The sequence below is a fragment of the Canis lupus genome, chromosome X (genome assembly GCF_003254725.2).
Source record: "Canis lupus dingo isolate Sandy chromosome X, ASM325472v2, whole genome shotgun sequence".
Taxonomy (NCBI): Eukaryota; Metazoa; Chordata; class Mammalia; order Carnivora; family Canidae; genus Canis; species Canis lupus.
The window spans coordinates 34,084,838-34,156,382 of NC_064281.1; the positions used below are offsets into that span (position 1 = coordinate 34,084,838).

A 71,545-nucleotide genomic window follows, 5' to 3' on the forward strand; every position below is an offset into this window, starting at 1 on the left:
TTTTAACAAGACCCCAGGGAGTGGTGCATGCCCGCTAAAGTTTGAAAAACGCTGCCTTAGAAATCAGATTTTGGATCAGCCTCCTCTATTTCGTGATGCAGAAACTGGAGCCCCATCCCACCGAAGCGATCTGGTCAAGGTCCCCAGAAGCATGCTGAAGCCCCAGATCTCCCAGCTTCAACCAGACTTCCTCTTCCTCAGCTGGACTTCATGCCACCCTAGAAGGGCACTGAGAGTCCTCAGAGATCCCAGGTGTGGACAGTCCCAAGTCGAGGACATGGCTCTCGTCTCAGACTTGCAGAAAGCACACAGTTTACTGTAGAAATCTGACTTTTCCTTGCTTGGGGAAAAATATGTCTCGGTAAGATCCATTATGTATTCCGGGTATACGCAATGAGTTTGTCTTGAGACATATTTATGCCTGAGAATATTATGTATTCTCTTTATATACCATGCAAGGTTAAATTTTTTGAAAATTTATATTTGCTTTTTATCACCCAGACATATAAGCGATTTATAGCTAGGCCTGATGGATTGGAATCAGATGGAAAAACCCGGATTAACCCCATGGATCCTGGTGGTCATTGGTCAGTCCTTGCTATTAATGATATTTCCACCTGAGTGAATGCATTAAAGACTTTCCTTTGAAGATAAATATGCAGGTGGGTATCACTTTTGCAATGCAGGCACTTCCTCTTGCTGCTTAAGTTCATCCAGCATTTTTTTTAAAAGACAGACATATTGAAACAGTCATACACTGAATAATTCATGTGGAAAAATTTGGGGGAGAGCTAAATAGAGGTGACTCGTGGTATATTCTTCCTTGCGGGTGGTTAGAAGGTGGAGAGTTTCTGCATTACATAATTGCTATTCCCCACAAACGCAGTGGTTGGAGCAGCTACGGACCCTTCCCATGGCCCCCTTTGCACCAAACCATCAGCCACTCAACCAACTCTTTTAAGATTGTATTTATTTATTTATTTGAAAGAGACAGAGAGAGAGAGAAAGAGAGGGAAGGCATAAGCAGGGAGGAGGGGCAGAGGGAGAGGGAGAAGCAGACTCCCCGCTGAGCAGGGGGCCCGATGTGGGGCTCCACCCCAGGACCCTGGGATCATGACCTGAGCTGAAGGCAGACGTTTAACTGACTGAGCCTCCCAGTTGGTTGAGCCTCAACCAACTCTTGATAGTCTTCTGTGGGCAATAAAAGGCGCTCAGAGGACACTGGCCCAGCCCAGGGGAGGCCGGGGAGCCCTCTGCTAGGAGGAGCTTCCAGATGAACTCAGGACCCCATCACACCTGCAGCGTGTGGGTGCACGTACATGTGCACACAGTTTTCCGCCAAACACGAGGAGGGTCTTTTTGTGCAAATCCCTGGCCGAGGGTGGTCCTGCACAACTGCTCAGCATTCACCCAGGTGCAAAAGGCAGCCAGAGGATGAATCATTATTATTTTTTTAATCAAGTAACAGACCCAGGTGTAGAAGCTGCCCGGCTTTCTAATATCACTGTGGCTTTGATAAATATGTCCCATTCCTTGATAACTTTTCCAAATCCTTTAATATCCTGCAGCTCAGTCCCTGATGTCTGGCTGTCGCAAAATGTGTGAAGGGAGACCAAATGTCAATAAAATCTCCCTGCCTGCCTCAACCCAGGACATAATCAGCTCCAAGGTAAATAAATGGTAAGTTAGTTATCTGCTCCAGGGAGGGGCTGGCTCTGGGCTTATCTGGCTTGCATTTTGGCCTTCCTGGGGAGCTGACCAAAACATCTTATTCCAGTGTCTTCTGGGGGAAGGTGTTGGATTCCCCCTCCCCCCATTGTTTCTTTTTCTTTCTTTCCTTCCCCTCGGAGGGACAGCGTGCTCCGCTGTTGTGAAGCGGCTGTCCGCTTTCTGCTTCACTCTCCTCAAACTCCATTAAATCACCTTTCATCACATTAAATACAGGTCTTCAGGGTGGTCAGAGAGCTTCGCTCTGAGGGATGATGTTATAATGAGGGCGACGTGTATGAAAAATCATTTTTCAGTTCAATTCCAGGCAGGCCACGGGGAAGCCTGCAGGGGAGGGGCAAGGCGCCCAGCGTTTGTCATCGTAGACAGGAGCCCCATTCCCGAGAACAGGTTTCATTCATTCGTTTGGTCGCTCATTCATTCATTCATCAAACATGGAGAGAGAGCACTACTCCGTGTCAGTCTTTGGGAAGACGTCGCTGAACAAAAGAGACAAAAAGAGCCCTTCCCTCATGGAGCTTCCGTAAGTAGAAGCATTTGAAAGCCTCTTGGGGAACTCGCTTACCATGGGGACTCATAGAAAAGCCAAAGGGGGGGGGCAATCTGAAGAGTTTCCGGAGCCCCTGCCCGTAAATTACTCCCATGCCAATGCCAAAGAGTAGTATTCTTCCAGAAGACACTCTTTCTTTTGAGCTAAATCGTCCTTTTTCCATGAGCAATTGCCCTTGGAAGGGATTAACTGTTATCACTCTCTGGCACCTTAGTGTGAATTTATTTATTGGCTCCTCTTCCTGCCTAGATAGGAGGGCCTCTGGGGCTGCCAAAGACAGGCAAATCCTGAAAAGGCAGCGGGCAAGGGAGACTGAGGACTACTGGGGCCAGCCTTCTTCCTCAGAGGCACCCCTGGAGCCACCTGTTATGAAGGGAGATGCCTCATCCCCATCTGGTCCCACTGAGTAGGGTCCCACTCCACATCCCAGAACCCCTATAAGGGGAGGGGGGTCTTCCCACCAGACACCCCAGAGACTCTAAAGGACCTCTTTAGAGAAGGTCATTGGTCAAATGACATTGAGGTTCTCCAAGTTCAGATCACTTCTAACTGCCCTTCCTAGTGGTGAAGACAGCTCCCCACTGTTCCTCAGCTGTAAGGACTGCCCTGTGCTTGGTTGGTGTCTTTAAACCCTGGCCATGCCATTGTAAAGAACCCCTTTATCAAGTACACACCTTATCTGAGCATGCCATCTGTTTACTGCTCAGACACAGGGGGCAAAAGAAGCAGAGAGATTGAGTCTAGAACTGGGACCTGGACACACATAGAGGAAGAAGGGATGCCTCCAGAACCTGATGTAAGGCAGGTACTATTTCACATGTAGTAGATGTGAGAAGGTCCAGAAAACATAGATTCCCGCCTCACAGCCCTTTCTGACCAGGCCTAGGAATGGGGGTTTCTAACAAGCATCTAAATGACGCTGAAGCATATGGCCAGTGTACCACCATTAACTACGTGTTGATTTAGTAGTTCCTAACTCAGCACGGCTACTCCTTGTACTAAAGTGACAGGCTCCTTTCTGGTTTGTCCAAACTCACTACTATCATGGTCGCTAACAATCTGAGCAATAGATGAAAAGAACGAAACTCCAGAAAGCTAAAGACCTAACAAAAAGAACTATTTGGTTTTCAAACAGAAGTCAGACAAAATGTAAAGGAGCCCAAACTTGCTGGGTTCAGATAAAAACAAACAAACAAACAAACAAACAAAAAAAAAAACAATTCTTCATCCTTCGTCTTTTCTTGCAAAAGAGTCTCAATGTAGTAATTGACATCCAGGCCACCAGTAAAATGGTGCCTCGGGGTAAGATCAGATAGAAGCTAAAGCCATAAGACCCTTTGTTGAGTTCTCGAAGGATTTAACACAATGGCTGGTGGACCCCCTCATGTAGACAGAATGTTTTCTAAGAAGCTTATGGGTGTTGCCCTATAGCCCCGGCTTGCCACCTGAAATAGAGAAGAGCCCATCTCAGAGGAATGTGTGGATGTGGCTTCTGTCTCATGGAGTTCATCTTTAAACTTGATACAGAGGAAGCCCACTAAGCTTTGAATGGAATTACATTGGCTTGGACTGAAAGGACAGAGATAGTAATAAACAAAAAGAGGTCTCTGAACCTTCAGCTTCCTCAAGGGGAGAAGCAGACTTGATGGTGCTACTCAGATTTAGACATAAATACTTACGATGGAAAGGGAGAGGCGACTCGGAGGACAGAATCAGAGCTACGGGGAGCCACTCTCAGGGAGAAAGCCATACAGCTCTGACTTTTATGCTCTGGGGGAAGTCAGCTGCCACGGAAGAAATCCAGCTACCCTGTAGGCCAGCATGCTGTGGGCAAGCTCAAGCTAACCACATGAAGAGGCCACGTGTGGGAAAATTGAGGAGCCAAGCCCCCAGTGAGAACCTGGGCCCCAGACCTCCGAACCAAGTCAAGCCATTTTTTGCAGAATTCCGCCTCCTCAAGCAGGTCTTGCTGCTGCCAGGCGGTGCAGAAATGAGCTATTCTGACCAAGCCATGCTTGACTTATAGTATTGTGAGCAAATAATAAACCGTTGTCTTAAGTCACTAAGTTTGGGGATATTTGGTCGTACAGTGATAGGTAATGAACAAATGACCTTAGCATTGTACTTTCGTAAGGAGCCCTTGGGGACTGCTTGTCCTGGAGGCTGGGCCCTGCTAATGTGAATGTCTCCTCATAAATATACACTCACTGTCACAGGCATTGCCATGCACGAGGGCGTTTGAGTTGTTGCCGGAAGAGGGAAGAGCACACAAGGGGAGAAAGAAGGAAGACGAAGCTGGCTCTGACCTCTGATCTCTTGTTGGCCTCTCAGACTGAATAGAGGTATGAACGCAAAGCCAAACTCATCACACAGATAAGAGATGGTGTGAGTCTGGATGAGGGCTGAAGGCCCAGGCTACCAGAACCATCCTGAGAAATTTCAGAGCCTGACCTTTCCCGAGACCCAGAGCAGAGAGAAAGCCATGCTTATCACCCCCATATGTTCTGCTCAGCCTGGGTCCCTCCCACTACCATATGACAGGGATCCCCCATACCCACACCTAACCCTGAAGTACAAGGTGACAAAAAGAGCTCAGAGAGGTTAAGTGACCTGCCTGAAGTCACAGGCAGGTAAGTAGCAGTGGTAGAGGCAGGCTTTGAACCCAGACAGACATACTGACTCTTATCCACTGACCCAAGACCACCTATGGACTCCTTGAGAGAGACTGGTGCCCCTGTTAGTCATCAAGGATTTTTAATTCATTTCATAGGAATTTTATATGAAATTCATATGAATTTCATTCCTATTGTTTATTGCAAAATTCTTTGCGATTTTTACCCTGTCAAAGAATGAATGGAACCAAGACTGGCGCTCCTCACTTTGCCCAAGTGATTTCATGAACTGTCATGGGTCCCTTACCTACTTCAGGATGGTGGGCTGGTGTTGGCCAGGGGTAGGAAGGAAGGCCCTAGGCCGTACAGTTCCCTCCCTCCCTTGCTGTCCTTACCCATGGACCACTCACGTTGGCTCTGCCACCAGAGTTGTTCTGTCACTTCTTGCTCCGGGCATAACAAAATACTCCAAAACCTAGCAGCTAACAACAGCAGTGGTGTCATGATGTCATTCTGTGGCCCCGGAATCTGGGCAGGTCTCAGCAAGAATGGTTTGTCTCTGCTCCAGGATGCTTGAAACCCCAGTGGAGAAGGCTTGAAGGCCAGGGGTGACTTTCACCTGTTGGAGGAAGTTCATGGAGCTTAGGCTTCCTCCCAGCGTGGCAGCCTAGGGATCATCAGACTGCCCGCCCCGCTGTTCGGGGCTCTGAGTGCAAGTGATCCGGGGACAAGCTGGAAGTTGTGTGGCCTTTCACAACTCAGCCCTGGAGGTCAGCCCCAGTCCCACTGTGTGCTATTGATTGAAGCAAGCCCCCCACCCACCATTCAAAAACATAGACCCCATCTCTCAATGGAAGGTGTGCTAAGGTCACCTTGTAGGAGATGCTGGCCACCACCTTTGGAAAATACAGTCAGCCGGCTCTCTGACCACAGCGATTCATATCTTCTTGCCTGTCCTCCCATGCCTAATCCAGGCCCCCTCTTCTAGGAAGCCTTTTCTGATCACTACAGTCCACTCTAAGCCCTATCTCCTCTCTGTCAATTCTACCTTTTATCACAGCACAGTGGAGTAGTATGGCTAATATTATGAGGCATGGAACACTTCATGTATGTTAACTCATTAAAGCCACACAGTTAATAAATGGCACAGCCAGAGCTCGAACCCACACAATCAGTCGCAGAGTTTGACTTCTTCCCGCTTCCTAGGCTTCGGGTCCGTGCCTCTGATTTACCGCAGTTGACTGTCCACCAGCTACTGTGAAGCAGTCACACTCCTTGGCGCTGCCCCAGACCCTAGCATGGTGCCAGGCTCACCCACGCTCTTGGTCTAAGGATTTCTAAATGCACGTCCGTCGATGTCAGCCACACTGAACCCCAGAACCTAACACATTTCACAAGTACCAACATGCACATTCGTGCGACTGGCCTGCTGACCCCCACCTGGGCCAGGCCAGGAGGATGCTATTGGCAGAGTTTGTAGAAGAAAATCATTCCACACCAGAGCCCCTAGAGCAGGGCAGGGCACCGGGGGCTGATGGCCAACAGGGATGTGTACCGAGATGGCAAAGGGAACTGTGTCGCTAGATGGAGGAGGAAAAATTAGATCTCAAGATGGTTTTAATTCTGGGCTCTGGGAGTCCTGGGGATGAGAGGGAGAGAGAGAGAGAGAGACAGAGACAGAGACAGAGAGACAGAGAGAGAGAGATGATTTAGAAGCTCAGGGTTTTTATGACGGCAAGGCCTCTTTCAGCCGGAGCAGGCAGATTGAGAAATCCGTAAACAGCCAAGGAGCAGGCCCGAGATCGAGCGTGGTCTAATAGGCAGAGCGATAACAGCGTTCAAGCCCAGGGAGGTCCTGAGCCACATGGAAATGATTCCGGGCATGAAAGACTGCGCCCGGGCGCTTTGTATCTGAACAAAAGCATTCCACGGGCATGCAGAAGTGGCTTCAGAAAAAGAACAGGTCTTCCTGACCTGCCATTCTGGCCTATAAATCAATGCATCAGCCTTTTAGCTTGGAGCTGCCTTGGCCCTGTAAGAGCCAGTCTTGGAGGTGAAGTGGGGGGCATTGAGTATTAGCCAGAGTATCAGCAATTGTTGGCTGCTGAGTGCCTGAAAGCATGTCTTCCGTCTGTGTGATTCTGGCCAGTTTGTGTGACTCCAGAGAAGGAAAAGGCAGTGAGGGCAATGGCCTTGACCTTAGGCCATGGAAATGGGCAGAAATGCGGAGGTAGGCAGATAACTTTATCATCCTTAATGGGCCACTTACCTCCTGGGAGAAAGGGTTGAGGAGCCCCCAGTGGCTCGCCTCAGATGGCAGTGTGGGCTGCCAGATACACTGCACCCCGGGGGCTGAGTCCGGGTGCCCCCAGAAGCTGACCCCAAGACACAGAAATGAGTGCAAGTCATTTATTTGGAAAGCAAGAAACACTGGGAGGGGAGCTGGAGAGGAAGACAGGGAAGGGAAGGCAACCTGTAACAGGTGTGTCATGTGTGTCATCGTGCCAGCTGGCACAGTGGGCAAGTGGCGCTTCATCTTGCTGGGGAAACCAGGAAAGAGCAAGAACAGTGCTTCTCAGGGTGTCTGGGTCAAGGACCAGGCTGTTTGGTGTTGTCACCAATCTATTGTAGATTTCTTCTGTTAAAGACAATACAAATGTCACAGCAATGTCAGATTGCTCTCAAACTTCCTCAATGTGGATCCTTCCTTTGAGTACTTATCTGGAAGTGGATGAGTAATAAACGTTTTGCCACTTGTCGCTGGTCCAGGGAGTTACTTGGAGTAACACCGGTAGAGAAACACACCTCCGAGTTACACGTGTAATTCCACCCCACCATGGAGCAAGGCTATTTTTACATCGACTTGGGCTAGTCATTGTTTGAAGGTGCGTGTGAGGGTGGGGGGGTTCTCCACACACATGCGCAGAGTGGCAGGGAGCACTTTCTAGAAAGCCATCAAGTAAAGAGGTACTGGCAGATACTGGCAGTTGAGAGTCGGGTTGAACCCACCAGGGAACAGAGAAGGGCGTCGACAGCGTCTGCTACAGAGGGGCTCACCCTGTCTTTTCCCCCCATCTTGCCCTGGTTGGCAACACTCTGGAGTTTGCGGCAAGAGGAAGGCAGCAGCCGGATGGGAGTGCCCAGAAAGCAGGGAGCTCCAGACCCCCACATGAGGGCTTCACCACAGCTGGCTGTAAGCAGAGAGGCAGCATTGGGGGGGCCCTATTTTAGCCGCTCAGCGCAGCATCAGAATTCAGTGTCACACAAGCAGCCGAGCCACAGTTAAAAGAAAAGAAAACCCAAAGCAACCCCAGCACCCTGTATCAGTTTGGATACACCCCGAAAGGCAGAGGGGTTCTCTTCCCCTGACCCAAGGCTGTTTTGATGTGCTCCTGTGTGGAGCTTGGTTCCCCGTGCCTCTGTTGCTGCAGGCTCGTCTTCTGGGGGACCCCACACCTATTTCTGGTCCCGGGCCCAACTCTTGGTCTGCAAGTTAGAGGCAGGCGGTGACCACAGGCGTGACAGGTGAAACAGGGGACCGAAGTGTCTGTTGCGCTGCCCGGGTGTTGTCAGGGAGAAGCCTGACCAGCCTGGCCGCTCCGCAGTCTGCATGGCTCCTGGGACGGCTCGTTTCAGGGCACACAGGTGGATGAGACTAGGGGGGTGGTAAAGCAGTGAGAGATCAAGAGCGAATCCCTCCGCACTCCAGCTGGGCATTGACCTTCTGCTGGGCCCTCTATGCACACTCCCTTCCAGTTCTGGGGCCAGTGCTGGGGCGTGGGTGACAGTGACTGGGAGCAGTGGCTTAGCAATCATGCCACCTAGGTCTGGATGCTGGATTTCCCGCCACCAAGTGGCATAAGTGCGTGCGTCCCAGCCTCCTCACCTGTCAGCGGGGTTCTGGTTGCCCCCATCGAGCTGTTCATGTACCACATGAGCCGATATCTGTGATGTGCTTAGACCAGGCCGAGGTCTACAGTCAGCGCCCAGAACCCAGGAGTCCTGCGCCCACCTGGGGTAGGCCCCCGGAGCCCCCAGCTCTCCAGGGCAGTGACTGGTAGTGTGTTGCCTGGCCTTCCTGCAGCACAATTTCCCCGTGGTCACGCAGATGGCAGCCAAAGAAAGGAGTGTGACTAAAACTTTCCATTTTTGACTGTGGGCTCAGTGATGACACACAGGCCCCAGACCAAGCGCTTCTGCCAACTGCAGCTGCTGCTTCTATGATTGCCACCTGGGAAACTTCCCGTGCTCACTGCCTGCAAGGCCGGTAGGGTTTTCTCCTCAGGGGACAGACCCCGGGGTCGTGGTCGTGTCTCCTCCTCTCCGGGCTGTGTTACTCCCCCACTGTCTTCACAAGCTCAGCGGTGTAGGGTGCCCAAGGGGATGATGGGATGCAAGCCGTTCCCAGATTAGATAGGTTAAGGGTTAAAGGTTCACAGATCTGCCTTATCCAGCCCAGAGTCACACAATCCAGACCTCCATAATCATTTCCAGTTTCCTAATTAGTTCACCCTTATTTCCAACCACAGTTCAGGTTGCCAGATAAGATGCAGGACACCCAGTTAAATTTGATTTAAAGATAAGCAACGAATTTTATTTAGTATAAATATACTCCCAATAGTGCATAAGACATATTTATACCAAAAAAATGTATCCATTATTTATCCAAAATCCAAATGTGACCGGGCATCTTGTATTTATTTTCAAAATCTGACAACCCCCAACAGGGTCACAGAGAGCTCTCTCAGTATCATCAATAAACCTGGTCCCCTCCCTTGTCAGTTTGGGTGTGTCTTAGTCCATTCGTGTTGCTGTAACAGGATACCAGGGATTGGGTGACTTTTAAACTATAGATATCTATTTCTCACAGTTCACAGAGAAGTCCAAGATCGAGGCGCTGGCAGATTCAGTGTCTGGCGAGAGCCAGCTTCTTGGTTCCTAGACAGTTGAATGCTCATATGCAGGAAGAGGCAAGAGAGCTCTCTGGGATCTCTTTTATGAAAGCACTAATCCCATTCAGGAGGCTCCAGCCTCCTGACCTAATTAGTTCCCAAAGACCCCACTTCCTAATACCATCACACCAAGGGTCGGGTTTTTAGCATATGAATTTGGTGGGGGTGGGGAACGCAAACATCCAATCCATAACAGGTGCTCCCAGAAGGCAATCCCGAGGAAAAACTCAGATGCAGGTGGTGTGATCAAGAGAAGATCCGGGAAGCACAGCAAGGGAGCAGGGAAGGGAGAGAAACCCATAAAAGCTAGTTCTGTTAATGACAAAATTACCCCCTCAGGCAACTGGGACTCAACCTCCTCCCCCACCCCCAAGAACCTCCCAGAAACCATGCAAAATATGCCTTAGAATCCTCCCACCAGAGGACAGGGCGGCTGGCCATTCATCCACTGTCTGGGCTTGGGTTGCCACAATGAAATACTATACACTGAGAGGCTTCGACAGCAGACATTTATTTCTTAGGGTTCTAGAGGGTGGAAAGTCTAAGAACAAGACACCAGCATATTTGGTTGTCAGTGAGGGCCCTCCTCCTGGCCTCAGACGGCCTTCGTGGTGTGTCCTCACATGGGAGAGACCTCCGATCTCTTCTCTCCTTATAAGGACACTAATTCCATCATGGTAGCCCCAACCTCATGACCTCATTTAAACCTAATTACCTGTCAAAGATCCCACCACCAAATACCATCACATTGGAAGTTAAGGCTTCAACATATCAATTTGGGGAAGGACACAAATATTTAGTTCATAATATCTACCAACTCCCAACCTTTGTGGCTAAGGGTTGCCCTGAGGATATCAATTTCCCCATACTTCCTGGTTGCACCAATGCTCAAGTGAGCATGCTCAGGGCAGAGAAGGGGGGAGAGGCAGGTGCTGGAGGGGAAAAGCTGTCAGTGAACTAGAAACTGTCTACCACAGCTGTGGGTGAACAGCCATACACCTGAGCCGAGACAATCAGCTATGGGACATTCGAGCACTTGCTTCATTTTCCTTTGTCCAAGGCTGACCCCTCAGTTGTAGGAGGATGGAGGAACTTGCTGACTTGGCCTCCAAGGGCTGTTGTCAAGGTTAGATGAGATCACTTGTATGAGAGGCTATTATGAACTGAATATCTGTGTACTCATCCCCCACCCAAAAAAATTTGATATGTCGAATGCTAATACCCAATGGGATGGTCTTAGGAAGGGTCTTTGGGAGATGATGAGGTTGTGAATGAGATCTGTGCCTTATGAAAGAGATCTCGGAGAGCTCCCTTGCACCTTCGTTGTGTGAGGACACAGAACATGGCCGTCTGGGAGGAAGCAGGCACCCACCAGACACCGAATCCGGTAGTAGATTGATCTTGGACTTGCATCCTCCAGAACAGCGAAAAATAAATTTCTGTTGATTATAAGCCAACCAGTCTATGGTATTTCTGTAGAATTATAGCAGCCCAAATGAACTAAAACAGGGGGTATTAAAAACTGTAAGATGCTACAGAAACTGAGGTGTAGTAAACATTATTTGGTTAAGAAAGAAAGAGAGTGAGCAAAAGAGAATGCAGGGGAGGAGGAGGAAGAGGAGGGGAAAAGGGAGGGAGAAAAGAAGGAAGAGAGAGAAAAATACACTGGTTGCTAACAGCATAGAATAAGGCCCAAGGAGATAAGTTCGTTTTGTGCATTTGACAAGTTTTTATTAAGCATCTTAGTTTGTTCCGGGCCCTATTCTAAGTGTCAAGAGTTCAGTGGGAACCAAATAATCCAAATTTTTCCCTTCATAGAGCCTACATTCTAGCAGGGGAGTAAAAATATATGGCAAGTTGGTAAAGTGCTGTGAAGAAAAATAAAACAGGAAGGGGGCTAATGAGCGTAGGGAACAATGGGGTTGCAGTAATAGAGTGGTCTGGGAAGGCGTCACTGAGAAGGTGACTTTTGGGTCAAGCCCTGAAGAGGAGGAGGGAGAGCGCTCCAAACAAACAAAGAGCCAGGCGAGGGCCCGAAGACAGTGTCTGGCCCACTGGGAGGCAGGCAAGGAAGTCACGAGGCCTTGGAGGCCACTTGGAGGCTTTGGCTCTACTTGGGGTGAGATTGGGGGCTGTTGGAAAGTAGCGAACAGTAAGTGATGTGTCTGACACTTTCTAAAGGAACATTTCAGGAGCCGTATTAAGAACAGGCTCTAAGGGCAGTCACTTGGAAGGCCACTGCTATAATCCAGGTGCGAGTAGGTAGTGGCCGGGGCAGAGCAGCAGCCACGGAAAGGGTGGGGGCTGGCGGCCAGATTCTGGGTCTATGTTTTAGGATACTGTGGACGACAGGACTGACAGCAAGAGTGGCTGAGAGAACAGTTAGTGATGAGCTGAGGTTTGGGACCTGAGCAGCTGGGGGACTGGAGCTGCCAAGTGGAGATACAGAAGGCTGGGCGGAGGGGCTTGATCCCCGGCCGATGCGGAGAGTGGCTCCTTGCGACATGCCTTTCGGGGTCCCAGTGGAGATGTCTACCATGCAGACAGGAATGAGGCAGTCCCCGGGTAGAGATTCAGTGCCACGAGACTGGATGAGGTCACCTGGGGAAGAGGTGTAGACAGAGAAGAGTGCTGAGTGAGTCCTGGGCACTGGGAAGGTGAGGGATTGGGGTGGGGGCCAGATGGAACTACTACAGGAGCCTGAAGAACAGCGGCCAGAGGGCTGAGCTAAACCAGGAGACGAGGGCACCCTGGGAGTTGAGTGAAGAATGGGATGACCTTAGGTTGAAGGCGTGGTGGGCTATCAGGGTAGCACAAACACAGATGCTCCCCCCAACAACAATAGAAATCCTTCCAGGGAGAGCAAACCCCTGGGGGTCTTTCTGCCTGGCTCAGCACTTTCCTGACCTCCCCTTGAAGACAAAGCTGCACTGGGGCTCCCAGCTGCCTGCTCCATGTTTCTTTCAACATCTTGGCTACTTGATCACCTTCCTGCTTCCAGGCCCGACTTCCATCCTGACCCTCTGATATCATCCCTCCTGGCATCTGGCCCAGTCCTCAGCCAAGCACCCATGAGCCCATGTGCATGTGTCCATCCCAGCTCCACTCTGGTTGTCACCTCAGTCCGAACCCCCTACACCTCCACCTCCATCCCCATATCAACACCTGCCAAGGTTGGCGCCAGCCTCATGCCACCTGGTGGCACCTTCACAGCGCCCCCTCCAGGCGTAAGAACAGTTTATGACTTGTGCTCTGGCCAACACGTTCTGTCCATCTATGGCAAGCCTCATCCTTCTGGAAGCTCTCCAATAAGCACAATTTCTTTCCTCCCACTTGGTCAACCCCAAAGTTACCCAGCATTAAAAATACATGTAAGTAGAGCCAACTTGGTTGTGAAGAAGCACAGATGCACCCAGGCATGCACACATGCACAGGTGCACACACACACACACACACACACACCACCACCACCACCACCACCATCACCACTACTGTCCTTTGCAACCAAATTCATTGCCGAACCACTCGGCTGTCAACAGCTATTGGAATCATGACTGAAGAGGCCAAAATTGCGTGTGCACATCTCTTCTCTTCTTGCCACTCCGAGGCAGCAAGAGCCCTTAAAAACCGATTAGAACATCCTCCCCTCCTACAGAGTAAATAAATGCTGGTCTCTGAGGAAGGAGTGGGGAAGGGAGGCTGGGAGGCATTGGGTGGGTTTTTCCCTTGTTACAGCAACCTCTTCACTCATCAGAGGCTGGCTCAGAGGTTTTAGAGGGAGGCAGTGCCGTAACTCACGAGATTAAAACATGCCCGCTTCTCCTCAGACATGTATTCTATATGAAAATGTGGTTTATGGGCATCAGGTCCACAAATCTAAAGCCCAAGCAATTCTACCTATGACCATCAGTCACGGAAGTTACACTCACGGAGAATGAAAATTTACACGACCACTGTTAGCCCATAACCAGCGACAGCACGTCCCCCCCTCCCTGGGAGCCAGGTCTCCCTGACAACAACTATCTGCCCCGTTTTTACTGGCTGGTACCCAGACTAGTGGCAATGACTCTCAAATGTGAGTATTTATCATGAGACGCTCTCAAGGCCCATCTCTTCTACTTTGTAGAGAGGGGGCTAGATTAGGAATCAGAAGAAAGAGGTCGATTTCCATCTCTGCCACTTATACCACCCACGTGAAGCTCGGCCACTCACCGTCTCTATCCCAAGATCATCCTCCGCCTACCTCTGCCCTGACAACCTCATTTGCGACAGTTGTTACAAGAATTATCTTAATTCAGCATGGCACGGTGGCAAAGCCCTTAGGCTCTGGAGTCGGGCTCGCCTTTCAAATTCTGACTCTGTCACTCACTCTGCAACCTTGGATGAGTTACTCTGCCTTTCTGTGTCTCCAGTTCCTCCTGTGTAAAAGGAGGATGGTGACAATACTTGCCCAGTAGCTAAATAAGTTACATCAAAGATTCGTTCAACAAACATTTGCCAAGCACTGTATCCGTTTCCTGGGGCTACCATAACAAAGTACGGTGAATCCAGGGACTGCAGACAACAGAAATGCGCCCTCTCACGGTTCTGGAGGCCAGAAGTCCAAGATCAAGGTGTTGGCAGGGCTGGCTCCTTCTGAGGGCCTCAAGGGGAGCACCTGTTCCAGGCCTCTCTCCTCTGGCTTCCGGTGGTTTGCTGGCAGTCTTCGGTGTCCCTCGGCTGGTAGAAGCATCACCCCCATGTCTGCCTTCACGGTCACGTGGCCTTTTCCCTGCCTGTGTGTCTCTGTGTCTCAATTTCCCCTTTTTATTAGGACATCAGTCATATTGGATTCACGCCCACTGTCATGACCTCATCTTAACTCAGTGACCTCTGTAAAGAACCTACCTCCAAATAAACTCACACCGCGGGGTACCAGGATTTAGAACTGCAGCCCGTCTTTTCTGGGGGACATAACTCAGCCCATAACAAGCACCTCCTAAGGATCAAGTGCTTTGCAAGGCTTCGAGAACACCAAACTTAACGAAACGCTGGTCATGCTTTAGGGAGTTCGCATTTGAATGTGGGGAACAGACTTCCATGCATTAACTCAGTAAGTATTGCAGCAGGGAAACATACAAAATACGAAGACAAAAGGAACAGGGGCAATGGCACCAGAAGAGGGATTTCAAAAGGCTTCACATGTGTGCTAGGCCTTGAAGGATTAGCTGGGTTGACGTGCCCCAAAGGGGTAACACCCGATCAGAGCCACAGGAGCCTGGAAGCACATGGTGCTTTCTGGGGACGCAAGTCCTTGATGTGGCTGTAGCGTCAGATGGAACTCAGAGAAAGATGAATCCGGAAACATTGTTAGGACCAGATTTCAAAGGGCCTTGATTTCCAGATTTAGGAGTTTTCGTTTTATCCTCTGTGTTCTTGTCTTAGGTCAAGGTCCCCAGAAGCAGACTCAGAGACAAGTGAAAATGATTTATTAGGAGCTGTTACCAGGAAGAGCAAGAAGGGGAGTAGGTCAAAAGACAAGTCAAGGGTCCGTACCAAGTGCAGTCCCTCCAAGGGCAGCATTAGCCTGATCCTGCAGTCACTGGTCCCAGGCTGTCCCTCAAGGCACACTGGTCTGTCCACGCGTGGCACAGGTGAAGTGGCTCTGACCGCCCGGGGGCAGTCTCCCAGCAAAGAGGCACTGGCTGTCAGGAGTAAAGGCCCACTGGAAGCCGATGTCCACACAAATGAGACATGAGAGGGTGAGGCACTGCTAGTGTCCGCTATACTTCCAGAGAGTCATGTCACTGTTTCCATCAGGGAGTTAAGTGACCTGATCTCTGTGTCAGAAACCTAACTGATAATGGTGTAAACCGGTGGAATGGCAGGGAAGCAGGCTGGTGGCAAGGAAAGGACCTAGAAAACCATGCCAGTGGGCCAGGCAAGGAGCTACTGGGGACCTGAACAAGGACTGGGCAGGGGATGGGAGAGAGACTGGACTACAGAGGAGGGTTGGAGAACAACCAGCTTTGAGAGGGATAAGGGACATAAAGCAGGTCTACCGATGAAGGTGGAAGGATGGCTCTGGACACGGCGAATATCTACAGGATACCCAGCTCGAGATGCCCAGTAAGCTGGAAGCGCTATGGACCTGGACACCGGGAGAGAAGCTACAGCCGGAGCTATACATTCAGAAGGCATAGGTGCCTGGATGAAAGATGACGGGAGGAGCCGGACAGAAAGAGCAGAGTCTAGAGAAAGATCCAGAAGAGGACTCCAGAGTGAGGACCTCTGAGACATGCACGAGCAAGGCCAAGGGGAAGAAAGAACCCTAAGTTAGATTCAGAACTGGAAGGGCGGTGTAACAGGAGGTAAAGAGGGAAGAAGTGGTCAGTGACATTTAACGATGCTTAGATGTCAAAGGAGGATAAGGAATGAGCAGGAGTCATTAGATGTGACTGTCTGACACCCATGGGAGAGGGAAAGATCTCATCGTGCTGGGGCCGAAGAGGAAACAGAAGAGATGGGGGTAACGTATAGAGCAGTGCTCCCGAAAGCCTGATCCACAGACTGGCAGCGTCAGCAGCATCCGGGAGCTCGTGACAAACACGGATTCTCGGGCCTCACTCCAGACCGACTGAATCAGAAATCCTGAGGGTGGAGTCCAGGAAACTGTCTTTGACAAGTCCCCCCACCACCCCACCAGGTGGTTCCGGTGCTAGCGAAGGTTTGAAACCCTTGATGTACACGACTTTCGAGATGTTTGACCGTGAGCTGAAAGCAAGGTGGCAGCTACCCACGGAGGAGCTGGCGCCCAGGTAGGATCCAAAGTCACAGAAGGAGGTCTCGAGAGAACACAGGGACAGCCCACTGGTTTTCTAGCTAACGAATGCCATCCGGATGGCAGTTCTCACCTGGGTCCCTCACCGCATCTTAACAAGCAGACCGGTGGCCGCCTGTGGCCTTGGGTGCCCGGCGCTCATCCGACCGTCAGCCCACTCAGGAGGAACGATTAAACCTCTATGTTTCTAGAGGCAGATAAGTAGAGATGCTAAAGGAGCCCAATTACTGTCACTAGCCCCGTGTTTCCGCAGACCAGCTGGGCTCAGCCAGGAGAGTATTGGTGGCAGGCCCACGGTGGCTGACCCTGGTGCGTCCTCTCGGAAGCTGGCTTGCTCGACGTGGGTCTAGCCGTTGATGCTGGCAGTGAGCGGGGATCTCGGTGGAGGCCGGTGTCAGCAGCACATCTCCCTTGCGGCCACGCCAGGTCACCTGGGCCATCTCGTGGCACAGTGGCTGGGCTCCAAGGATCATATCCCTAGAGAGAACCAGACTGAAGCTGTGCCGCCTCTTCTGACCCAGCCGCAGAGGCCACGTAACCTCACTTCTGCTGTGCACGATTCATAGAGGCAACCGGAAGGCCCGCTCAAGTTCACGAGGAGGGGACGCAGACTCCACCTTTGCGTGGGAGGCAAGGCAAGCTTCCAGAAAAGCACGTAGGAAGGGCGGAAAGTATTGTTTTAGCCATTTGTGCAAAATAGTCTGCCACGGGGCAATAAATCCTCGATGGTCAACCCCATTATGACCTTGCTCACTCTGGCAGGTAAGCTCCAGTCCATGTCTAATTACCCATGACCAGGCTGATTCGTCATTGCGGTGACCTTCCTCCAGAGGAGGGCCATGGACCGTTGGAAGGCAGATCCTCACAAGGCCTCCATGGCCAGAAATCCTGCCCCCCACGGCCGGCCTGGAGGCTCTGGCAAAGCCCCCTCTCCCCCACCGGGAGTCCCTTCCTCCTTTAGGAGTTAACCCCGGGAAGGGTGTGGCCGCTGGAGGGACAAAAGGAATTGCTCAGCAGCCAGAATTACATCACCCCCTCTCTTTGTTCATTTTTCATTACTGTGGTTCCTTTTCCTGTGTTTAATTCCCCTCCTTCCCCACTCTCCCCTAGGACCTCCCCCTGAGAGATGGGGTTGGGGGCTTTGATTGATTGGTGCTGAAAGCAAGGGAGGTTGCAAGTAGAGAGATCACCTTACCCCAGATAGTTACCATGGCAACAGGGACAGGTTGGTGGGAGGGGCGGGCAGATAAGGGCCCCACTTTGGGGTTCGGTGCTCTGTGGAGGCTAAGGCTAGAGTGTTTACGGAAAAACAGCCTGTTCAGCTGGGTCGGGCAGTGGAAAACAGTATTCGGAGACAGCTTTGAGGCTAACCTCTGCTGACCCCTCCCCCTCCCCTCTCCCCTCATTCCTGACCCAACAACCCCAGCGGGGGCATTTGTGAGCCTGCCACCCCTGTCCTGACTTGTAGCCATGATTTCCTCCAAGAAAAGCTCTCTCCTCCTCCTGCGCTCTGCTCTCACTTCGTCACAGCAAGCCCAAGTTCCAACCCACTGAGTCTTGGGTGAGGGAGACATCCCAGCTTACTGCTGCACCTTGGGTGGGGGGGTATCTCCTGGCCCACCCTCCCGCCTCCTACAACGAACGGCCTTCACCTTGGCATCGTTCCTCAGGGAGCCGGAGGTCACTGGGAAAGAAGCTGGGGGAATCATCGAAGGCCAGTCATTAGCCCCGAATACACAGGAAGCCCCTAGTGCTGGCCACCCAGGCACTGAGCACCCTGCTCTTCTCTCAGGGCGCTAATGGCCCCACGTTCAAGGCCTGTACCACACATCAGTGCTCTCTCCTTGGTTCCTTTAGCCCCCGTTGGTTTTCTCCAGTGTCCCTTCAGGAGCAACAGAAGCCTCTCAGACTGGCACATCCTACAGTAAATGCCCTTCCAGTTCCCTGCAGGAGCGTGCAGAGTATGGAAAAGCAAAACGGCACTGCTCCAGCCTGGGCTGGCAACCCAGGGGGCGCCTTGGGCCTCAGTAGGCAGGCCCAGTGACTCAGGCCGGGACTGGGACACACAAGGGCAGTGTCCAGGGAACATTTCCCTCAGGATCTTAAATGTCTCTTCCCTGCCTGGCACATGGAACAGCTTAAAAAAACACATGTTGTTCCTCGACAAGTTGAACACAGATCTACTGTGTGAGCCAGCAGTTCCACTCCCAGGCAGATACCCCCAAATTGCTGACAGCAGGGACTCGAGCAGAGGCATGTACAGGAATGTTCAGAACAGCATTATTCATAATGGCCAAAAGGTGGCAACGGCCCAAGTGTCCATCAATGGATGAACGGATGAACCAAGTATGCTCCATCCATGCAATGGAATATTATTTAGCCATGAAAAGGAATGAAATTCTGACACAGGCTACCACACGAATGAATCTCGAGAGCATTGTTTAAGTGAAAGAAGCCAGACACAAAAGACCACATTGTCTCATTCCATTGATAGGAAATGTCCGGAAGAGACAAACCTATAGAGATAGAAAGTAGATTAGTGGTAGGCCAGGGCTGGGGGTGGAGGTAGTGGGGAAATAGGCAGTGATGGCTAATGGGGCCTGGGTTTCCATTCAGGGGCATGGAAAACTTCTGGAACTAGACGGTGGTGATGGTTACAGAACACTGTGAATGTACTTATTGTCACTGAATTGTAGACTTTAAATGCTAAGGTTTTGGACATTTGTATTTAAACCACAATTTAAAAAATTCATGTTGTGGGGCACCTGGATGGCTCAGTGGTTGAGGGTCTGCCTTCGGCTCAGGGCGTGATCCCGGAGTCCTGGGATGGAGTTCTGCATCAGGCTCCCCACAGGGACCCTGCCTCTCCCTCTGCCTGTGTCTCTGCCTCTCTCTTTGTGTCTCTCGTGAATGAATAAATAAAATCTTTTAAAAATTGCACATTGCAATGATGCTGTGCCTCTCAGCAGCCAGGGCCCCAGGGACTTGGAGCTGTCTGCACTTAAGGCAAATAACCAAAAGCATACCTGTTCTCCCCCGCCCTCAATGACCTGAGGACTGAAAGCCCCTCCCCCGGGGCCCAGCGGGCAGCTCGCTGACTCTGTCTGCACTGGTGTCCTGCTTCCTCCTGTCTGTGGGTGCTGGGGCTGTCTGAGTTTCGGTCTCCTGCCCTGTGGGTGTGCCTCGAGATTAGATGGGATAACAAATAAGAACACTAATCACAGCCAACAGCTACAGAGCACTTACTATGCTGCAGGCACTGTTCCCAGCCAGAGCTTCTCGCGGGCACATGAACCCCCTCTGGGTCAGCGGGTCTGGGACTGGGCCTGAGAACCTGCATTTCTAATGAGCCCCTGGCGATGCACAAGGGGCTGGTCCGTAGACCTCACTTGGAGTGCTCCGGGTTCCAAATTCTGTACAGATGTTAGTGCATTTAATCCCCCATTTCACCCGAGTGAGGAACTCTTGGGTCCCCATTCGACAGACAGAGCCGGAGGAGAAAGGAGATTCGGTGACCCCCCAAGGTCACATAGTCGGGATCTTGCAATCAAGCCGGAATGGGAACCCAGGGCAGTGGGGCAATGGGCTGTAGCACACTGTTCCCCAGCAGCCATAATGCGGGGAAAGGATTCTGCACGAGGCCTCTATCGCGACCTTTCACAGAAGAGTAGCTATTGTTCCAAGTTACTTAGAAGCCACGTTGTCCTTGAGAAAACCAGTCATCTTTTTAGATCCATCAGGAGATTGTGCGATCTCTGTTGTCCCTCCAGCTCTCATCTCGTCTACAGGCAAAGCACAGCCCTTCCAGCCAGGGGTGCAGATGGAGTCTTCCCTCTCTTGTCTTTGCTTGTCAGTAAATTGTGCAGGACTCCCCGGGAGCAGGGACCCCCAGGGACAGGCTTCCGCTGGGCTCTGAGTCTTCATCTACACACTACAGGGAAGTGCAGACTGCCGCCTTCTCATTCGCCAGTAAGCCCTCCACCCTCCCAGGGATCAGAGATGATGACTTCCTCATATTCATCATCCCTGGTGCCCAATCCAGAGCCTGGCCCAAGTGCTCAACAGACACCAAGTACCTGTTAGCTAGCTGTGCCTGTCCAGTTGCACTTTCCCGCTCTGTAAAATGGAGGCGTTCATCCCTGCGGAGAATTCTAGACAACGGAAGAACAAAACTCTATCCCAGGAAATCAGACAATTGAAGCCTAATCGTTTTCCACTGCATTGAGGAGGATCTATAATTAAATACCTAGTGTGTGTTTAAAACTATGGTATAGCAAAAGAGAAAGAGAAAGAGAGAGAGAGAGAGAGAGAGAGAAGGAGGGAGGGAGAGAGAGGGACATTGGAAACAGAAACCTCTCTGTCCCCCATCTGGCACTTTTGTGATTTCTCACAGCAGATGGTTCTAAGGGAACGGGGAATCGAGAGGCGGACTGCATAGCACAATTGAGTGCTCCTCGGTGTTCTGACCAGGGTGTGGGAGGGAGCCCAGGACGGCTCTGTGAGAAAAGGGGAGGACAGGCTTGATCTGGGTCTTGATCAAAGTCCAAGAAAATATTTGGACTTACAGAATGGAGGAGATTTCCCCAACCAGAGAAATACCAGGAGCTGACAGCTGTCACCCCGTCCCCCCGTAGGCCCTGTTCAGTCTCCCGACTGCTCTGGTCTGGGAGGGCAGATGGGAGGGCCTCCCCGGGCTGGGCTCCCTGCAATGGGTTTGTGCCAGCGGGGGCTGTCCTGAAGCGAGCCCCTCCGGGCCAGGCAGAGCCGGAGCCCCTGCAGCCTTTCCAGCCCTTGCTAACCACTCCCCCTCCAGCCCAGGCCCTCCATAGGGACAGCTTCCAGAGGTCTCCCTGAATCCATATGTGGGTTTTGGCTCTTCCTGTTTTTGGCTCTGCTCGGCGGCAGGGGATTTGAGGGGCGGTTGTGTGATTTGTACAGCTGTCATTAGGGTAATTGCATGATATTTTCCCAAATTTCTCCTGCAGCTTCGGGCTGGGTTTCCAAACTTCCTGCCCTAACAGGGGCTCTGGTGAGAGAGGGCTGGCTCTGAGCCTTCCCAGCAGCTGCCGATGGCGCCCAGGGGCAGCCCTCCCCACAAGTCCCCATGGGACCAGGCACCAGGCCATTGCTAATTGTACCCAGTGTCACCTGCCCCCCCTCTCAAAATGGAAACAGATACAAATCGACCCATGTCTTTTCTGAAACAGCAAAGATGCCGTCTCCTGATGCCAGGATTTGGAAAGTTCCTTCACCGTCCTCCAAGGAGGGTGGCAGACCAGAACCCCGCATCCTGTTTCTCAGCAGCTTATTGACTCGGCCATGACTGAGGGTCCCGAGCTGGCTGGGGCCAGTGGCCTGATAGCGTGCGTTGACGGAAAGTAGGGGGTTGAGTGTGCCTGGCACAGGTGGAGAATCCGAGCGCTCGGAGCAAGGTGAATTAATGGGTGACGGAATGACCAAAAGCCAGCGACACGTTAGGATCTGACAGGTGAAGGATCACCTCCCTCCCCTATCCGCTTCGCACTCAGCCTGACAGGTTAATACTCTGGACTGACTCCTCCAGCCTTCCAGAAAACATCGTGAGATGCAGCCCCTTTTCTCTGCGTGTATGAGGGAGCTAGGGGTGCAAGGAAGCCAGTCCGAAGCCAGTCCACATTCTTCCAGAAAGGAAAAAAGCACTGGGGATAAGGCTCCCCAGACCCGGTTTCCCGGACCACCCAGGAAAGATTCTCTGCTGTGGGTCCTCTGAGGCCGGAACAGCCAGAGAGAGCCTGGGGCATCTCTGCTGGCTTCAGGCCCCGGGGCTCATGTTCCTTCTGACCTGCCGGCTGACGAGGGGGACACACCGCGGAGAGCCTCGTCACTTAGCATCGCGTCTGCTCCAACACGATGCCTCCGAGTAATGTGATTTATATTTCATGCACAATTGAAGCAGCTAATGGTGTAATTCTCCAAGGGGGAAACAAGTTGTTATAGTGTTAATTACATTGCAGGCATGTTCCTTCTCCTTTGGCCCCCAAGTGCTCCAAGGGAAGATACCAGGTAGCAACTGAATGGGTGTCTAAGACACTGCCTTTGATGGGCTCCACTCGTGTTAGGGCTGGGCAGTGGCCAGAGGGCCAAGAGCATCTTCTTCTTCCCTGCCCAGGGCAGGAGGAGGTCCTGGGGGTCAGACTTGGCTTCCACTGCCTGGTGGTCTGGGTTTCCTTGTCCAGCCTGACAGTGGAATCTTGTGGGGTTGGGGATTTTCTTTCTGTTCATGGGGACACTCACTGCTAGGAAGGGGAAAGTACTGATGATCCATTCAGGAGGGAGAGGAGGGAAGACACAACAAGACCAAACCAAATCCAGCTTCAAAGTTGAGGAAGACACCATAGAGTGTGGTAGTGGTAGTGGTAGCACTTGGCCTCCGAGGGCCACCCTCGGGGATCCGAATCCCAGCTCTGTCATTTGTAATCTGGGAAAATCCCAAGGGAGATGGCTTGACCTTCGTGTTCCTCAATGTTCCCAACTGTAGAATGGAGATGATGAATCACTGGCCTCATAGGGTTGCAGTGAGGATTCAATGAGTCGGTATGTATGTGGTGCGTGGGACCCCAGCACGCAGCCTGTGCTCAGTGGATGGAAGTTATTAGGGCATGAGGAAGTAAATGGAGTTAAACTGCTAGAAGGTTCTGTTAGTTTCTCTGAAGTGGTCAAAGTACATATTTTTTCTACATTCGTGGAAGCTAAATCTACTGAAAAAGAACAAATGTCTTGCTTTTCAAAAAAAAAGGGAGAAATGTAGATTTGAGGAATTATAGAACCATACAATTGGAAATGATTCCTAGAAAAAAAAATTTAAGTCGACTGTTAAAGAGGTGGTTTTTTAATTCCTGGCAAAAGAAAGAAGGAGGCAGGGGCAGACGAAGGGAGGGAGGGAGGGAGGACCATTGAGACCCAGCATGGATTCATTATATACAAGTAAAGCCAAACTTACTCTATATCTTTTTATAGATAAATCAGAGTAAGTCACCCAGTAGATCAGGGAAAAGTAATACACACAATGATTCTTAATTTATGCAAAGCATTTTACAAAATCTCACAGCTTATCCTTATGGAAAATGTGGACAAAAGTGGGTTGGTTCGTAGTATAGTTTGCTGAACCGTAGCTGATTGAATAACCATATGCCCGTGTGGATTTGAATCCCACTTTTGGTACCCATTCCGGTATCATTCAGGGTAGGCCTCACTGCAACAAACACCCCAAGTCTCACTGGCTCAAGCAACAAAATTGCTTGTTCACATCAGAGCACAGTGTAATCAGCAGGAGGGGCTTTGCCCCCCACCCCTACCCCCACGCCAGAGTCATCTGAACACGTGGATCCTTCTGTCTTATGATGCTGCCATCTTTAATTTCTGGCCTCCAAGGCTTCCGGGGAAGGGGAAGACAGAAGAATCTTGTGTGGGAGAATTTTGCAAGCCAGGACTAGAAATGGGATGTCTCATCTCCACCCACATTCCACTGGCCAGAATTCAGTCACATGGGACCATCTGACAGCAAGGGGCTGGGAGATGGGATTTAGTCCTATAGCCCGGAAAAAGAGGATAAGGTGGATGCCTGCCGGTGAGGGCTAGCAGCGTCTTCCACAGGTATGGATATGCATTGAGGCCAGTCTTCAGGAAAGCCTCTGGTGATGAGCCAAACTCCATCTCATGCTCGGCCCTAAGCGACATTACTTTTTCCAGTGACGTGGGTGAAGACCTAGAAGGAACCTTATTACCCTTTGGCACGTAACTCTCTCAGGTGACCTTATGCAAAGGCAGCTCGCTGAGGGTGTCCAGGAAGAGAGAACCATGTGGCCAGATCTCACGCTGACTGGATTATTGCTTGAATAAAAGCATTCGACACATCTGTGGGGGCTGGTTATCACATAGACCATCTTGTCTCCCACAGGCAGCAGGGGTTCACGGATCTCCACTCGATGCCGTCTTATTCGTGACTCAACCACTCTCCCGGACTCGAATGTCCTTCCCCTTCCTCTCCCCCCACCAGGCGAACAGTTCTCTAGCCCGCTCTAATACTCTAGCACATCTAATTTGTTCAGGGAAGGCTTGTGATCCCTGCTTACTCAGAGGGTGAGCTTTTCACGCCAGATCCCCTTAGAGGCATTTGGGCAGTATGGGACTTGGCTGACTCTGGACAGGAAATCAGGCTTGTTTAGCAAGTTTCCAGGTAAAACAGAACTGGAAATAAAAGCTATTATGATGGATGAAAAACTAAGCCTCGAAAAGATTTCACTGGACGGGAGTGAGGAGCTGAAGTCGAGAAAATTAAACTATATCTGTCAGGGACCCAGCGGGAACAAAGCACATACTCAGAAGGTTTAATTGAAGACAGCGTAACCAAGGGGCTCCTTACAGACGTGGAGGAAGGGCTAAGGGAGCTCATACTGAATGGTGACGCCCCCAGGGGCCAGCAAGAGCAAGATGCTGGGACCACTCCTGGGCCTGGGCTGTAGACTGCATATTGGTGTCCCCCCAAAATGCATGATATTAGGAAGCGGGGCTCCCAGGAAGTGATCCATCAGGCCAGGAGAGTGGAACCCTCATGAACGGGGTTAGTGCCCTGATAAAAAGACACAAGGGAGCTTGCTCTCTCATGCTGTGCTCTCTACCGTGTGAGGATACGAGAAGACAGCCATCTGCAGACCAGGAAGCCGGCCTCACCAGACACGAGATCTGCCAACGCCCTGATCCTGGCCTTCCCAGCCTCCACCACCGTGAGAAATAAATGCCCGCTGCTTAACCAGCCCAGATCGACTAAGACAGCCTCAAAGGGCAAGGAGAATGAGTGGTTTGCCACAGTTCAGCATGGCAACCATGGCAGAAGGGCCACAGGACACAACAGCTGTGTCCATAGGTAGAAGAATGCGGCCACTGCCAATAATGTGACCTGGAAGAGAGACTTGGGGGTGCGATAAATACCTAAGCTCACCCCCTTCCCCACTCTAAGCTCCCACGGGTGCCTCCAATTGGCCATAACTAACAGGGAGCCAGAGGACCAGGGAGCCCAGTGACGACATTGATAGAGGTCAGCCTCCTGCAAAAACAGAACAGAGCAAAGATCAAAGAATGGATATGGCGGGGGAGGAGAATAACTAGCACAAAGAGGAACAGAAATACATGTACAGTGTTGCATTCAGTTTAGAAAGTCAGTTGGATAAAAATGAGATGGGACATATTGCAATGTGAAATGAGACCCGTTTCACGTAGAAAAGTTTCAGAAGCGTGACTAGCTCTCTGTTCTGTGAGAAACAACTGTGGATGCATTAAGAGGAGCAGGGGGTCTCATTCAGGGGAAGTTATGGGAGGGGAAATGTGCCCACTGCTCTCTGCTTGGATCAGACCATTTGGGGTTCTGAGCTAGGATGAGTCTTACACTTTAGGGGGAACATTTACAAACCTGTTTTCAGAGAGGCACCCAACATGCTGAGGGGTCTGAAAATCAAGTCTAATGGGGAAAGGCTGAAGAGGATGGGGAGCAACACTTTGGCTGAAGAGAAGATGCCTTAAGGAAAAGACTATAACTTTCTTCAAGTATTGGAAGGGCAGAAGGAGGACTCCATTTCGAGACAGGCCCTCCAACCGTCAATGCCCCGAGATCATATGCACCACTTCTATGAGCTCCCACAGTTTACTGATTTTTCACAGACTTTTCCCACCCAAATTGTCCATTCACTAGTCTGCCTTTCCTACTGAGGACAGATACCTTTTCATCATTACACCCCAGTACCTACTGCTTGGCTCCTGAGTGGTGCTCTGAGTCTTTGTTCAACGAATGAAAGTGCTCCAATGGGAGCCGGACGATACCCTGCAGGAATGTGGAGAAGGGAATACATGTGGGGAGGATCCCTTCCAGCATGAAAGCCCACGACTTAGACATGTCTGGACAGTTATGGGCTTTCTCGAAACCTCAGCTCTCTCGCTGCCTCTCAGGGTGCTTTGGAGCCTCCAGGGGCTAGCATATTTGTGAAGAGCTCAGGACTTGACAGGTGCTCTGAAAATGGCTGTTGCTGTTATCATTCTTTGAACAACTCAGGCTGGTGTCATTGTCTTAGGACAGATTCCTCAGAAGCAGAGCCTGAGACAAGGGTTCATGTCAGGTGCCTTCTTAGTGAATGTTCTCAGTAAAACCCCGGAGGGAATTAAGGAAGTGAGACGTGGGACTAGAGAAAGAGCCAAACAAAGGTGTGATGTCAGGTGAAGTCCCCTGGAGGCTAACTTTGGGGACAGGAAGGGTCACACTTCATCCCCACCAGGAGCACGGGAGCTGGAGGACTTACCTCACCCTCACACACACCCATCAGTTCCTGGGCAAGGGGTGTCCTAGGGGGACAGATTCTCTGGAACTTTTGCTTTCCTTGCCCACAGGGGCCTAGAGAAGCTGCTGAGAGCAGGTTGGGCTCCTGTGGGGCAGTACTCCCTGAACTGATTTTTCTGAAGCCATTTCTTTCTTTTTCTCATCCTACATGTGCGAGGGGATGATACCTCTGGATCCAGTCCCATCCCTACCCCTCTGATTACATGTGACACACTCCTCTGGACCCTGGGGCAGGGCTGGTGGTCCTGGGAAAAAGCAAGAAATCATCAGGACACTGCCACCCCCACTAGCTGAGGTTCTTTAAGATGGTTTCTGAATTTAGGAGGCCACACAGCTTTTGCTCTGGAGCCCCCTACTTTGGTGAGAGGGGAAGAAAAAAACCAGCATTCCCAGAATTCAGGCAACCTGCACCCCAAGGAACATTGATCCAGACCCTTGAGCTGCCTCCAGCAATCTCAGGGCCCTGAAAGATGTGTGTTATGGACTAAACGTGTGTGCCCCCAGAACTGGTACTTTGAAACCCTGACCTCCAACATGATGGTATTTGGAGATGGGGCCTTGGGGAGGTCATTAGGTTTAGATGAGGTCATGAGGGTGGAGCCCCCATGATGGGATCAGTGTCCTTATAAGATGAGACACTGGTGTTCTCTCTCCCAGTCCTGTGAGGACACAGGAAGAAGGTGGCCATCTGCAGGATGAGATTAACCCTCATCAGATCCCGGTTCTACCAGCAACTTGGTGTTGGACTTCCAGCCTCCAGAACCGTGAGAAATAAATTTCTGTTGTATAAGCCACCCAGTGTGTGGCATTTTGTTACCAGTCCAAGCAAACTAAGACAATGTGTAAAGTGGGAAGAATGCCTCCTGCTTTCAGGGGGGCTCAGGATTTCTGAGGTGCCATGCACTGAGGTCACTTGATACCCCACAGGTATCTAAAATTTCACCTTCCACTTCCTTTCCCACGTGTGGTTGGAGCAGGAATCCCCAACAGCCACACAGACTTTATAATCTACCTTCCCTTGTACTTAACACCCAAAAAGCGCTTAGGACAGCACCTGACCCACAGTGAGGCCTGCCAATAGTGTGACCTGGGAGAGAGACTTGGGGGTGCTGCTGGAAGAGAGACTTGGTGGTGGTGGTGTGCTGCTGCCACCAGGGACGTGTGGGCCAGGAGTACTCAACCATCGGCGGACACCAGAACCCCCCGCAGGGCTGGTTCCAGCTTTCAGTGCTGGGCCCCACCCCCTAGAGCATCTGATGCAGCAAGTCCAGGGCCAGGCCCCCAGATTGGCTTTTCCAGCAAGGTCCCACGTGATGTTCATGCTGTTGTCCCCAGGAAGGACAGTCTGAGGCTCTGTGAAGCCAGGGTGACTGGAGCCCTGTGGGTGAGCCGGAGTGCCCGCCAGAGGTGGAACATGAGTCTGAAGATGTCCACGGGGGCCAGATCATGCAGTGCAACTGCCCCACATTTGGTGTTCAGTCCGAAAGTGATAGGAAGCCGTTGGAGGTTTATAAGTACGTCAGCGCTATGGCTATATTTGTATGGCTCTCGCTGCTTTGCAAAGAAGGGTATGAGTGGATACCAGGAAGCCAGTTACACAGCCCCAGGCTTACAAATGCCCTGATGAGTTTTTTTTTGTCCACTCCCTGGTTCTGTCACCAAGCAAGTTGACTAGGTCCCATATCCCTACCCTTTGCCCGCAGAGGCAAAAGCTTTTGTTGCCGTGGTTGGCTCTAGGGTGCAGGTTTTTCTCAGGGGCTAGGCTTACAGAGAAGGCATGGCCTCTCTCCTTAAAGGGTCTCATTTTGTGCTGTGCCATTTGGCATCTGTCCCAAAAAGTAGCAAATTGAAGCCCAGAGGCTGTGAAATGTAGGCTTTTGAAAACATGAAAACCACTGCAAAAATCAGTACAAGTTGACATTCAGAGTTGATTTCTAAAAATGGAGTGTTTGGGGAGGGATGAAAGTCAGTGATTCTAATGCTGGGGGATGGGGATCACTTCCACGTGTTCCAGACCACATGTTGGAGGATATTGGGCATAGCATAATGGTTATGAATGGGAAATCTGGAGTCAGTGTTCCTGGGTTCAGATCCAGGCTCTACCCCTTACTCACAGTGTTCCCTGGGGAAACAGCCCTGTCTCTGCCTCGGGTTTTCCTATCTGCAAAACCAGGGTCCTCTTGTACAACCAGGTGGAAGCTGCCTTCCAAGGACCTTGCCTGAGATCATGCCTTCACCTGCGTCCTCTCCTTCCTTTTCCTGTAACCACCCCCTTCACAGTCTCCTGGAGCACTTCCTTCATAAATTTCTTTTTCTTAAAGACTTTATTTATTTATTTGAGAGAGAGAGACAGAGAGAGACAGAGAGAGCACAAACTGGGAGGAGAGGGAGAAGCAGGCTCTCCACTGTGCAGAGAGCCCGACATGGGGCTTGATCACGGGACCCCCGGATCATGATCTGAGCTGAAGGCATACACTTAACTGTCTGAGCCACCCCGATGCCCCCCTTCATAAACTTCTTACATGTGAATCCTCATTTCATGGTTTGTTAAGGGGTGGGGGTGCTATGCGTGTAACCTCACCCAAAACAATTAACTTTTTAGAAAGGGGAACCAGGATGAGAATTACCAGGCCATCCAGTCTGGATCAAGGGGGGTCATGTGTGCATTACATGGGTAGACACCAGTGCTCTCAGGTTACATAACTACAGGAGGCAGGAGGAAAGAATCCAGTCCCCACAGCAGAGAAATGGGCTGCGCAGCTCCGGGAGGCGTTGCCTCTGGGCAGGCTCATACAGGTGCCTGTCTCTGACCTGCTTAGAGAACTGACTCCTCACTGCCTGGCTGGGGGCGGGGTGGTGTGGCTGGGGGGTGCAGGGTGGGAGGCAGGAGGGTCTGAGTGAGCTGCCTAGAAAAAGAGAACACAGCGCTGGGTCGGCTGGTTCCACAGTCTGCTCAGGACCCCCTCTCAGGCTGTGCGCTGCCACAGGGTCCGAGACAGACCGAGAAAAAGCGAGAGAGATGGAGAAATGGAAGGAAAGAAAAACAGGCAAGGAGACTGGCAGAGAGGCAGAGAGACAGAGAGGAATGGTGGGAGGGACGAGGAGAGCCAGACAGGGATGGGGGAATAAGACAGGGAAAAAAAGACAGCAAGAGAAAGACAGAAGGGATTAGAAACAGGGAGACAGGGGATCCCTGGGTGGCTCAGTGGTTTAGCGCCGCCTTCAGTCCAGGGCATGATCCTTGGGTCTTGGGATTGAGTCCCACAGCGGGCTCCCTGCATGGAGCCTGCTTCTCCCTCTGCCTGTGTCTCTGCCTCTCTCTCTCTCTCTCTCTCTCTCTCTCTGTCTCTCATGAATAAATAAATAAAATCTTAAAAAAAAAGAAACAGGGAGAGAGAGAGAGAGAGAGAGAGAAGTAGGAGATACAGAGAGAGAGACCAGAAGTAGGAATCACAGAGGGAGAGAGACGGAGTGAGATAGAGATGGAGAGACACACAGAGGCCAAGCACTGTGAGCACACACAGATGGAAGCAGAGTAACCCAGAGACAAAAGGAAGAACAGAAAGAACTAGAAAAGCAGACAGAAGAGGGGAGCCAGCCACCAAGGAGATAACCAGAAGGCCACAGAAGGACACCCAGAAATGCTCTCAAGGGCTCAGGAGGGGTGTGAACAGCCCCAGGGCTGGGTGTGGTGACTGCTCCCAGCCTCCCCCCGCCCCCGACCCCTGGCCAAGGGACAAGAGGACTCCGTTGTGGCTCCCTTGGAATCAAAGGGGAGGGTCCCAACATCCACGAAAATCCGTCAGGGCCCGAAGGACAGACTCTACCAGGGGCTCAGAGGCCCCCACGGGCAGTGCCCCACGAGGCACAGAAGTGCAGGGAGTGCAACCTCCCGCTAGTAAAGGCCTCCTTAGCACTGGGGTGAGCGGCGGAGAGAGGCCAGTGGGCCGGCCAATTGTCAGGGAGCTTGTTTTCCCAGGAGCCGTGGCTGTTCAGATGTGCCATGAGCAATTGCCACTCTGCGCGCCTTCCCCTGGCAAATTATTCCGTTGGAGTTTCTTCCGGCATTCGGAGCTGCGCTGCTGTAAATGCCAGAAATCATGTACATGAAGCCCAGAGTGACGGCAGGCTTATGGATGGATTTACCTTCAGACAGAGGCCGCTGAGGCGCCCGGCGTGGGGGGCAGCACTTTATGGATGTCGCTCTCTGCTTGCCGAGGCCTTAAGCGGTCAACTTGGCCATGTAACCAATTTCTCATGTAGGCCTGGCTGTGGGCCACAAGGTCCCAGGCAGGGGTTTGGGATGTTGCCCCTCTATCCACATCCCCCCCCTCCCTGAGACCTTGGCCTCTCCTCATCAGGAGATGGCCTGCCCCAGGTGCTGGTAGCAGGGGGCCACACTGGAAGAGTGACACCAAGCCAATTCGGGCAAATGCCACATTCCAGGGCCTGCCATCCCTCCTCAGAGCTCTTTCCCCAGTGCCCCTTTGCAAGGGTGGCAGCCATTGTCAAGGCTGACTCCTCATTCACAGCCCAGCCCCCACTCTTTTGCCCCCTCCCTGTTCCAGAGCTGGGCCCGGGCTCTCCATAGGGCAGCGTGAGCTCAGCCACTGTTTGGCCTCTCTGATCTGTGAGGCTTGGGTCACGGGTTTTGCTGTCCTATCACTTGGCTCATCCAGCCTCTTGGGACCCCTCCCCTCACTGCCTTCCTCCAGCCTTGACCTCCCAGGGCTCCTGCTCTAGGCAAGTCTCCATTCAGTACCCAGTTAGCATTGCTGGGTAGTCCTTTTGGGCAGCCAGGTGGCGGAGGTGTAATTATTGGGGACACAGCCTGGGTCAAGAGACCCCTGTAGGGCTCTCACACTGCCCTGGAGCCCCTGCCATATCCCATCTGTGGCATATTATATTTTCTGAGAATGACTCTAATTGGAGACTTGGACATTCCTTCAGTGGAGAAGTGAGGTCTATGTTCCCTTACCTTAATAACCATGGTGGAGATGACCTTGTATGACTTCTGAGACTAGGTCATAAAAAACAATATGGGGACACCTGGGTGGCTCAGCAGTTGGGCGCCTGCCTTCGGCTCAGGTTGTGATCCTGGGATTCGGGATCAAGTCCCGCATCGGGCTCCCTGTGAGGATCCTGCTTCTCCCTCCGCCTGTGTCTCTGCCTCTCTCTCTCTCTGTATCTCTCATGAACAAATAAATAAATAAATCTTTAAAAAAAAAAAACAATACTTCTGTTGGGCTCAACAGGACACTTGGGCCCCAAGTGCCAAGCCACCTGTGTCTCGCTAGCCTGAGGCTGCCATACTGGAAGGAAGGCCCAACCAGCCCATGCTAAATGACTATGCGGAGAGGCCCCAGACTACAGGCAAAGAGAGAAATGCCTGCTTAGCCCCCTGTTATCGGGTGTTAGTTCCCTTCCAGCTGCGGCCACATCAGAGACCTTGGGCACAACCACCCGGCTGAGCCCTTCCTGAGGTCCTCACCCACAGAAACCCTCAGAGATCATAAAATAGCTAGGTTTATTGTAGCCCACTAAGTTTCTGTGTCCACAAAACCGGTTTTCCAAGGTCAATGAGTCTAAATACAATAAAAATAGAAGACATACAGTAATTACCAAGACAAGATTAAATGACCCAATCTTTCTTTGATCTTCGAAAGGCATTCAGAAAAAAAAAAAAAAAAAAAAAAAAAAAAAAAAAGAAAGGCATTCAGAGAGCTGTGGAGCATGGCATATGAAGTGTCCACTCTCTCTGCCCATTGGAGGGCTGTCTAGGTTGTGGTGGCTCCCAGATCCTACCTGGATTTATACACTGTCGATTTATATGCTTCACCCCTGGGAACTAATGAACAAGCAAATGACAAAAAGGCAAGAATCGCTCTGGAAAGTAATGCCAAAGGCCCACATATAATCCATTCAGCATTTCTAGATGTTCTCTCTGGTGCCAAGAACTATGTCTTCTACCAACTGCAGGGCTTTTGGTAACTAGTAATCTGGGACATGGGGTATCCTTTTTTTTTTTTTTTAACATGTGGAGTAGATTTCCCCAGGATCTGGTGCTCTGCGATACAGCCTTTCCAGAACTCCACTCCTACATGGGGCTTAGCTTTACATTTTCTTCTGCAAGGCAATTACAGACCCTGTAGTCGAGTGGGTATGATTAGGGCTGCCACTTTCGGCATAAATTACACGAAGCAAGTGACCTAGCTCCTCTGTACCTTGGTTTGCCCCTCTGTAAAGTAGGAAAAATAGTGACTTTCCCCATCAGGCACCATCAGGGTTAATGAGTTCATACATGTAAAGAACTCAGAACAGGACCTGCACAGAGTAAGTGCTTTATTATTATTATTATTATTATTATTATTATTATTATTATTTGCATCATTTGGGGATTGTAGGTTACTGGCACTAACAGATTCTGTTCAATTCATTCGCAGTGACATAACTACCAGCTGAGAAACTTAGCATTGCTTACACTATCCCCCTCTTCGATGTCAAGCTCTCCCCCTAACGTGTGCGTGCACACACATGCATGCGCGTATGTGCACCTACCCACACTCAGTAATCAGTGCTGGCTTGCCACAGGCCACACCATGGTAAAGTAGTAGAGCAGGAAGAAACAAGCCGCTTTATCTTCCTCTCCAGGCACAAGCACGTGCGCAGAAGACGGATGCAGAGCATCTGCCTCCATCAGCAGAGGAAACCAGGTCGCGCCTGGCTCGGCAGCCTCCGGAGAAGCAGGGCAGAGGCTGCCTCCAGGGGCTGGACCTCCGGAGTCCTGAGGTCGCCGCTACTTTTCTCCTAATGGGAAGCCCAGTCCCCTGGCTTCCAAAGCCCCCTCCCTCATCCGGCTGTTGTGTCTGCTGCACGCTTTCTGCACACACTGTCTAAAGGGATGACGTGCTGCCTGGGGGGCAGAGGGGCAGGGAATGGAGCGTGCCACAGTGATGAAAGACAGACGGGCCTTTCCCTCTAGAAGCAAGAAAGCCTCCGCTCGGATTCCTGTCTCGTGGCAGATCTGACCCCAAGGTGGCTCTGCTGGACCAAGGCTCTCCCCAGAGAGGTAATCCTGCAGAGCTGAGTAGCCCACAACCAGCAGAAAAGGCCCCAGCCTCTCACCCCGGAGGACTTCCATGGAGGGCCGCACCAGGCCCTGGCCATTTTTGCAAAAAGAGCTTAATGGCACAGAAGGGAAAAGTTTCAGAAATAAAGGAATCAATCTCATTTTGAGGGTACATTGAGCAAAAGGAAAACAAACACTTCAGGACCGAAGGATCTGGCTTCTACTTGTACAGTCAGTCAACAAATATTTATAGAGTGGCAACTACATGGGAGGTGCTGCAATTGGCTTGGGGCCCCTGTCCCGACAGAGTTCAAGGTCCTTCCCCTTCCAGTAGGCAACTTAGTGGAAAGCCTCACCTCACAGCCCTCCAACGCCGGGAAAGAAACCACACCAGGGCCCCCGCCCTTGAGCTCTGAAATCTAGCCAGCGCTGGGCCAAGGCTGAGCCACGCCTCCCACCTGCGGGCCCCAGCCACTGACCCAGTGACACTTGGCACTAAGGTGGCCGTGTTCCTGCAAGAAACGGGACTTCTCTGATTGCTGACTGATTTGAGGACATTCCGTCAGCCTTGTTGAACCTTCCAGAGACCTCAGGACAGTCCAGGCTTCTGTCCACCTCACTGCCCTCTCTCTCAGGTCAGAGGCCATCACTGGCTCTCAGCGGCTCTTGCCCAGTTCTTCCCTGTTTCTTGCCCAGAAATGTCCCCCAATAAAATCCTTGTACATTTTATCCTCTCTGGCACCTGCTTCTTAGAGGACCAGGACTACCCCAGAAGCATTGCCATGTCCTCCTCCCCTTCCTCCACCCTCTGCTCAGCCCTCCCAGATGGACCGTTCTGCCTCTAGCCAATATGGACCCCTTGCAGACACCCAAATTGGCTCATTCCTTAGGAGTCTCTTTAGAATGTGGCATCTCCCTGGTAAGTTCTAAGTTCCGCAAGAACTTAGGACATCCTTAAGGCTCCTGACTTTGGTGGTCCTGAGAGGTGTTGCCGACCCATGGCAGGTAGGTCCTTGCCACTAAGTTCCTACATCATATTCAAGATGCCTCTCTGATTTATTAATATAAGCCACAGTAACCATTGCATGATGAGCCCACAGCACAACAACGAGCTTTTTGCATGCATTACCTCATTTAGTGCCTCCCTCCGCATCCCCCGCCCCCACCCAGAGAACGCCCCTTCTTCGAAGACAGCTCCATGACTTACTCTCACTCAGCAGTGCCGCCTCCTCTGTGAATCCAGACCAAGACATCTGTAGGCAGAACACAGAGATCTGATCTTATAAAGTGTGAGCATTTTGCACGAGACAACCGATACTCGGGTTGAGCGATTCCGGGCACATGGCTTAGTAACAAAGTCCAGCTTGGCCCAGGCTAACGGATGATATAGTCCACGCCTCTGTTTGATCCTGTCCTGCTTTATGTACCCCAGCCTCTTCTTTCATCTGTGCGCCTTGGCTTCTCAATGCCCCAAAACAAGGCCTCTGGGCTCACACGCAGGACACACCCCAGGCCTTTTCTGACCCTCTGAGCTTGATCTGTTCCCCCCCAACACACACATTCACAAATGTTCTCGAACTCAGCCCGAAAAACAGCCCTACATACAAAACAGAAAGCCCAGAAAGCCGTGGGCTGGCCGGCCGGCGGGAACCTCACACAAGGTACTTGGCATCTGTGAGCCTCGCTTCCCTCGGCTCTAAAACAGGATCATTGTGAGGACTAAAAGAGAGAATGAGTTTGAAGATTGCAGTGCATCCTTACTACTTAAAGTGTGGTCCTCGGACAGGCAGGGGCAGCGTCCGCAGAGCCTCAGACCCCACCCAGATGCGCTTAGTCAGAACCGCTGGGCTCTTGGCACCCTTTTCCTCCCAGGGGATGCGTGTGCATACTGAGGTGGGCAGGCTTGCTCTCCAGCTGTAGACGTTCACCATTCTTCTCCCTTCCTGGTGAGTACCCCAAGGAGGGAGCTCTGAGCCCATCCCTCTGCCTTTGCCCAAGCCTCCTGGCTCCTTAGGGCAATCCTCGTCTTTCTCCCCCCTCCTATTCCCCTCCCCAGCCCCTTCCTTGTGGAGCCCTCCTCTCCACTCTGTTCCATGGCTTCCTCTCCTTTGGTCAATGGCACAGTCGGCACTCCCCAAACCCACGGTTTCTACTGCCTCAGCAAACTAGGGAGCACAGGAGGACACTTGGCCATATACACGTGCTGGGAGGGGGCCACTCATCACAGCTTCATGGCCTACAAGGCATAGAGGGAGGCCCAGAAATGCACAAAGGGGCCCAGCCAGGGATAAAACCCAGGGCCAGCTGATGCATCCATTCACCCCGGATTCCAGGCCCCACTGGGTGGTGAATTGCCCCCATTCCGTGTGCCTGATGTGTAATATCTTTTCTGTAATTATGGTGATGCCGTCTGTGTATATGTGAAATGACTATAGCAGTTAATTATTTGTGGGTAAACAAGGGATGCCTCTTGGCCCCAGGAGAGCCTGAAAGACACCCGCTTAAAGAACCACAAGATCAAAGAGAAAGGGAGGGGGCAAGTAGGAAGAAAAGTCATTCTTCCCCTGGGAGCTTCTGGGAGGGAGGGAGGGAGGGAGGGAGGGAAGGAGGGAGGGAGCTGATTTGGCCTTTAAGTGGCCTTATAGCAAGAGCTAGCTATCCTTGCGGATCTAAACCGAGGGGGAGAGATGAGGGATGAGGGGTGATCGCCAAAGACTGGCAGGAGTGCCCCCAAATGCCAGACAGTCCACACACAGCCTCTGCCCTCCCTGGGGCTCCAAACTGCTCCGGATAGTTTTGTGGAGGGTGGGGAGCCACACATCCAGAGCCTGCTAGATGTTGCAAAGATCCATCTTCCTCTTTTCCCCGAAATATAAAATCCTGTTTTGCACTGGATATGTGCCCATCTACCCCAGTAAAGACTATACGTCCCAGCCTCGGCTTGCAGCCATGCGTGGCCATGTGACCAAGTCTGGCCGATGGGATCCAAGCAGAAGCAACTTCTGGAATGTGATCCGGAAAAAAAAGAAAAAGAGAGAGAGAGAGCATGTCCCTCTTTGCTCTCTCCTCCTTCTTGCATGCTAGGAAAGAGATACAATGGGGAGCTTGAGCAGCCATCTTGAACCACGAGGTAACTCTGGGTCCAAAAGCCATGTTGTGCCGGCAACAACATCAAAGGATCCTGAGTTACTCCCACTTAGTCCTCACGCCAGCCATCTTACCAGCCTGGGACTTCCAACCTGTAGACTTGTATGTGAGAAATCGACTTCTGGCATATTTAGGTCACTGGTCACTGTTATTTTGGAAGTTTTGTTATCCACACACTACCAAAATCAGACGAGAAACATAGGTAACATGGTGTCTTAAATCAAGTTCTCCAGGAAGCAGACTTTGAGATGGACATTTGCATGGAAGGGTGCCTGGGTGGCTCAGTCACTGAAGCTCCAGACTCTTGGTTTCGGCTCAGGTCATGACCTCTGGGTCATGGGATTGAGTCTAGAGTGGGACTCTGCATTCAGTGTGGAGTCTGCTGGAAGATTCTTGCCCTCTGCTCCTCCTCCCACTCGGACACTCTCTCTCTCAAATAAATAAATGTTTTAAAAAAAGAAATTTGGATGGAGGAAGGTTGTGGTCTCAAGATCAACACTTGCATGCACACGAGGGGAAAAGATTGAGCAGGGGAAAAGCTGACTGGCAGTGTGGTCACAACAGCAGCCTTGGTGGATCCCACAGTGACGTCAGGAGTAGAGGGGGCCCTTCAGACTTCAGAACTGAAACAAGAGGGCTGAGCCTTTGGACCCTTCCAGGCTTTGGTTTTCTTATCTTGAAAGTAAGTGTGTTACTGATCTTGCTTTTGTACTGAGGATAAGAAAAAAAAAATATGTGTGCAGGGCCAAACTCACAGGTGAACAACCATGAGACTTGAAGAAGACTTGGAGAAGACTTGAGAAGTTTGTCCATGTCCTCTGGGGGCCCATGTCTATGTCTCAACCAACTGACAACCGGGGAAGTGTCACTTCTCCAGAAACTTCTCTAACACTGTCACCTTCTCCAGCTGGGACAACACAATCTCCTGTGCTTAATACCATCAGGGCTCTTACCACATTGGACATGGATGCTCTCTTGGGGCTCTGAGCTCTGAGATCACTTCTGTATCTCCAGCTTCCAAGCCCAATGCCAGGCGAGCAGAAGATGCCCGATGTACAACTGTTCAATCCATGAGCTTCACTGAGGAGGCCCAAATCCTGGTCATGCCAAGAAGACAAAGACTATTTCCCTGAAGCCAGGAGATTTACTTATTGCCTCCCAAGCCCCAGTGTTCTCATCCATATCATGAGAATAATAATAACAACAAATGACAAAAATGTTGAAATGATCTCTTAATTTAAAAACTGCAGACCACGATGTAGATGTTGTGGTATTGGGCAGGGAGTGCAGGAGGCTTTCATCAGTTGAGTCTAAGGGACTCTGAGGGATTGTTTTCAGCGTGTACAGTCTGGCTACAGAGTTCTGCAAATTAGGCAGCCACCAAAGTGTAGAACCAGGGACAATTGGCCACCTCCCAAGGGTAGCCCTACCACCAGCCTCTCTTGCCTAGAAATGCAACTTGTTCAGCCACCCAGGCCACCGAGTGAAGGCTCTCCAGTGGGGCAGGGCCCTGGAAGTACAGATTCAAAGGGGCAGCTAAGACAGGGCAGTTAGATTGGACATCAGGGATCGGGGCCTCTTCGCACCCCACCCCTGATGACAAGGAGGCCCTGGGCATAATGCACACAGGACTAGGGGAAGGCCAAGCTCTCTCAGGGGATGGTCCAGTCCTAAGCTGGGCTCTCTGGCTGTTCCACAGCATGCTCAGGTGAGGGGCCCAGCATAAATCCAGGACAGTTGAGATACACTTACCTGTACCAGTCTGGTGGGAAAAGGAATTCTCATCCCAAGTAGGAGGAAATCAAAGCTCCCTGGAGGAACTGGAAAAACAGTGATAAAGCAGTAGCACATGTAGGAGGTGGTAGGGCAGGGCAGTTAGGAACGAGCATTCTGGAGCAAGCCAGCCAAGAGTCAGATCTTGCCTCTACAACTCATTAACTATGTTTACCTGGGTGGTGTTCTATGACTTTTCCCTGCCTCAGTTTCCTGAGCAGCAGAACGGGGACAGGCATCATTCCCATCTCAGATGATAGTAAGGACCAAGCTGGCATAGGTAAAGCACTTAGGGCCTGGCCTGTAGCAACCATTCCCGGAAGGCTGGGAACTGTGTAAGGTGGCTGTGGCGGGAGGTCATCTGCCATTTTGTCAGTAATGATCACCTACGGGCCACGCTGGTGGCACATGACAGACAGGTGCCACCGGCCTCCAGCACCCACGATGCTGAATCGTGGCCCAGTGAAGGGTAATAGAAGCAAGGGTCTAGAGTTCTCAACAGAGAGGGGTTTCTCAGGGCTGAGGCAAACAGGACTCTTGCTTCTAAGGCAGAGAAATGCCGCTCAAACTGGCTCAATACAAAAAAAAAAAAAAAAGATTGGCTCAGGAAGCCAACATGTTAAAAAGTACTTGGCTTCAGGCGTGGCTGATTCCAGGCACTTATCCCAAGTGATGACAAGATGTCCATGAGCAGTTTAAGACTTACATTTTATTAGTAGAGTAATCATGATTTAGAGTGGGTGCCTTGTCCCCACTTTTGTTCCAGAAAAATCCCCAGGGCTGCTGCTGCCTGGCTGCAATTGGCCAGTTTGGGCCATGGTCCACCCCAGGACCCTGGGAGCATGGCTGTCTTCACTTAAACCATGGGGGCTGAGGAGAAGATGGAAGGTGGATAGTGGCCGCTCGTCAGAATATCAGATCTCCCCTCAGAAGATCTCCCCTCAGAAGGCTTCGCTAGACAGGTGAGATCTGACTGCCCCCCCACCCCTCCTACTCTTGTCGTTGAAATACTAACCAGCATTTGTTCAAAGCCACAAATTGCAAGGGCCTGGCACCCACACCATTTACTGTCAACTCACTGGAATCAATTCTAGGCCCAGGGGGATGAGGAAGGATCTGGGCCCCTGGCAGGAGGTAGAATCTTCTAGCAGCTGTGTGTAGGAGGGCTCAAAGGTCAAGAGCCCAGTGGGGGTGGAGGGCATTGTTCTCAGCCTGAGGGGATGGGGCCCATTCCTGTCTCTTTCCAGTTCAACAGTAGAGTCCCAGGGTGGCCAGGCGGGGGGGGGGGGGGGACGAGGAGAGGGAGGGACAGAGGACTTGTACAAGGACCTGCTCCAGCAGGCTTTGAGGGACAGGTGGGCGAGGCAAACAGGATTCTAAAGTGTGGGCTGACTGAATAGTGACACATGTCGCTGACACCAGTGGGGAACCCTGTTGGAGGAAAGAGGGTGATTTGGTTTGATTCATTTGAATCAATAGCGCTACAAGAGCACCCAGGTGAAGGTGACAGCAGGCTGAGGATGGAGCTGTGCATTTCAGGGTCCCAAAGTCACCATGTGGCACTCAGTGACCTGCTGCTGGGGGATTGCTGGAGCAGAGGGGGCAGAGGGGAGGCCGAGAAGCAAGCCTTGGGAGATGCCCACATTTAGGGGATCGGGCAAGGGTGTGCTTCGCAGGTGACAGTGGGAGCTTGGCAGAAGTAATGCCAGCGGCAGCAGAGCCCAGCACGGCCAGGGTAGGGCCACACGTGGGAGGGCCTAGTGGTGCAGAGTGAATGCCTTCCCAGCCCCAGCCATCCCGGGTCCTTGGAACGAGGCAGCTGCTGGGCTTCCTGCTCTCACGACCACTGGGAGGACCATGGCTCAAATGACTGCAATGAGGACATCTGAGATCAACAGAATCCGTACAGGCCTGGAGGAGGGGGCAGAAAGGGGTTTCATCAATGCTTTAGTGATAATGAGAGCAAGGGAGAAAAGGAGGGCACATAATGAAGGGAGAAACGGGAGGAAGAGAGGAGCTGTGGCGCTTCTATACACACATACACACACACATTCATATACCACATACACACACCCATACAAACATGCACACACACACACTCATACAGAGACGCACGCCCCATACACACAGCCATACAAACAGGTGCACGCATTCTGGCGCGTGCGCGTACACACACACACACACAGGCTTGAGAAGGTAGAGAAATGATTTCTATTCTCAGAGAATTCCTTGGAGAATCCTCCCCAGACGCCATCTTCTCCTGAAACAAGGCTCTCCCACACGGGTGTGCGTGCACACGCTCGCAGTCACACAGAGGTCCACGTGTCACTGGTGGGAGAATGACAGGGCGGTGCGCGGGGAACGGGAAGAGGCCGGCTGGGAGGGGGGCCCACCGTGTGTCGAGGCCTGGGCCCGGGCGGCTGTGAGTGTGGGTAGACGGGCGCTCCGTCCTCCCTGCTGGCAGGCCTGGGCAGGCGCCGTCCCCAGATGTCAGCGCTAATGCCTTGATAAACAGGGAGCTTGCTGGAATGTGGCTGTTAATTGGGGAAAGAGCCGCAGCCTTTAGCTCGGGGAGCAGTGGTTAATGACGGGCCCGCTGGGGAAGCCGCACACTGTTGCCACTGTTCGCGTTCTGTCCTCTCCGCGCTTTAAACAGCAGTTTATCTCCAATTGAAAACACTTTCCTGGGAATAATTATTTCTTGGAAGCTACAGGAGTGCTCTCAGATTCCACAGCCTGCTGTCGGGTCGACCTTCCAGAGGCCAGGGGGCAGCTGCCTTTGGGGGTAGGGGACAGCTTTGCTTCTGCTCTTCCCTCTCCCCTCCTCCCGTCTCTTGCCCGAGTCCCCACGGTACAGCCACTGTGGGCATGTTGGAAGGGGCTCTGGGACTAATTTGGGGCTGAGTGGGAGGCCCACTGAGTCAAGGGGGGCCTCCGAAGGATGATGCCTCTAGCGTTGTCAAAACCCACCTGGAAGGGGATCCCTGGGTGGCTCAGCAGTTTAGCGCCTGCCTTTGGCCCAGGGCGCCGTCCTGGAGTCCCGGGATCGAGTCCCACGTCGGGCTCCCTACATGGAGCCTGCTTCTCCCTCCGCCTGTGTCTCTGCCTCTCTCTGTCTCTGTGTGTCTATCATAAAATAAATAAATAAATCTTTAAAAAAAAAAAACCCACCTGGAAGCCTCGGGGTGTCTGTGTTGGCCTCCCCACTTAGGCGTGCCCTGGTCTGCCGGGAGGCAGAGCGTCAGGGTAAAAGGGCCTGTGGTGGCCAAGAGACCCGTCCCGTCCTCAGAAGCCGTTTCCAAAACGGGGAGCGCGCAGCAGGCGGCCCGGCAGAGCGAGGTCCGCGGACGGCGCCCCTGGGCCAGAGCGGGCCTCGCCGTGCACAGCCGGGTCCAGGAGCAGCGCCCCGGGAGGTGACGTGGGACAGGGGTGGCAACCTGTGCCAACAGCTACCCCGCGCGTGCGTCCTCCCGGGGTCAGCCCAGGCCAGACGGCGGCGGGGCCTGGGCCTGGAAACCTGGCAGCGGGCGGCGCTCTCCTTGAACGCCCAGGGCAGGGACACAGACGCTCAACTCACCGCGCTGGCCACGGGCCAGCCCCCCGCTTGGCAGTTACACGCCGTCTCCCTCCGCCTCTCCCCGTCGCCCCATCACCTCCCTGTCAGGCGGCTTTACTGCCGCTCGCCTCTTCCTGTCAGCAAATGTTTGTGTGTGGCGTTGCCGGGCGACAGCTGAACGGGCCTGCGTGTTCCCGGCCCCGGGGCCCCTGGCGGAGCCTCCCCTCTGAGGCCTTTGTGGGTCTTTAAGTGTCAGCCCAGCGTGAGCCGCGGCTCCCAGAAGCCGAGGCCCGGCTCCGGGAGAAAGGGCTGCTCCGGCCAGATGGGCTGAGGATCCCTGCAAGGTGGAGCCAGGCCTTTCTCATGCTCCCAGCTCCTCGGGGAACTGTTCTCTTAGTCCCCTTCACGGGCACATCTGAGGAGACTGGATTCCTTTTGCCAAATGCCGATAAAGACAGGAGCCACCACTCCACCCCTAAGTGAGGTCACGTGTGGCCCCCTGCCCGTGGGAATCTGGACGGCAGGATGGACCACCACGCATTCTGCAAACACCTCGTGTTGAGGGAGACACGCGGAGGGTTCGAGGCCAACTTAGCTTCCGAGGCCGCCTCTGCCCACCACCCTCTGTGTGGCCTCGGCCTTCGCACACCGCCTCTCTGGGCCTCCGCTTGCTTATCCGCACGTGGGGTGGTCCCAATAAGCCCTACCTACTTTGTTCAGAACCAGTGGGGCTTCTTTCTCACTGTGTGTCCTGAGAAGCCACCGTGGGAATGCCAGAGTGGGACAGAACTCTCTATACAAATAGGGAAAATGCAGGGAGATCTGTGAGCCAGGGTATTCAGAAGGAAACAGCACGAAAAAGGAAACCATATAATGCAAAATGTTTCTCTGCGTTGGGGGTGGGGCCTGAGAGACTGGCACCTAATGGGAGAAAATGCTGGGGAAAGGCCGGGTGCTGTGAAGCAACAGAGAGAACTAGAGCGACAACAAAGGCAATTTAACGGTACAGCTTCCATACAGACAGGACTGCTGGAATGGGTGTCAGTGCCGTGCCCACGTCCACTCGCCCCTGTGCACGAAGGTGGCCAGTGAACACCAGGGCTCATCTTCTGGCCACAGGAGCCCCCTGGCCCATGTACAAAGGCAGCTGGAAGTGCCAGGGACTTAATGCCCTCAAAAGCAGCTCTGACCGGTGATGGTCAGGCAGTAGATAGATAAATGCCCCAGCTCCCTCATTCTCGAGTGGCTACCTTAAAAGTATGTTTCACACTATCTTCCAGAGATCCCCAACAGGATTCAGCCTCCGATGCCCCAAGGGTAACTGACTCAATACTCTAGCCATCATTGGCCTCTCCCTCATCCCTGCCTCACTTCCCCACTCCCCTACATGTGCTCCCGGTGATCATCTTACAAATAAACTACTTACAACCAAACCCTTGTCTCAGGATCTCCTTCTAGGGACACAAATCAAAACAAATAGTGAGGCTTCAGGTCTGGCTAGTTCTAGGTACTTAAGCAATAGCCTCAGGAATGCATTCTTCTCCAGCTCTCAGCTCAGCTTTTCTGCTTACCCCCATCCCTGAGGAGGATAAGACATATTCAAAGTGTTTACAGAAAGACGAATATAAATCTATTTCAGCCCTGGGGTAGAGACAGGGCATCCTCCAGAACAAGACCTGGAAAGGGAAGACAGCCAGCCAGGAAGGAGACAGAAATGAAGGGTTAGGCAGAGGGCTAGGGTGGCCAGATTCTCCCTCCAACACCTGGCTTGAGGAAACACACCAGGCCCCTGTAAGGCACCAGGCAGGGGGCAGGAGCATTTGAACTCATAAAGAGCTAGTTATAGGAGGGCAACATAATCATAGCCTAGGGACAGTTGTGAAAATGCAGTGTGCCTGTGTGTGTTTAATGGGAGCAGAAGATGCCCTGCGAGCTGGCACATGCTCCCTGAAGAATGCAGATTCGGAGCAGGTCTGAGCCAGCCTACCGACATGGAGCAAACACACTGAAAGAGAACACGATGCAACATCCAAGATATTTTAAGGGAAATGCCTGTGTATCTAACAAAATTTTAAATGTCCTTACCTTTTGAACCAGAAACTCTACCCCTACGAGCCTTTCTTCCAGAAATACCCATGCTCACACCCCAAAATATATGCACGAGGAGCTCTATCACAGCCTCACGTGTCACCTTGAAAAATCAACAGCCCCATGATTATCCAATAACAGGACTGTAATAGGGAAATGGTTAAGGAAATCATGGCATATCCATACTGTGGCATGCTCAACACTTAATAAACAGCAAAAGGTGTTTCTCAATTGTCATAGTTTCGGTTCTTACAGAAATCTACCCTGAGACAAGCATTAGAGGGCAAGTTATTTTTGCAGGAGGCAGCAGAAACATGGGAGAGGAGTTTGTTAAGTGGGAGGTAGAGAAAGTAGGGAAGGGAGCAGGGCAGGGAAGGCAGGCAAGAGGAGGTGTGCTCTCCGGGGGGTGTTTGGGCGGTGGGTTAAACATTGAACCCTTGATTTCAGCTCAGGCCGTGATCTCAGGGTCATGAAATCGAGCCCCATGTCTGGCTCCACGCTCAGCAAGGAGCCTACTTGAGATTCTCTCGGGCCTTCTGCGACTCCCGACTCCCTCCCCACCTGCGTGCAACCACATGCTCACTCTCTCTCTCTCTAAAATAAATAAATTTTTTTTTTAAGAAGATGTGCTCTGGATCTCAAGCTGGTTACCCCTATGGACAACTGGAGCTCATTCCTGCAGCGGGGTCTCGAGGAAATGCCTCCAAGCTATCGCCCAAGAGCAGGGTTGCTGGCAGGACTATTCACCAACTCCTGAGAGTCCTTGGTTGAGGGCTGCTTCCTGAGCTGTTAATTCCCTGGCGCTTCCAGCCTTCCCTGCTTTTGGCATTGGAGACAGCCCTCGAGCCCAAGGACGTGGACGCTGGCAGCTAGACGGCACACCTGCAAGTAGGAAGTTCCAGGGATACAGCAGGGCACCAACAGCCTCTGCCAAACGTTTAAGTGTTGCTGTGCGGTTTTTCCCAGATACGCTGTTTATGTGGGGGTGGTGCAGGGAGGCTCTGCAAAGAGTGATTGTGCTTTTATTATTAAAATGTGGGAGCACCTGGGTGGCTCAGTCAGTTAAGCAGCTGCCTTCGGCTCAGGTCATGATCCCGGGGGTCCCAGGATCAAGCTCTGCATTGGGCTCCCTGCTCAGTGGGGAGTCTGCTTCTCCCTCTCCCTCTATGCTCTCTCTCGCTCGCTCTCTCATAAATAAATAAATAAATAAATAAATAAACAAACAAACAAACAAATTAAAAAAATGTGTGTGCCCACATGCATTTCAGGATACACTCTACACGTGTAGAAAAGAAAAGAAAAAGGCAATACAGACACAGAGCCAGGACGAGGAGCAGACACGGGGGTCCCCTACTTCCATAGCCTAAAATTTTCCACACAAGTTTTACCTTTTTAATTAACAATAATTACAGTTAGGATTATTCTTTGCCAGGAAGGGGAAAATTTTTTAGAAAGTGGAACGCATCATCTCCAAGAGGAGAAGGAGATAAAAGTCCCTAACCTGTCCTGGACCCCTCAGGCCCGATGAGTCTCTGGATTGAGAAGTTCTTGTGCATTAGGATGGTAAGACGTGCAGAAAGCAGGTCTTCTGAAACATCCCCTGGCGGGTAATCAGACACATTAATATCGCCGTGCCAGAACATATGAAGAGTCATACAAAGTGGAATAAATAATGACTATAAAAAGCCTCCCAGCAGTTCAAACCAGGTTTTGCTGCCAAATGCCTTTGTGCCAAACTTAACACAAAATCTTCGGATTTCTGTGGCAGAGAGGCGATTATGCAGATGGGTAGTAAGAAAGGGACAGTTTCTAACACCAGAGGTGAGGGTGATGGGGTTGAGCAGACGGGATGACTAAGACCTCACAAGATAATACAGCCGTGGGTCCTTCTGTGCAGCTGCCACCCCGAGTGCCTCTGGGGGCCCCTGCTTCCTGACCAAGTACCTACTGCCACCTTAGCACGCCTCTTGGTGTCACAGCCTAAACACTATGGATACATGAGTCCTCTAGGGATCTGGTGACAAGGCAGGTTCCAATTCAGTGTGTCTGGGATGGGGCCCAAACATCTGTTTCTTTCTTTCTTTCTTTCTTTCTTTCTTTCTTTCTTTCTTTCTTTCTTTCTTTCTTTCTTTCTTGAAATACCTCATGGAAGGAGTTCACTTTTTTTTTAGATTTTATTTATTTATTCATGAGAGACACAGAGAGAGGCAGAGACATAGGCAGAGGCAGAAGCAGGCTCCTCATGGGGAGCCCAATGCGGGACTTGATCCCAGGACCCCAGGATCATGACCTGAGCCAAAGGAAGATGCTCAACCCCTGAACCACCCAGATGCCTGCATCTGCGTTTCTAGCACATTCCCAGATGGGGCTGATGTCACTGGTCTGAAGACCTCACTTTGAGCATCTCCATCATAAAGTCAGTCTGATTGAACCAGGGTGGGTCTCCATGCCCCTTGCACACATCAGTCATGGTGGCCACAAAGAGCATGTCAAATCGTATAAGTTGTCAAGTTCCTTTGATTGGTGCTGGCAGGGAGAACGTGACCAGGCAGGGCAGTGGAGATAGGAGGGGATAGGCACCCTCCCAGGGAAACCGTGCTCCTTTAGGAACACAAAGAAGCCTTGAGAGATAGGGAGGCCAGAACCAGCAAGGAAACAGTCTGTGTAAGAGAAGAGGAGGACCAGTTAGCTGGCCAGGTGTGCCTAATGCTATTTTTTTAAATTTTTTTAAAGATTTATATTTTTATTTATCTATGATAGAGAGAGAGAGAGAGAGGCAGAGACACAGGAGGAGGGAGAAGCAGGCTCCACGCTGGGAGCCCGATGCGGGACTCGATCCCGGGACTCCAGGATCATGCCCTGGGCCAAAGGCAGGGGCTAAACCGCTGAGCCACCCAGGGATCCCGCCTAATGCTATTTTATGACCTGGTGCCAGGAGGTTTGGGCTATGCAGGTGATTGGGTGCTGCTGAGTTCTGATCAAGCTCAGCAGGAAAGTTCAAGTTTGGTCACTCCTCTACCCTACCCTGGATACCGCAACCTTGTCTCCTAGCTCTCCTCCTGCCTGGATACAGTAGACAGGGAAAGGGAAGTGTTACCCCAAAATACCAGGCAGAGCAGAGGCCCGAGGCATAGGTGCCATTCAGAAGAATCTGGGTGACCTGAGAAAACCTGCTGCCACAATGGTGGCAGAGGCGAGACTCACGGTTACTTCTGGGCCTGAGTGTCAGTAGAATACAGGCAAGGGGGACCCTTCTGGGTGGGAGTAGGGGGCCCGAAAATGTTCTCTAACTGGATCTGAGTGGTGGTTACATGGAAGCAAGACGTAAAGAGTCATTGAGCCTCACGTTGCAAATGTGTGAACTTGACCATGTGATCGTCACACCATAGTTAAAATTAGGAAAAGGTGAAAATGAACCTCGGCCCTGGGATGAAACAGAGGAGCCAGTCCTGGGCCCTCTCAGAGCTTTGCCCAAGAGGCTGCTGGGCCACAGGGGATGACAAACAGCCTCGGAGGCCATAGGAGGGGAATATGTGCCTTTACCCAAGCTGAACTGATGACCTGACGCAACTCCACATCAGGTATGATAATTCAGCAAATAAGACATGTGCAAAGATGTCTCATGATTTCACCATCACATAATGTGTTTGTGAAAGACCTCATTTGGCAAAGATCCCAACATCCATTCTGCTCCCCCTCCTTAGTCAGAAAATTTATTAGAATATCAACATGCCCAGCTTTTCCTGAGCCACCCGAGCAGGTAGGTGTGTTCTGTACCCAGAAGTATGGCTAATTTCAGACCAACGAGATGTCAGCAGGAGTGAGTGAGACTACTGGAAGGCCTCCTTGAAGAGAAAGATCATTCCTTCTTCTCCTTTTCCCCCATATTGTGGCCTGCAGATGTGACGGGTGAAGCTCTAGCAGCCTTCTAAGACCCTGAGGATGAGGGAGGTTGTCTGAGGGTGGTAGGCATCGGTGAGCTAGAAGAAGCCTCGGTCTCTGATGATTTCATCAAGGGTCTTAAACTGCCTGTTGAACCTGAGAGAACTTTCTATCTTGGTTAAACCCACTGTTATTTTTGGATTCTTTTTTGCTGTCATACACACCCCAGACATGGTCCCTTTGCCTGTGTGTAACGGTACCCCAAATCTCTCACAGAGTAGTGCTCAACGGTCCCATGCTGCCTGCGTGCCCTGGATTGTGGGGCAGAGAGGAAGAGCATGAGGGAAATGTACACCAATGAAGAAGTGGAATGGAAAGGCGGGGAATCGAGAGTGGTAGATGACAAAAATGACTACAGAGGATTTCCCTCCTGATATCCTTGTGCCTACAAAGTGACTTCATAGCTCCTCCCAACAAGGATTAGAGGCTATTTCCCTACCCCTTCATCTGGATTAGCCACGTGGCTTACTTTGGCCAATGACATAGGAATACGAGAGACCCAGGCAAGGGTCTGAGAAACACTGAAGCATTGGGACTTGCCCTCCTGTTGCTGTTGGAACCCTATGATGGCCATGTGAACAAGCCCTGGCTAGCCTGGCAGTGGGTGAGAGAAGCCCCTGTCAACATACCAGCCTGCTGGGTGTATGAACAAGCCCAGTGGAAACCTAGAGCTCAGCCCAGACCAGAAGAAGCATCTGGCCAAGCCACAGACTAATGAGAAATAATAAATGGTCCTTGTTTGAGGTCACTAAATCTTGGGGTATTTTGTTAGACAGTGACAGCTCAATGATATAGAGTTTGAGGCCCTTGCATGGCGATATTCCCACCACCTTAGCCAGGGGTGATGGCAGGTGATACACATCTGGAAAATACAAGACCTCCCAGCCCCGTCTTACCCCCAGGATTCCTCCCCTTGCCCTTGACTGCTCCCATCTCTCAGCTAGGCACTTACCTCCTCCAGGAGCACAGAGACCAGTCCTGGCTGACCTCTCCATTCCCAGAGTGGGAATAGCAGGTGGCCACAGGAGGACCGCCACAGAAGCATCGCTTTCCTAGGGCAGAAGGAAATCTCAGCTCTGGGAGCCGAGAAAGGAGTGGGGGTGGAGAAAGACGCAGCCCTTGGGGCTAGTTTATGCCTTTAAAACATGCGGACGTACAGAGAGAACGAACGAGTCTTTTCTATTATAAAAGATGTGCTTAGCATATTTATGTAATAGTTTCACCACGTGCACTGAATCAAGTTACTGCATTAAAGGAAGGAGGTTTTCCTCGCTGGTTTTGACAGACTTTGGTATCTCCACAGCCTTTACGCAGGTGGTCTTCATACACAAAGGAACCCTGGTGGCTGGTGGGGGGGGGGCCGGGGGAGGACCAGGGGTGGGGGAAGTGGTCCACAAACCACACCCGGCTTCTAGCTCCACTTTGACGGCTTCTTGTATGTTGTTCCTATGAAATGCACATGCAGGGATGTGTTTTCTGCATGGAGCCCCATGTAGGCACTGGGGGGTGGCCCCAGAAAGATGGGGTGCTAGAAAAAAACTGGTTTCCGGAGGAGCTGAGGCCAAAGGATCTGAGATGCGGGGCTCAGTCAGCAGAAAAGACCAACCTGGCTGACATGTTTAGCCTTGTCCCCCCTTCTCCCCCACAAAATCCCTTCCAGTTTTCCTCCCTCTTTTACCACTTCTTCCACTTTCCTTTTCTCCTCTCTTGCAATCTCTTCCCCCTTAACTTTTTCTATCTTAATTGGCCATAACTTGGAAGCGAAATTCTTTTTATTATCTACTATATTTATTGAATACAGTTTTATGTTCCTTGCTCTTAATTTTTAAAGTGGATGAGCTGAACACTTTATGGTTTTCTTTCAAAAAATTTTATATCACGGCGGTAGTCATTAGGGCTGTTCACAAATATTCCGGTTCTCCTTTTGGGCACGCGGCTGGACCGCAAGGTCCTCCCACTACTTCCAATTTGGCCGTGTGACTTGTTTGGGCCAATTAACTCCAGCACTCCTGGGTGGAGGAGTGACTGCCAGTGAGCTCTGGAGCCACCTGGTTTTCCTGCCTCCATGGCAACTTAGGGGGAGATGAAGACTTTCTCAGTCCCGATGTGTGAGTGACTGCTGTGGGACATATTCCGGTCGGCCTGTTCTGGGTTCAGATTGTGAGTACAGACTAAACTCTTTAAAAAAATATTTTATTTATTTATTCATGAGAGACACAGAGAGAGGCAGAGACACAGGCAGAGGGAGAAGCAGGCTCCCCACGGGGAGCCCAATGCAGGACTCGATCCCCGGACCTGCCCTGAAGGCAGACACTCAACCACTGAGCCACCCAGGTGCCCCCAAGCTCCTTTATAGTAAGCCACTGAAGTTGTTACCAAGGCATGCTCTTACCTATGCTGACTGATGAAACCATTTTACTACAAATCCTCTTCTTTGAGTCTCTTCTCTAATAACAAAGCATTTACTGTGAAGGTAAGATCATTAATTGTGCCATTGGTTTCTCTGTCTTTTGAGAGGGGGGACATCGGGATGCCTCTGAGAATCTGGAGAAGCAATGAGCTCGCTTGTCCCCAGAAAAGTACACGTGCCAAGTACTTAACCATCACCGCTCCCGCTGGGCATCCTCAGTCTGCGATGCCGACTGGGGTGAAGTCTTCCTTCCTCCTTGTCCACGCTGCTGCCTGCTATCCTGAAACCACTGCAGGCCCAGGAGTCTGCTGGTTCTAGCAGCGTCCTCATGACAAGAAGCCATGCATCATTTCAACCGCCGGAGCCATGGCAATCATTGGAATATGGCTAACTAGGTTTCCACAGACGTTCCCTATGGTGGGAATGAACATCAACAGGCAGCAGAGAGGGATCTGGGCACTTCTGGGGCTGCACTCCAGAAACTATCCCCACTGCCCCTGTGAAGGTAAAACTGAAAATAAAGGGTAGCAAGGGAGTGGGGAGGGGGTGGCAGGGTTCAGTGACAAAGCACTTGACCATGACCCTGCATGATTGTCCCCATGATTTCTCTATATGGAGAGCGCTTCCTTGATCTGTGACACTGTGCTCCACATCTAGAAGAATTACTTGTTTTTCATTATGACCCACGTGACACCTTTTGCCTTCCTGAATGTCACTTTTGTCAGTTGCACAACCTAAATGGCTAAAAAATAAATAAATAAACTCATGGGGCACGTGCGTGGTTCAGTCGGTTAAGCGTCTGACTCTTGATTTCAGTTCATGATCTCAGGGTCGTGAGAAAGAGCCCCACATCGGGCTCTCTGCTCAGTGGGGAAGTGTGTTTCAGATTCTCTCTCCTTCTGTCCCCGCCCCCATCAAATTCACTTTCTGTCTGGTTGTTCAGAACTGCGAGCAAATGTCCCCCGTGAAATCAGTGTTTAAAATGATGGTCAGTCTCCTTAAACAAGTTACGGAAGTCCATGGAAATGCATCTGAACATAAGAAAATGTTGGAAGCCAAAGGTAGGAGTCTCTGCAAGGTGGTAGCAGAGAGGAAATCTGCCTTTGGGGCATCCTCTTATCCATTCTTTCTCTTCTCCCTCCTACTGTTCCTTCCCTCCGGTCCTCCATCTCTGCAAGCCTCTTCCCATCCCCAAGGCACACTGTTGCTAAAATCACCCCTCTTTCTTGCCCCACATCTCCCCAAATCTCACTGTCTCAGTTTAGCTGAACCCACGAAGGTGTTCAGAGGAAATTGTATTGGACTAATTCTCACTAAACGGTGAGTGACTGGCACCCCTCCATCCTCTCACAAGTGTTCATATTTTTTCAAGACGACTCTCAGAAATCCAATTGGATGCCTAACTGGTAGACCATGTATCAAAGTAAAAGAAAAATTGTCAAGAGCAGTGAAGGAATTTCTTCTGGGAGCTTACGTCCTGGGATCAAATCCCCAAAGCACAGCTCTCAATTGGTGGAGCTTCTTTCTGTCTTTCCACCAGCCCACACAGTCTCTAAAACAAAAGTATTTCTCAAGCTAATTCTTAAGGTCACCATATTGAGGCTTTACGTACGTGTGCATGTGTGCACGTAGGGGGGTGCGGTGAGGGGGCATTACAGGCAGGAAGAGTCCCCCATAACAAGTGAGTGGCATTGTCTGCGAAGCAATCTGGTGTCGTGGGAAGGGGAAACCCTTATTTGAGGTAGTGGGCGGCTGGGGGTGGGAAGGATAGATTTTTCATTCCTCAAAATCCACTCGCAGAATATAAAATGAGTCACAGCCCCTTGATACCGGGAACAGAAATCAAATTCACGTGGCAGCTGATTTTGCCTAAAAACAGCGCTCTCTGAGCCACGGGGCTATGTCCAGAGCCCTGACAGATGACATGGTCTTTGTTCCCTCCCACGGGGGTGGGGGCAGTTTCACCCCTTCCTTCATTCAGCCGCTTCGTCTGCAAGATTGGGGAAAGGCTAGTTGGTATATTTCGAGGGAGCAAATAATTAGTTCTCTTGGAATCTCGTTTTAGATTTGAATTCTTAGTCTTGGAGCCAAACTATAGGAGCAGAAATTTCTATCTGTGGCAGGCGGGATTCAGTTTCGGCACACTAAAAAAAGGCCCTGCTTTGGAGGCATTTTTTCATGCATGAATCAAATTATTCCAGCTGGGTTTTACCAACACGTAGGCAATCAAAACCTACTTTAACTTGCGATTTTATTCTTTATTTACTAGTTCTATAAATACTATGATGGGTGTGCTTTTATATCGGGCTGGGGGTGCAAGCAGGAAGAACGGCAGCTGTTTGCAGCCAGGGGTCACGTGTCGGTCTGGGGCGTGCGGGGAGCCAGGCCTGCCGCCGTGGGCGAACGCATCTCCTGCCCGCTCCGGTCTTGTGCTCGTGAGGGTGGCCACGAGGCCTCCACTTGTCAGGCCCGTACGGAAATCCTTCGCCGCCCTCCCTTCCTTCCCTGGGATGACAAGGCCAACCTGATTTTTCAGAAAGGGCATCCGAGTCTGGCAAGGAAAATAAGAATAAAATGCTATTCAAACCCACAAGAAGCAGACAAGTGCAGCGGCAGACAATCCGGGCCAAGGCTGGTGCATCTGGAAGTGGCATCGGGAGCAGGAGAGGGAACTTAAGATGAGGGGTTGGCCTGGGTGGCCTCCAGCTCTGATAGCTGATGATTTGATGAATTATACTTGTGCGCTGGGCCCCAGTGGATAAACCAGGATTAAGGGGTGAAGTGCCAGGGAGGCAGATTCTGACTCAGCATCGGGACGAATTTGATAAAGATTAGACTTGTCTAAAATGAATTGGGCTGCCTTGGGGGCAGCAGGTGCCCTGTGTCTGCAATTTTTTCAAGCACGGGGTGACCCTGAAAAGCAGCCATGGAGAGGGGACTCAAAGCTCCGGGGAAGGTTTGATTTGGTGGCAGTTCATGTCACTTCCGACTCAGGAATGCCAGAGCTTCTGCCTCAGGGGGCTGTATGCTACCAAAGGGGCTGCCGGTGCTCCTCGGACTCCCTGCCACCTTTTCTGCGTGGACATAGTGCCCTCTGCCCGCAGAGAACAGAGATCCTCGTTGGATAGCCAGAGTGGGGGCACATAGGCAGTGCAAGGCCACGAGGTCGCTGCAAGGGCCAATACAAGATGCCAGGGGTGGAAAAGCTCTCTCTGAAGGATGGAAATGTGGAAGGCCAGGATGGATCCATGCCTGACATCTGAGACGCAGGCTCTCTGGGCCCCTGAGGAGGTCCTCAAACTGGTCAGAGCCTCATCACACACACTGTCTGCGTGCCCCCTCTCCCCATCCCAGAGATTCATTCTCAAGGCACTGGAGGTCTTCAGGAACCCTTGCCATGTGGCAGCTGTTTTTCACCTTGTCGGGACAGATGTCCACTGTCAACACCAGCCTGGAGTCAGACACAGGCTGCCAGAGCTGTGGGGCCAGGTGACAGTGTGCCCTGTTCAGCACGGGGCAGAGTGCCCAGTGTCTCACATCAGCCTTGTGGAGGTGGAGTGGGTAGAGGGGGGAACCAGGCCCACCCTCCATCCTCGCCCACTGATGATGAACTCAGCCTCCCATGGCTCTGTCTCTGTCACCCCTGGAGAACCCTGAGCTCCCACCTGCCTGCCCCGGCCCCTCCCAGGCTAGCAGGGACTTGGAGGTGGTCCTCGGTGCAGCCTGATGGGACCTTGAACTAGCCATCCGGGACACGCACCTGATGAACCAGCGAGGCAGGGTTCACCTGCCATGGGTCATGCCCTGGATTGAATAGTGTCCCCCACCCTCCACCCCCCACCAAAAATCATATCCACCCAGACCCTCAGAATATGACCTTATTTGGAAACCGGGTCTTTGCAGGTGTAATCATGTTAAGAGGAGGTCCTAGTGGATCAGGGTGGGTCCTGCATGCATTGTCTGCTGTCTGTGCTTGTAAAGAGAGGAAGATCTGGAGAGCCACAGACCAGCGTGGGGAAGGTGGGCATGTGAGGCTGAGGCACAGATGGGGGGGGGTGTATCTACAAGCTGAGGAATGCCCAGGAGTGCCGGCAGCCACCAAGAGCGACAAGAGGTAAGGAAGGATCCCCGCTAAGAGCCTGCAGAAGGAACGTGGCCCTGTGATGGACACCTTGATTGCAGACCTCTGGCCTCCAGAATTGCGAGAGAATGGATTTCTGTTGTTTCAAGCCGCCCAGTGTGGTGGCCCCAGGAAACTAACACAGCCGGCCTGGCTATCCCCCAGCTCCGGTGAGTTCCGCCCAGGCAGCGGGGGCTCTGTGTGCACCCCCTTCCTGGCAACTCTCTGGACTGAATGAGATTTCAGTGTGTTCAACATTACTTTGAGGGAAGCAGGCAGCACCACTTCATGGGAGCAGACCCAGGAAAAGGCAATGACCCAAGCCAGAAGCAAAGCAGGTCTTCCCCTTTGTTCTCAGAGGGCCTCCATCTGGACCCCCATGCCCTCCCCAGTCCTCCGGCCCTGTGACATTAGCCCTGCCACCTGGACCAGGTCTATGTGTCTCGAAGTTGTCAGTCTTAGGAAGAACTGAGCATCCCACATTGAAGGACACTATCCCCAATGAAAATGCGGAGAAGCAGGTGTGAGCCAGGGGGCCACACTCCATATCTGGCCTCCACAGCATTGTAACAAATGTGAATTAGCAGCTAATGTTTCAAAAAATGGAAAGCTGTCATATTAAAATTTTTTTCCCCATCTCTTTTGCTACATTCGAAAATCTGGCCTCAGAAGCTGAAGCAGAGAAGCCAATGCCCCCTTTTTAGATTTGGACATGTGTATCCCGCCTTTCACACCCCACAGCACCCCCTACTAGTCTCTGCCATTGAGGCCAGGTACCAGTTGCCATAAATCATTTATTTTCATTTTGTGGGTCTGGTGCGCAGTGTCGTTAAAAGGAGAGTGAAATATTCCTCACCCCGCGTCTCCGTTGAAAGTACGGGAAGGAAAGGGCTGTGTCTTTAAAGGAAAGTGGGAGCGAACATATATCTTGGTGGAAGTAGAGATTCTCCTTATGTGATTACTATGCAAAGTGTTTCTGCGTCTAACACAACAAAGCTGAAGACACCATTATGGGGAAAAGGAAAAAAAAGAGAGAGAGGGAGAAAGCCAGCCTGCTCACTCCCTTATATCACCTGCTCTAGCCCTGTAGGGCGCTGGCTAAAATTCATGCTGGAAAGGTAGCTCAGTGCATTGCCCTTCCCCGGCTTCCAAGAGCATAGCCACTTCCGCTGCCCGGCTCGCCTCACTGAGCCCGCTCTCCCAACTTACACCTTTGTGCTTCCAGTAAGCTTTTCCTTCCATCCCGAATGCCTTTTCCTCTGGAGTTGAGGTCACGCGCGCCCCATCAGCTCATCCAACTCAGAAGCTTAGTTCATGGCCGGCTCCCCCAGAAGCCTCATGTGCACTTGGACCTCCCTGGAAAGATGACTTCCCGAATTTGGCGTGTTTCATTATGTCACCCTGGGGGACTTACTGGACTCCTCTAAACATAGAAGCTCGCCAACACTTGACCCGTCCCCTGGGAGCAGAGCAAGGACTCCCCGGAGGCACAGCTCTCCCTCACCCACTCAGCATGGGCAGCTGAAGAGCACGAGTCCTGGCAGATCTTCCATCTGAACCCAGCACTGGGGTTCTGGGCCCTGGGCCCTGGGAAACTGAGCTATGCTAGTTGGGAGTCTCAGAGTTTTCTAATCGCTCAAAGATCAAACCACATCATTTCAGTGGTAATTACTTGAAGAGAAAAAAAGATCCTTAGACCTCAGTGGCAGTACAGACCTGTGAAGTACAGAGATCTTTGCGGGCAGTCTGGAGCACAAACCAGAATGCTGGCTTGTCGGGGGCCTGGTGCAGAGATAACAGCTGTGGGAATTTTATGGACAGGGGAGGGGGCTGTGTGCCTCTGGAATGATCGCCCAAACCCCTAACACTGGACCATCTCATCTCCATCTGCCAACAAACTCCTACTCACCAGCTCTACCCCACTTGGAATGCCCTCTCTTCTGGAAGGCTGCCCAGAACCACTTCCCTTTTCCTGTCCTACAACCTGATGACTTCCATAGTGCTTTCCCTATCACCAACTCTGTGCAGTGAGCACCCACCCCACCCCACAGTCCTTACTCTCCAACTCCTTGCCTCCACAAATCACCCTGGGCTTTACTTTCTCAACGGCTCACTTGTGTTTCTCGTTTCTGTGCCAGCCCTTTGATAAAAAGCCGGTTCTCCTCAGCTGTTCTCTGCTTTGGACTAGTTACTTTGGACTTTCTGGAACAAACTTGCTTCAGCCCAGGCACACACACTCAATTCCTTTTGCTCCGTGCCCTGCAGCTGTGGGCCAGCTGGGCTACTCCCACGCACAGTCCTGGCTCCCAGAACTGCAGCTTGGGCGGAGCTTCAGGACCTCGGCTGCACAGTGTGGGAGGACAGACATCCCAGCAATGAGAGCCGCATTCCCACCTCTGTGCTCCTGCTGTTCCTGTCCTGTGTCTCGTGGATAGCACCCTCTCGCCTCTTTGTCTCTCTTGTCAATCTGTGCTTCTCAGAGGCTGAGACCCTGCTGTATCTCACTGGGTCTCTCCAGAACTTCACGTCCGGGCCTGACACCAAACAGGTTTTGATAGATAACATTATTTGTCCACAATTCTTTCTTTACTCCTTGCCTCTGACACTGTATCCTGTGGACAGAGTACATCTCCCCACCCTCTAACTTGAAGCTTGGCCATGTGAATTACTTTGGCCAAGGAAACGTGGGTGAAATTGACAGCGTGTCAATTATAAGCTAAAGCTAGAAGCTTCCGCCAGCCCTCTTGAAGCTTCTGTCCCTCCATTATGAAAAGAGCATGTCCCAGATAACCACCGCTTCTTGGTCCTGGGTCATAGAGTGAATCCGTGTGGGGCAACCACAGACCCAGACGGAAGCCTGGACTCCAATCCAGCCTACCGTTAACCATATTGCCAACCTCCAGAGCTGCAAGCATTAGATAAACATCTGCGATTGTGAGGTCACCGCGATTCGGGGGATCGTCTGTTACACAGCATGATCACACACAAAACTAACGAATACACAGTCCCTCGGGATATTTTTGAGGGATAAACGGCGATGGGGGAGGAATGAGCAGAAGCCACAACTCATTCTCAATTCAGCCCAGCCCCAGATACAGTTCACAGTAACTCAGTGGTTCTGCACGTGTGCTCCCGAGAGCAGCAACGTCTGCATCAGCTGGGAACTTTTTAGAAATGCAAATTCTTGGGCCTAGCCCTGGACCTACTGAGTCAGAAACTCTGGGGTGGCGGTGGGGCTGGTGGTGGCAGGGGGCAACAATCTGTGTTTTCACAAGCCCTGCAGGTGATTCTGATGCACAGCTGGCTCTGGAAAGCACTTCAGGCACGCTGAAATAGAACAGCCTCCTTCAATCTAGGAACCATTCATTCCCTTCAATGCAGGCACTCCAGCATTTTAAATGCTCAAGCCCAATTAGCCAAATACCTTGACCGGCACAAACACCGTTGTCCCACTTCATCTAAGGTGCCCTGAAGCATTCCATCGAGGCATAGAACTTTCTCATCCAGCAGCTCTCAACTCTGGTTGTATAATAGAATCTCGGAAGCTTTCAAAAATCCCGATGCCCGGGCCACACCCAGACCAATTAAAACAGAATCCCTGGGGGTGAGATCCAAGCACCAGGATTTTTAAAAGCTTCTCCAGGTTATTTCAAATGTGCAGCTGAGGTTGAGAATTAACTTTCCTTTTCTAAGGGACCGGGGCTGGCCCAGCACTGCTTCCCCTGTCACCACCTGCTTTTCCCCTGCCAGCGTGCAAAGCCAGGTGCATGGCCTCCCCATGTCAGCTCTTAAGAGCCTAAAAGCTGGGATGCCTGCGTGGCTCAGTGGTTGAGCGTCTGCCTTCAGCTCAGGGCGTGATCCCGGAGTCCCAGGATCGAGCCCCATATCAGGCTCTCTGCAGGGAGCCTGCTTCTCCCTCTGCCAATGTCTCTGCCTCTCTCTCTGTATCTCTTATGAATAAATAAGTAAAATCTTTAAAAAAAAAAAAAAGAGTAAAAAGAACCTAAAGGCTTGTTAAATGTCCTAGGTCTTGGCGTATCCACAGCACATCTGACCAGGCGGGCCTCCAGAAGTGTAGTGAATGGGCAGTAAGAGCTCAGAGGGACTCCACGTAGCCCTTCATTCATTCAGCCTATTCGGGGTGCCTTCTGCATGCCAGGCAGCACGCCGAACATTCGCAAGTCTCACCAGTGTCCAGACTGAGCCGGGCAGCCGCAGGGAGTGAGGGCCTGTGTCTGGCTGAGAGGCCGTCGGACAGAGGCTTGTGCTTTGGAGCGCCGCCGGCAGTAGCGGGCCCCCTGGAAAGGACACAGGTGCCCAGGCCCCTCTCAGGAGGCCAACTGGCTGGCAGCCCGCCACCTCCAGCCAGACCGGGAAGGAGTCAGGGCTGCTTCCTTCCTCTGCCTTCCTCTCTGGCATGAGCTGCGCGGAGCCAGGGCCTTTCTCCCTGGAAGCTTCCCCGCCGCCTTTGCCTTCCCCCTTTACTGCTCACTGTAGGCCTCCTGCCCACCCCCTGCAGACCCCCCCCTTGCTCAGCTGTCTTAGGCAGAGCTCCCCAGAAGCCGACCTGGAGCGGAGGATTCCAGCGCGAGCGATCTGTGAAGGAAGAGCTCCCGGCAGAAACTGGCAAGGGAGTGGGGGAAGCAGGATAGGCCAGGGCACCGGGCCAACTGCGTGTACAGCGTCGGCCCAGCTCCGCAGAGGGGAGCTTCTGCCTGAAGCTTCTGGACCCGAGGCAGGGGAGCTGGGCCTCCACACCCCTGGGCCCAACATCAAGGGCGGCGGGCTGCGGGCCACCCTGGGGCGGGGCCGGGGTGGGTGCGAAGCGAGCTCCTAGGCACTTCCACCATCTACATGTGCGGGCAGAACGGCTCCAGCAGCCGGACGCCAGGCCTGCAAGGAAGACTCCCGGGTGCCGTCCACTGGGAGCAAACCTGCGGAGCCACCGGGAGGGCCGTACAGGTACAGTAACAGGGACCCGAGGCAGAATTGCCAGGCCTAGCAGGTATACATATAGGATGACCAGTTAACATTTGAATTTCGAATCAACAATCCAGCTTCTATTTTAGTGTAAGTATACCCCCATGCGGTATTTAGGATATACTTATACTGAAAGTATGGTTTATCTGAAATTCAAAGGTACCTGGCCGTCCTGTGTTTTCTGGGGTACCTCTAGCTCAAAGGGGACCATGTAGGCCTTTGCTGGGACCATTTCCTAATGACGCTACTGTGCATGTATGCCCTGTAGAGCCACTGGCATTGCCCTGGGCTGCTGCTTGTCACGTATGGGGGTACCAGCCACCGTGTCTTGGCTAGGGGCAGAGATCTAGACTGAGAAGACAGTGGGGACACCAGTACTAAATGTCTCGTTGACCCCTTAGGTAACTCTTCCGCATTAGACCAAAGCTGTGAGGCTCACCCAGAGCCACCCTACCCCAACGACAGGGACAAAGTGACTGCCCGGGTGCCCAGTCTGCCCACAGGGCCTCAGAGATCAAGGCGCTGGGGCCTGAGCTGTCCTGTCACTGGGTCAGCCTGATTCTCTCATTAAGTATTTTTGCATCCTTTCACCCATCTTTAAATAATGAAAAGAGGGCTCCAATAGTTCTGGAAGTTGTCCCGATGGCTGGCAGGTCCTGAAAATAGGTTGGGATTGATTGATTGTAGTTATAACCAGCAGGCCCCGCCGTGGGCGCCCGGGCCCATGCATAATATAAAATATACAAACAGCAGACGGGGAACAAAGCCAAGACCGTGGTTCTTTACTTTGATTTGCGATCAGCTCCTTTGAAATCCCCTGTATTTAGAAGAATCAGAGAATGAATACAGTCCGGCTTCACATCCCCCGTCTCTCCCAGGTCCCAAGACCTCTGGAGCTGAAGGAATAATGCAAAGTGTATGTGAGACTTGAGCCTTCTGTGGGAGCCAAGCAGGCTGCCGGGCAGGGAAGGCAGTGGGCAGCTGGATGTTTTCGGGTAGGCGAGGTGTAGATCGGTAAAGATGACCACGGCCCAGCAAATCTCACTCATAATCATTTTCTCAGATGAATTAAGACATGGAAGGGGTAGCAAATGCCTCTTGATGGAAAACCTGGGTCCCTGATAAAATTGCTGAGCCACCAAATTACCCAACCCCAAGGACCTACTGGGCTTCTTAAAATGCAAGAGAATACATCTTTCTGATTATTTGGAAAGAGAGAGAGAAGAAAATGCCTCCTGAAGGACTCCAAATGCTCTTAAAGTCTTGAGGTATTTTGAAAAGGTATTTCCACGTAGAAACTTTCAGGCATTTCATTTCAAAATACAACCACTTGAAAATCACAGGACATAGCAGGATAATTAGAAAGGACTAGAAATCATTGTCTTAGGCTGGGGTCCCCCCGCCCCAGGAAGCAGACCCCGAGACAAGAATTTGCATGTAAATCGGTTATTTAGGAGACTAGCTGGGGAAGCACTCCAGGGTGGTGGGCAATCACAATAGGGAAGGGCAGGCGTTACTGCATTACTGAGTGGTGGGGGCAGCTGGGCTCAACCCCACTGCCCCATGCTGGGAACAGGGGACCCTTCTCAAACTATCTACAGTGAAGGTTTTTGTCAGTGCCTTTTTTTTTTAATTTCCAAATCATCATGGACCTCTACTGCTTTCTCCTTGATCATTTGAGTAGACAATAAAGATGACATTTTAAAGAAACATTTTAAAACAAAGACATGCAAAACACAAGCCCACTTTTTTTTTATGATTAGGTGCAAGAGACCTACAAGTACCTGCAAAATTGCCACAGAAGTTCCTAAGTGCTTACTCTCCACTCCCATTCTTATCAGAAACCAGCAATAAACAGCTCCCAGACTGGCACCAGTGCGAGGACCACACTCAGAGACTGCCCATCTGAGAGGCGAGGGAGCTTGGGTGTTTACCTACAAATGCATGGGTTGAGACTTGCGTCCAGGGAGAGTAGTGGGGGTGGCAGATGGGCACCGAGTCTCTCCCACTGTGTGTGTAGGCTCAGCAGAAACCCTGGGACAGAGAGACACGAAGGTGCTGGCAGCTGGAAGTGCAAGGGGCGTGCACTAACAGGGTGAGGGCCAAATGGAGCTGGGGTGGGGCAGCCACAGCATGCTGGAGTCCGGCTGCAGGACAGGACAACCAAAGTCACTGGCTCAGCCTCTTCTGCAGGAGTTGGGGAATTGGCCCCTGAGCCAGTTACTGTCCCATCGTGAAGTACAGATTGGCACCGAGGAACATTGCAGCCAGGACTAGGGTAGAGGAAAGGGCTCTCTCCACTTGCCCATCCCTCGCCTGCTTTGGCATTCCCCTAGACCTCTGCTGGCCCTGTCCCTGGCACCACAGGGACAACTGCCAATGGGGAACAGGCGGTGACATCCACAGCATGGCCACTGCCCACAAGGCTGAGTCTGGCTAAACTCTCCTCTGCCCACTAATCGGCTGCAGAGTGGAAGAAAGGTCCATGGACTTAGCTCAAAGCCCAGGCCAGACCATAGATCTCCTGGCTTGAACCCGCTGCATGACCCTCTGAAGCTCTGTTTCCTCATCCATAAAATGGAAATGCTAACCTATGCCCTACTTACCTCACAGGGCTGTTGTGAGGATCAAGTGAGATAAATAAGTGAATGAAGTTTTTGAAAATTTTGAAGTCCTCTGTGGCTGGCAACCCAGAGAGGCACATGTTACCCAGCATCCTCAGCTCTCAGAACACAGACCTCAACTCAAGAGTGACTTTAAAAGGTCTCTGATTAAATTCGACACGGGATCTTGGTTTGGATCCTGTATCAAAACACTAATGCTATCAAGCCCATTATTGGGGCAATTGGCACTATGTGAATGAGGCCTGTAGAGTAAGTAATGGTTGTGCCCGTGTCCGATTTCTGAACCTCTGTGTTGTATCAACGTCAAATTTCTTGGACTTGATCACTATACTGCAGTTACATAGAAGAATGTCTGTGCTTCTAAGAAGTACATCCAGAAGTATTTAGGATTAAAATATCATCATGTCTGCAAGTTATTCTCAAACGGTTCTACCCTAACAATAATAATACCAATAATAGTAGCAGAAGAACAGGGACAACATGCATGTATGTGACACACACACACACACACACACACACGGAAAAGAAAATGTGATAAAGTTAAGGGTTGTTGAATCTCTATGACTTGCATATGCCGGAATTCATGCTACTGTTTTTGTAACTTTCCTGTAAGCTTGAATTTTCTCATACTGAAATGGTTTTATTTTTTTAATATTTAATTTATTTATTCATAAGAGACACAGAGTGAGACGCAGAGACACAGGCAGAGGGAGAAGTAGGCTCCCCGGACTCCAGGAACACACCCTGAGCGAAAGGCAGATGCTCAATGGCTGAGCCACCCAGGCATCCCAAAATGAAAAGGTTTTAAATCAAGAAGAAATAAAGTGGTCAGTCATCTCCTTCCTCAAATAAAAGTCTTGGAGCCCCGGAGCCACTCTAGACATTGTACTAACACTTAAACTTCCTGGTCCCTCGTTCGGAGCTTTACTGACTCCTATTCCACACAGGTTCCTAATAAACTTGGCTGTCTGCTTCCTCAGCCCAGGACACAGTTAGAATTGGAAAGGCCTTCACGTCACAGAAAAGGAGTGAGGGTGGGACCTATCAGAGACCTCATGTCCGGTTAGCAGTGGAGCACAAATTCACTCATATTCGAGGTGATCTCCTTTCTCTCCTCCATGCTGAGCCTACCCAAACGGTGGAGTGGTCCAGCGTCTCTGTTCAGGAAGACAGAGAAACACAGCCGTCAAAAAATGGTTGGGAACTCCTCATTGCTACTTGAAGAAATCACTGTGGCGGATGCTGTTGGTTGCCTCTCCAACATCCCTTTCCTGCTTCTTTCTTCTTGTCAAAGCCTATCTGTCTGAAGAGACTTAAGACTAGCAGATACTCACTTTCCCAGGCTCCCTTGTGGCTAGGTCAAGGCCATATAATCCTGGGGGGCCTGAGGAGGAGGCTTCTGCATAGCTTCTGGGAAAGGTGCTCCTCCCTGCTTGAAAAGGGTATGCAATGAGGAACTCCTCTTCATGCCCTGCCTCAGACACGATAGCTAAGGCTATGATGCCTGGAGCTGTTGTAGCCATTTTGGAATCATGAGGAGACAAGTTGAAAACTAAAAAAGCACTATTCTGATGGTGGAGAAGGATGGGAAGAGCTCTAGTTTTTAATGACCTGTTGAATTAACCAACCCTGCAACCAGACTTCAGTAGATGTTCCTATTACTTAAACCACATTTCATTTGCAAATCTATTACTTGCAGCTAAAAAATTCTTATATCTTACTGGGAAAGCATCTATTTTCTGGAAACATCTATTTCTGCAGAGCCCTCCATTCCCTGTAACATCTTACTGTAGGGAGGAAGGTAGGGAAGGCCTAAACGAAATCAGATTCCTGGAGTCCACAAGCCATTCATTCTTTCCAGTGACTTCATGAGTTTAAGAAAGTTCCTGATAACTTTACATCATGCAGCTTCTGGTCTGTTCCATCTGATTGGTTCTTTCTCCATGCTTCCTTATCCTTAAGCCAGCTCCCCCTCAGATGCAAATAGCTTCTCCTCCTCTTCTTTTGAAGAGCAGCTTTCCCAGCCCAACTCAGCTTCTACCCCAAAAGGCTTCTTGAGGCACTCCCACACAGATACAGTCCGCTCTCAAAGAAACATGTTAATGAATATAAATTTATGCATCATATTGTATTAGCAAAAATCAGCTGCAATTGTCAAATATTGTTTCTAAGTCAAGAAGGCTCTGAATGTTGCAGAAAATAAGGGAAGAGCATACTCACAGAAATTCCCCTGAGGTGTCCTGGGAGTTATTCTTATTTCTCTCTTGTGGGTGAAATTTGGCCTGTGGTTCTACTGTGTTTTCCAAATCAGTGATTTTTGGTGTTTCCTAGCCTACCATGGGAAGGGGTTCATTGGGAGCTAAGCAAGGCTTGCTTCAGGGCATGGGAGAGTGGAACAGGGCAAATGTGGACCAAGACCCATGGAAAAAAGGACATCCAGCCTCCCCACCAGGGATCAGGACTTTGCCATACCACTTCCCCAGTGCTGACTGCCCAACTCCCCACGAAAGAGAAAAGTACAAAAGAGGAGAAGCGTGGTTGGCTCACTTTACACCCATTCCAATGCTCTTAGCTTGCCTTCCTCCCTGATAGGGCCCCAAAGCTTAAAAACTACAATTCCCAGGATCCTCTATAGTCAGAGTCAGCTCCTGATCTGGGTACCACCTTTCCATCACACTCAGTAAGGTTCTGCTGCAGATGTGAGCAATGTGAGGTGTCAAGCCCACACAAGGACATCAGATCTTCTGGCAAGAATTGTGGCAGAGGCATCCGCTTTGGGAAAGCTGAGGCAGAGCTGCTGGCACCCAATGCTGAAGGTCAGAGTGGCTGAGCTGTAGGCATAGGGCTCAGGGATGTTTCAGCTCCAGCATTCACTTTCTGAGGTTGGGCGCTTCCTGCTAAGTTGTCCTGGCTGCATTGCCCTGGGGCTGAAGCAACGACAGCCAGGTCTTTGGCCCTCTTAGGGATTCGTTAGCTACATAGTACCTTTAAAAAAAATCCCTTTCTGCTTAAACAATGTGCACATGGCCCATTTTGCTGATACCACATAAATCCCATGAATAGGGCAACCGTGGTGGCTCAGCAGTTTAGCGCTGCCTTCAGCCCAGGGTGTGAATCCTAGAGACCCGGGATCGAGTCCCATGTCGGGCTCCCTGCATGGAGCCTGCTTCTCCCTCTGCCTGTGTCTCTGCCTCTCTCTGTCTTTCATGAATGAATAAATAAAATCTTTAAAAAAAATAAATTCCATGAATAGATGCTGGAGGAATGGAGAGGGGCTTAGTACACACCCCTCATTGTAGGCCATCAGACTACTATGAGCTGAGGCTCAAACTGTCAACATATACATTTTCTGGTGAGATTCATCCATGGTCCTTCTTTTTCAATGCTGTGTAGTATTCCAGTTTGCTTCTCTATCTTCATATTGCTGGACATCTGGGTTGTTCCCAGTTTAGGGCCATCATGAATAAAGCTTTTCTGTGAACATTCTGTGCACACCTGCAAGTGGAATCGCAGGTTTACAGGATAAGGATTCACTTCAGCAGATATCATGAAACAGGCTTCCTTCCAAAGGGGGTTGAGCCAATTTACATTCCCACCAGCAATGTATAGGGCAAAAGACCTTAGCAAAGGTCTATGTCTAATTTTAAAAATTGCCACAAAGAATGGGGAAGTCCCTATCTACCAGGATCGGTCTTAGTGCAAGCAATATTGATTATCGAAAGTTTGAGGCAAAGGTCTTGAAGAAGCCTAACTCTGGCATTCTTTTGCAGAGACCCTGAGCTGGACAGGCTCAGATGGGAAAATCTCAGACTCCCAGCACCCAGACTCATGGAACAGGCAAGATGCAACTGCATAGAGAGAACAGAGCCCTACAATAAAGACTATAATCCTAAAATGTGAAGTCCAGGCATGATCCTACCACGATAGAGTATGAAGGGATCATTTTCCACTCCTTTCCTTTTATGCCACCAATTCCAGTTAGCATTCTTGCTCTTTCCATCATGACTCCCCACCTACCCCCTCCAATCAGCCTCTGTCTGAGAAGGAAAATCTCTGAGCACTCACTTGGGAGAGTAGATGCTACAGTTGGACAGATCTGGGTTTGAATCCTAACCCTGCCTAGAGTGCCTGGGTGCAAACTGGAAGGATCGGAAGTTGCTTGATCCTGAGAGTGAGGGTCTCCATACCTCCATACTCTCACCAAGGCACATCTTGGTGCCTGACTTGCATCACCCTAGTCCAGACCATAATCTTTACCATTACTAATGGAATATCTTGGACAAGTTGCTTCAGTCCTTGCTCTAAGCCATAGTCTCTTCATCTGGAAAATGGGAATCATATTAATATCCACTTCAGAGGTACTAATCACATAAAGTGGTAGCACGGCCCTGGGTGGTAAATGCTCAGTCAAGTTTAGCTGATGTTTTAATTAATTAAACCTGAGCCAGGTTCATTTTGCTGACAGTATGATTATTGGAAATTGTGGGGACCCTGAGCAAAAACTACTGAAACCCATACCTCTTCCCTTTCCCCCAGTTCTGTTTCACTTCACCCTGCAAAGATCCCTTCCCTCACTATTCCCTGGACAACTCAGAGGCCAAATAATAACTTTGACCTTAGATGGCTTTGGTTATGATGGACACAGTGCAGCCCACCTTCCCAACTCAGAATCTCACCTCAAACACTGTCAAGGTCAGGTTCATGGTCTGCTTGGGGCAGCTGATCTACCAGCCTTGGGTGGGAATGAGACTCAAACAAATCAATAAGATGGCCTGAAGGTCCTATTCACCTGTAAAGGCAGACAGAGATCCAAAGAGACATATGAATGAAATGATTCAGAGCTTTGGAAACATATTCCAGAACAGACTAGTGTTTTCTCCCCAGACAGTGTAAAACCCTAAGCTCCCATATCCTCTTCAAAAGTAGTGGCTCATTCATTTCCTCTACAGTATATCACCAAGGTGTGGTTGGATTGGCTTATCATGTTCTGATCATTTCTGTCCCGTTCCCCAGCCCAGAGGGTAGAGGAGACAGGGCGATGTCTTTTACAACACATATCTTGGAGATCGTTCTCTCTTTCTCTTTCTCTCGCTCTCTTTCCCATCACGTACATGTGGAATTAATGTGGTATCAGCAAAATGAACAATGTGATCTAGAATTTTTTTCACTTTGTAGTATGGAGATATTTGAAACATACAAAAAGAGATACCATTATGTAATAACTCCCCACATACTCATCACACAACTCCAATAATTATCTATTCATGATCAATCTTCTTCCATATACTTCTCCTATCCCTATGTTATTTTAAAGCAAGTCCCAGACATCATATCATTTCGTCCATAAATATTTCAGCACACATCACAAAAGATAAGGACTCTGCTTAACATGGCCATATTCCATTATCGCACCCCGAAATTAACAAAAATTCCTCAATGCCAGCAGATAGACGGTGTTCAAATTTCCGATAGTCTCAAAAATGTCATAAAAATAGTCATGACACGTAGTTTGTTTGTTTTGAATCCAGATTCGAATAGGCTTGGGACTTTTAATTCATCTTTACTGCTATTCCTTTCTTCTCTCATGGCCACCTCTCTGGGGATGATTACATCATAGTTCTAAAATTCCTGCCCCAAATGTGCACATGGCTCACTTTGCTGATACCACATAAATTCCATGAATACATGATGGAGGAATCGGGAGGGGCTTAGCACACACTCCTAATTGTAGCCCATCAGACTGCTATGTGCTAGGGCTCAAACTGTCGACACATCATAAATTCACAGAATTCTCAGCAGGGGGTGGGGGGCTGGGACCCTTTTGATTGCAACCTCTCAGGGAACATTGTGTTCCCGGGTTCTCTCTGCTTTGCTAATTCAGCATCCATTCTGCCAGCATAGGGAGGGCTGGGGGACAGATTTGTTTCCAGAATGGACTCTCTCTGCCTCCAAAGTGGTTTGCTCGTACCATCAACCCCCACAAAGTTCACGACCTCCCCCAGGCACCCCTGCTCTACCGGCCTGATCACCAACCCTTCACACATGTGGTTGACTGCTCCGTCGTCATCAGCCAAGGCCGCCAAAGTTGCCTCGAGGGCTCAGGCAACCACCTTGATGGGAAATGTGTCGAGGGAGGACCAGGACAGATCACGGAGAGTAGGGGGGTCTCTGGTGGTGCAGCGCCGCCAACGAGGTACTCTCACTGCAGCAAAGACTCCCTCCCGTCTGCCTTCCCACACCCAAACTACCTGCCGTGGCACCTGCGCTTTGTGTGAGCACTTTTAGGCAACTGGCATCCTTCTGGATTTGGGAGTCCCCCCCATACACACCAAAATGCATAAAGCCAGCCAAAGCCTTGCCTCTCAAAGTCTGGTCCGTGGACCAGCAGCACTGATCCAACCCAGAGCCAACTGAATCAGAATCTGTGTCTTAGCAGGATCTCCAGGGGTTCCGTGCACGTGTCAGAGTTTGAGACGGATAGGAGCAAGGACAAGTGTCCAAGGATAGGATGGCAGGGCCAGGGGCTTGAGAGCTGGGATCATTTTCCTACATGCCCACGAGGTTCAAAAACGCTTCCCATGAGGGCCACCGCTTCTTAAAAATGTGAAGGCGGAGCCCAAGAGAACTGGCAATCTTGTAATCAGGACTAATGGGTCTCACCATGGAAAATGAGGTTTTTCTCTGCCGGCGCCCAAGGGCACCGTCCCTGGCCCCCGCTCGTGACGCCCACCGTTGCCCTCGAAGATCTCTGTTCAGGGAGAACTTGCTTTTAAATGAGAGTCAATGGACCAGGTCGCGAAGCTGTCAGACGCAGGAATTTCTGGTGCTCGTGACTGTTGTAATTAAAATCATCCGAGTTGACTAAATTGGCCGAAAAGGAACCAGGCCCACATGACTGCTGTTCAAAGGGGAGCAAAATAGCTCCTAATTTGTTAATTAAAAATATGAATGCACTCCACACGGCATGGCTGTGCGTTAAATTCTATTCAGATTGCATTAGAAAACAAATAAGCTCTGTGCCCTGATTAGAGGGACCCGGTTCCCCCAAATCTGTGTGGATTTGGCGGGGCTTTTTGCAGAGAACAAATTTAGAGCTCGCAAAGACCTTGCAGAGAACTCCAATTCCTGGGGAGACTTCTCTGGTAAATCAATCTGGTAATTAGAAAAACACGCCAATAGATTGGATCTGCTCTCTATTTCTTCATCATACTGATGAGGCTGGTTCAAAGAACAGATATTTCCAGAGAGCTGGGTGAGGCATTTCCTGCCCGCTCCGAAATAAATGCACCCGAAATGCAGCCGGCTTGGAGGCCGGGAGAGAAGGCAGGGGGCAGGCCCGAGGAAGCCGAAGCCAGCCCGGTCGGGTCGCAGAAGGGGTGGGGGTGGAAGCCACGCCTGGATCCTGCTCAGCCTGCTTTCCTCTGCCCCAGCTCTCCAATTCACTAAGCAGCCAGTGGGGCGGGCAGCTGAGAATAAAAGATAAAAGCGGGGTTGTTGCAGGCTCTCCGACAGGCCCTGCCAGCATTGTGGTCCTGCCACTCCTTGCCCCCCCACTCCCAGCCCGCCACATGTCCCCCGCCTGAGGCTGGCGCTCCCCAACCCTCCACCACTGAGCAAGGATCCTTCATTCTCCAGCCGGGCCCACCCAGGGGCATGGGGCTCTGAGGCAGTTTGGGGGTCGCGATAGCCTGAGGCCAGATTTGAAAGGCTGTCCCAGAGGAGCAGGGTTGATCTCCTCGGCGGCCTCCTTAGGGTTCGTGCTTTTCTGAGGCTCAAGGTCTCCTCCGGGGAAGGCAGGGCCCCACGGGCACATTGTCCTCTCCATCACGGGCCCGGCCTTCTCCTGCTCCTTCTGCAGCCGCTGGGCTCTGTGGTTCTTGTGTCTTGGGGGCATGAAGGCCGTGTTGGGGGTCGGACCCACCGTGGAAATCCGGGCCAACCAGAGGCAGCGCCCTGCCACATTGGCCGCCCGGCACCGTGCCTGGGCCTTTGGCCTGCCGCAGCCCACGGAGGGCACTTGTGACGGCGCAGCTCTCAAGCGAGAAAGTGCACAGGGCCTTCAATCCCCCTCCCTGCCCCTGGATCTGGGCCAATGACACTCTCTGGTTGGGGGCAGTGCAGGCAGGTGACCCGGACTGACCCAGGGCGGCGTCTGCCTCCGAGGACCCCCCCAGCAGGCAGGTCAGCGTCTGCGGGGAGCGTTTTTCTGCAAGAGCAGCAGCTCAGGGCTGTGTCAGGATGTATTTATTTTACAGACTGGCTGGTGTTCTTTCAAGGTGTGGAAGCCGTGGCTTTGCCTTTATTAGAATGAATTACTTTTAACACCGACTCAAATGGGTCGTCAGGAAACGCGCTGTGTATGTGTGCGCTCTTTTCCTCCACGAGAGATGCCAGGGAGCAGAGAGGTCAAGGGCACACACTTAGAGGCAGGCCAATTGAGTTCAAACCGCGCTTCGCCACTTACCATCGCCGTGACCCTGGGCGAGTACTTAATGTGGAGATCCTCCTTTGCCCGACGCTGCCAGTGCCCTGCCTGGGTGTGCTCGGTGCTCTCGAGTCCCTGCAAGCTGCCAGCTTCTTGCTGCAAGACCCCACCAGAGGCCTGGGGGCTCTCTCTGACTGCAGGAGGGAACACCACTTTCCACGGGCAGGACCCAGGTGCCAAGAAAGTTGAAACTCCCAGGAGCGGTCTTCAGCCGTCGAGGCCAGGAGTTGGAGGACAAATCCCCTAGCTCCCCTGACCTGGGATGGGACAACTCTGACGCATTTTCTGTACTCTCCCAGAGTTCCCCAGGGGAGGACTGGGTCACA

General features: G+C 51.3%; 1 long non-coding RNA gene across 1 annotated transcript; it reads right to left on the minus strand.

Annotated features, from left to right (window-relative positions):
* Window positions 1-11,551: 11,551 nt before the first annotated feature.
* On the minus strand, window positions 11,552-42,558 carry LOC125754662 (uncharacterized). The gene is made up of 4 exons (XR_007409406.1): window positions 41,985-42,558; window positions 38,994-39,061; window positions 35,302-35,347; window positions 11,552-12,443 (listed from the first exon to the last, which is right to left on the minus strand). It is a non-coding gene; the product is annotated as an uncharacterized LOC125754662 (long non-coding RNA).
* Between the last annotated feature and the right edge of the window lie 28,987 nt (window positions 42,559-71,545).